The following is a 72,089-nucleotide window of genomic DNA, read 5'->3' as shown; positions in this document are numbered from 1 at the left end:
GGTTCCACAGCTCCAGCCATAATCCTGAGACTCCCACAAAGTGATTTTTGCTTGTGGATGGGTGCAGATTATTTCCAGAGGATATGAGCAGGTGGCATCTCTTGCACTATCTTGCTGGTGTTGGTAAACACTTAATAGCTCAGATTATTTCCCTCAGGATATTTTCCCCACCAATTTATAGATACAGTTTCCATATCATGATTTCTGATCACGTTATGTTATGCTGGTTTTCAATGTCATTTTTAGTGGTTCTAGATTATTTCCGTGTCTATTACCATGTCATGGGGACATTTCTCCATTGTTGAACTTAAGTTGTTGACAACATTTTACTAGTATCAATTACACCACTACAAGTATCCTTCTGAAAGTAATGTTTACCAGCAGCTCAGTGTGGTTCTTGTTAGTTGTTACAATTGAGAAAGCTGAGGCCCAGAGAAGTGACGTGATTACTCCAGAGCCTCAGAGCTGGTGAGTGGTCAGGTTGGGATAATTAAAGGGCTCCCAATTCACCTGCCAGTAATAAGTGCCCCACACTGGAGGGCCCTCTCAGCAAGCCAATCTATACTTCACCCTGCCCCTTCTTCCAAGAGAAAATGAGCATTTGAAGCTTGCACGTAGTAATTTCTTGATGTACTTTGTGTTGAACTGAAATCAAGAGAAGTCGCACTACTTCAGAATGGCAGTAGATGCTTGTTCTAGATGAAACAGAATGATAGGATGCTGGATTTTAGTCTGGGTGTCCCACCCTCCATCTTTGCCCCAGGTCCTGTACTGCTGCAAAGGCAGCGCCAGACAAGGGACTCAGAGCATGCTTGAGTAGTCAGAGGAACTGGGTTCAAATCCTGGCTCCACCATTTCCTGTCTTGGAGAGGTGACACTTTCCCTCAGTTGCCTTTATCGGTAAGGAGCATCTCAAAATTCTCCTGGGGGCCAAGGAGCTGAATGCACATGCACATAGGGTCCTAGGACAGTCCCCAGCCTGTGCTCCTTGCACAGTACAGGTGTGCTGTTGCCACACCTGCTCCTGAGAAGCAGGAAGGAAGCCTCTGGGGAGGAGAGCACAGTGGAGCTCCTCCTTCCTCACCCCCGCAGACTCCACTCATGGGGGAGGGAAGGCACCTCCTGTCCCACTACCCTACTGTCTAAGGACGCAGGGGATTTCTCATCAAAGGCTGTGGCTCCTTATTAAGTTTTCCTTGGTTTGGAGGCTCTGTAGCCACATCACTGTTCTCACAGTCACCGACGTCACAAGAAGCACAGCTGGAGCCCATGGGAGCCCCACCTAATGTTCTGGCCAGGCTTTGCCAACCTGGCACTTGGGCACTTACATCCCGTAGCAGGAGAGTGACCAGACAAAGACAAAGAAACACACTCTGATGTTGGGGGACAGGTGGTGACTAGTGCTATGGAGAAAACCAAAGGTGAGTGAGGTGGATAGAAGGTGAGGGAAGCCCTGGGTGCCAGTCCATGTGACCAGTGTCAGATGAGGTGGTCCAGGCCCGAGGAGCCGTGTGGACAGCTGAGGGGGGAGGAGCCCACGTTCCTCAGGGCGTGTCCATGGCACTTAGTCCACACCACTCTCTGTGGTATGTATTGTTTACATAGTCAGTGCCTCTCTCCTCTCGGACTCCTTGTGCACAGTGGTGAGGCCACATTCTGCAGCCTCTGAAGACCCCTCGGGAGGCAGCAGTGTGCCCCACACCTCTCGCAGGCTTTCGGTGTTTGTGATGTGCCTCAGGTGGATCAGAAAACACCTGGAAGCCCGTGAGGTAGGCTTAAAGTAGAAACAGCTTTAGTCAGTAGTGTGAGTGATTTCTAGACTCAAAGGAATGGAGAAAATAGTTTAAAAAACAGAAGATCTTCATGTGTCTATTTGTTAAAGGAGAACCAACCAACCAACCAATCAATCAGCCAACCTACCAACCTACCCAGCAAACATTGGTCCCTCTGTTGGGAAAGTGATTCGGAAATGTATATCCAGGGCAAGGTATTGTCCTGTCTGGCCTGGGGCAGGGAATTGTGGCTGGTCACATCATATATTCGGGAGTCCTGTGTTGGCTGGATATCTACCTGGCCTTCTGATCTGGCTTCCGTGTTTCTCATCACCACAAATCTGTGGCATTCTATCAAGCCCCTTGGTGAGTGTAGACACTTGAGAGAAGATTGGACAGAACCCGGCACTTCCTGCTTCCTCCGAGGAGGCAGCTCCCCCCAGTGGCCAGCGCCTCACACAACAATGAGTGCTTGCTCTTGGTGCCAAGATACAAAACCAATAGTTTAGAACCACCAGGACATCTTAGAGAATGTTAGATGCCAGCATCTCGTTAACAGACGTGGAACTAAAGACCCAGAGAACTATCGTTCTGAGCAGGGAACCTTTGAGTGTTTAGCAACACTAGGCAAGACCCAGGCCAGGAGCATCCCTGATCTGCTGGAAAAGCATAATTGAAATTGCATGTGTGTCAGGAGCGGTCAGAATGTGCCCACCTTTTCTCCAAGAAACACATCATTTTCACATTAAAAAGTGTAATTTAGTTCATATCATCTGTTTTCTAGAATGTAAAGCCACCCGTCACACACAGTGGGCTGAGCCTCCTCCATCGCTTCCCCCGATCTGTTATTAACCATCATTGTTACCAGCATGTCTAAGAGTACAAAACTGTTTACTTGGAGGAGCTCAAACTTCTCAGCCTTCTTAGATGAAGTAAGCAGAGCAAGGCGATCCTGGACATTCAGCCAAGAAGAAAATCAAGAGTCTCAGGAGAAGCCCTCCATGACTAGTTCCACGAGTAACCTGCCCTCCTGTCCTTAATTGGGCTGGGCCCCTCTAGTAACTTCTAGTACCTGAAGCCCAGTTAGGGTCCAGTCTGATGCCACCTAATTCCTCTGCTGTCTTGAAGTTGGACCAGGGTCAGTACAATTTGAACAGTTAGGGAAGCTCCTACTCTTATTCCTAACCCTGCTGGGGTTACCAGGTCTGAAAACTTGCCATTGGTCCCTTTGAGGACTGGTTGATGGGTAAAAAAATATAGTTAGATAGGAAGATTAGTTCTAGCATTCTATGCCACAGTAAGGTGGCTAGATTTAATAATTTTTTTGTATATTTCAAATAGCAAGAAGAGAGGATTTTGAATGTTCCTAATACACTCACACAAAGATAAATTTTGGAGGTGATGGACATGCTAAGTACTCTGATTTGATCATTACTCATTGAACACAAGTGTAGAAATATCCATGAATATAGCAATTACTGTGTGGCAATTAAAAACAAAATATGCTGATGTAATAATAAAACACAGCTGTGTGTGGTGGCATGTGACCAGAGTCCTGGCACTCAGAAGGCTCTGGCAAGAGGATGGCTTGAGCCCAGGAGTTGGAGATCAGCCAGGGCAACATAGCGAGATCTCACCCCAATGATAATAATAGGAATAATAATAACAACAATCATAGTAAAATTAATACCACTATTCAAAATAGGAAAAAAAAAAGTGTTCCTTTGAACAGACTGCTGATACACACAACAGTATGATTCAGTCTCAAAAAATATGCTGAGAGCAGGCTGGGGTTGTGGCTCAGGGGTACAGCACCTGTCTGGCATGTGTGAGGCACTGGGCTCGATCCTCAGTTCCACCTAGAAAATATAAATAAAATAAAGGCATTGTGTCCATCTACAACTAAAAAAATATTTTAAAAAATATTCTGGGAAAAATAGTCAGTCACAAAAGAGTAATATATTGTATGATTCTATTCATAAGAAACTAAAGATGTCGACACTCAGCTACAGGAGCACAAGGGGACTCTGGGAGATGGCAGTGGTCTGTTCTTGAGTGTAAGCAAGCCCTTTTGTTCTCTGGGTCCCAGTATCCTCAGCTGTCAGGGGGAGATAACGCATGGGACGCTTATGGGGCTGAAATGAGGTCATGTATGCAAGTGCTTAGAGCCCAGTGTCTGGCATGTGGCCTGTACCATCTGGTTTTAAGCTAAGGTATCTGAATGTGACACATTAGACATGGACCCACTCAAATTGACTTTTTTCTAGTTATAACTCTTTTTAAAATTTTTAAAGAATTTTTAGTTGTTGATGGACCTTTATTTTATTTCTTTATATGCAGTGCTAGGGATCAAACCCAATGCCTCACACATGCTAGGCAAGCGTGCTACCGCTGAGCCACAACCCAGTCCATCTTTTTAAAATTTTAAAGCAGATTTAGACCTGGGAGGTTGAGACAGGAGGATTTCGAGTTCAAAGTCAGTCTCAAAAAAGTGAGGCGCTAAGCAACTCAGAGAGACCCTGTCTCTAAATAAAATACAAAATAGGGCTGGGGATGTGGCTCAGTGGTTGAGTGTCCCTAAATTAAATCCCCAGTAACCCCCCCCCCAAAAAAAAGGCATTTTGATTGCTTCCAATTTTTGGTGATTATAAATAAAACTGCTATAAACTTTCATGGGCATGTCTTTGTGTGGACATAAGTGTTCAGCTTCTTTGGATAAATACCAAGGAGGACAAATGCTCCATCTTCTGATAAGAGTTGGTTTAGTTTTGTGAGAGATTACCAAACTGCCTTCCTGAGGGACTGTGACACTGCATTCCCACCAGCAATGGAGAGAGTTCCTGTGACTCACCCTCACCAGCGTGGTGTTGCCCGTGTTCTGGATTTCGACCATTTTAACAGGTATGCAGTGGTATCTCATTGTTGCTTTACCTTGAATTTTCCAATGACATAGATGTGGTGCCTCTTTTTGTCATCTTATGCTTACTTGTCATCTGTACGTGTTCTTTGGTGAGGTGCCTATTCTTTTGCCCAGTTTTTTAGCTGGATATTGTTTTAAGAGTTCTTTGTGTATTTGGGGCAGAAGTCGTTTATCGGGTATGTGTTTTAGCAAAAATTTCCTCCAGCATGTGGCTTGTCTTTTTATTCTCCAACTTTTCACCCACACCTAGAATGCCTCTGAGTGTGTGTGTGCACATGCATATGGAGTTCTTATCTTCTGGAAGGAGGTAGACGGGTACTAGGAATGAGACTGTCCTCAAGGGGCTTACATTCTGATTTGGGAGAGGAGATCACAAAGATATTAAATAGCAAGAAAAAGCAATATGAGATCCATTGTGAAATACCTGGCACTTTGTAGTGAGCAGAGATTGGAGGGCCGAAGAGTGTGGGGGCGGGGCTGCGCCTGTGGAAGGGGCCGAGAAGAGGGTAGGTGCTGGGAGGGCCACGCATTCCCAGCTGGGGCAGGTGCGGACCTGAGACCCCAGCTAATCCTGCTCCGGGAGGAGTCCTGGGGCAGCTGGTGCCTTGGCGATGGAGTGGACTCTGGCAATTTGGAAGAGGCACAGAAAGTGGGGTGACAGGTCCTGAAGACGACTTTAGCCAACATTACAGTTCATAGGTCCCCAATTCGTAGGTCCCCCCGACTTCCCACGTACTCCTTCACGTGGAAAGTCTGCTGCTGAGAGGAAAGGGAGATTTTCATGGAGAACAGTCATTTAGAGGGAAAAAAAAGTGAGTTCACCTCTCATTCCCAGACACCTGGCTTCTGCCAGCTCTGGCCACCTCGTCTCAAAGATGCGGCTGAAACAGGGAGGGGGACACAGACAAAAATGGGAGCTTTTCTGCAGAGAGATGGGCTGGCACTTGGCAGGGCCCGTGCTCCAGGCCGCAGGCCAGTCAGCCATGCCAGTCTCCCCGAAGGCGTCCGAGCTCCTGCCCAGGTGGCTCAGGGTTGGCTGAGGACATGGCTGGCTCCTCGTATTCCAGTCACTGGTATTTATGAGGCTCCTGCGTGCCCAGACCCAGCTCAGCACCGCGGTGGAGGCAGGGGAGGTGCAGGTCCTCCGTGGCCACGGCCCCCTCTGCTGGGGAAAGGGCCTGGACCGGCCTGCAGTGGACAGTGCTCTATTTGAAGCTGCCAGCCGGCCAGCCGGAGAGGATGGGGTTTCAGGCTAGTGATTATTCAGGAAAGCAGCCTCTCAGACCTCAATGGCATGAGTCACCAAAGCAGCCGGAACAGAAGCAGACTGAAGGTGTCCCCCAAATTCCTGTGTGATGGTGCCTACAGGTGGGGCCTTGGGAGGTGTCTGGGGTTAGGCGAGGGCCTGAGAAGGACCCTCCTGATGGGCTCTGTGGCTTGGCAAGAACAGGAAGAGGGACATCATTCCACCTTGTGGGGCCAAAGTGATAAGATGACCCTCTGAGGCAGGAGTGGGCCTCCACAGAAGCAGAATGGGCTGAGCCCTTGGCCTTGAGGGACGTATGTCTGCTGGGTCAGTCACCCAGCCTGTGGGGTTTTGTCACAGCAACCTGAGCACACAGGTGGCTCCCTCTCCGCCAGCCTCCCAGCCACAGCTGGTGTGGCCCACAACGTGACCCCGGGGTCCTGGCTTCCCTGTCCACTACCTCCAGAGTCACCCTCCACCCTCACACAGGCTCCTCTGAGGCCCACTGCTCTCCCCAGCAAGGGAATCTGTGTCTTAATTAAGGCGCCTTCAGAGATGTGGTGAAGTGTCCCCAGAAGCCCTCTCCCCTCGACCTCGCCTTGACCTCCCCCAGGTGACCAGCCAGCTCCCACTCAGTGCAGCGCTCCAGGGCAGCGGTCACACTCAAAGCACTGTCTGGGACCACTGGGGGTTACGGAGTCCCTTTCAGGGGCTCCGCTGGGTCAAACTGTTTTCACGATAAAACTAATATATTGTCTTATTATTCTCATTCTCTGGACCCCGGGACCACTCCTCCAGACTGACCCCAGGGCTCCAGGAACATCAGGTCACCGGGCTTCCAGCCCCAGTTTTTGTTCTCAGGAAACAAGGAGTGGAGGTAGATCAGAAGTCCCCCTCCTTGCTGAAGAAATGGCGTTGTTCTGTTTTTCTCTGAATCGTGATTTTCTTTTTCGTAGCTTGAGGAATCATTTTGTCTTCCCCACGTACCTCAAAGAGCTGTAAGAAAACTGAACGAACTAAATGTGAGCTTGCTCTAAAGAGGGAAGAGGGGTTCAGCGCTCTTGGTAGGGTTACTAAGGAAGGAGCAAGTCAAGGCTAAGCAGCATGGGACAGTTTAGCCAGGATCCCGCCCAGCTTTACGCCTCATGGATGGTTGCTAAGAAACCACTGAGGAATCCTCCACCAATGAACAAAGGCCTTTCTTCCATACACCTTCCATATTGGGAATTGGGGTCATTTTCCTTAAAGGAAAAGGGACTCATGATGATGATGATGATGATGATGATGTAGCTTCCTGTGGTTCAACATAAGTCATTTCTGGTCATTTATATTCAGTATCATTTTCCTGGTTCACTCTCAACTGCCAAAATTTTGAAATACAACTTATATATACAAAAGTATTTAAAGGTAATGAAATAAAAAATGGACAAAGGGAGTGCATGAAACTAAAAAGCTTCTGCCCAGCAAAGGAGAAATTGAGAGGAAGAGTGACCCCCCCCCCCAGATTGGAGGCATTATTTGCAATCATACATCTGATAAGGGGCTTATATTAATCCATTTTCATTACTATAATGAAATACTGGAAGCTAGGTAATTTGTAAGAGAAAAGGTTTATTTTAGTCATAGTTTGGGAGATTGAAAGTATAAACAGCATGAAGCCAGATCTCACGGGGGCTTCATGGCTGCATCACCTTGTGGCGGATGACATCACAATGGCGGCAGTGTCTATGAGAGGCAGAGCTCTTGCGGCAGTACAGGGAGCCGAGAGGCCAGAGAGTGGCCAGGTTTGTGCTTTATCACAAGTTTCTCACAAGAACTAACTAGGGTCCCACAGGAACTACCTTAGTCCCTTCTGAGGGCTGCACCCCTATGACCTCTGGGTGTCCTACCATCTCTCAATTTTCCATGCTAGGCACCAAATGCCAGCACACGAACACTTGGGAGACAGGTTCCATCCAAACCATAGCAGGACTAACATCCAAAACATGAGGAATTCAAACTACTCAACAACAGAAAACCAAATAGCCCAACCTAAACAATAGCAACAGATATGGATAGAACTTTTTCTAAGGACAAGGTACAAATCACCACCAGATACATAGAAGAATATTCAACATCATTCATCATCCGGGGAGTTAGGCCAAAATAACCCATAATCTCACAACTGCTAGAATGGTCATTCTTAAAAAGACAAAAGACAAGGGTTGGTGAAGTTGTGGATAAAAGAAAACTCTTGTACACTGTGAGAGTGTAAATTAGCAGAGCCACTATGGAAAATATTATGGGAATTCCTCAAAAAAACTATGAATAGAGCTACCATGAGATCCAGCAATCCCACTCCTGGGTATATGTCCAAAGGAAGTGAAATCAGTATGTCAAAGAGAAACTATACTCCTGTGTTCATCAAAGCACTATTCCTAATAACTAAGATAGGGAATCAACATAAGTGATCATCAATGGATGAAAGGATAAAGGGAAAGTGGTACATATACATAAAGGAATATAATTCAGCCTTTAAAAAGGACATTGTGTAATTTGCAACAACGTGGATGAACTTGTAGGATATTTTGCTAAGTGAAATAAGCCAAACACATGAAGACAGTTACTCTATGATCTCTTCTATGTGGAATCTAAAAAAACCCAAACTTGTAGAGGGAGAGAACAGAACCATGGTTACCAGGAGCTGGAAAGAGAGGTGGACTGGAAAAGGCAGACATCAGTCAAAATTTCAGCTGGACAGGAGAAATGAGGTTTTTTTTTTGTTTTTGTTTTTTCCAGTGCTGGGGATTGAACCCAGGGCCTTGTGCTTGCAAGGCAAGCACTCTACCAACTGAGTTATACCCCCAGCCCAAGAAATGAGTTTTAGTAACTAATAATAATGTGCTATGTATTTCAAAATAGTTCAAAGAATGAATTTTAAGTGTCCTCATCACAAAGAAACGATAAATAGGCAAGGTGATGGACACATTAATTAGCCTGATTTGATCATTCCACAAAGTAGACTTGTATCATCACACATGTAGACAGCACACTGAATCCGATAAATATACACAATATTAACTGTCCACTAATATTAAAAAATATAAAGTGCATGAAACATAAATACAAACAATCAAGGACTGAGGTCAAGAAAACTCCCACCTGATGACTCTGCAGTTTATGGACTAGATGTCACCAGCACCCAGAACAGTCTCCACCACCAACAGGCTCCTGCCAAAGCCACCTCCCTGCTTACCTGTTAGCGGTAATGGCTCTGGCTTTTCTCTCCCTGACCTCCTAATGTCAGGGCTGGGTGACCTCATGCAGAATGCTGCCTCCCGATTCCCACACATGCATCTGTGGCCTGGCCCTCTCCAGAAGTCTCCGACTCCATCGTCCAACTCTTAACCCGGCCGCTGGGTGTCCAAGAGGCACCTGCACTGTACCACGTTATATCCAAACTGCAGAGTGGCCTGGTCTTCTCCCTGGTCTGGGGTGTCAGAAAGGAAAAGCCGTCTTTCTTGCTGCTTGACATTTGACCTTTATCCCCCAGATCCACTCCAAATCCTGGCAGCCCTGCCTTTGAAGGACCTCCAGAATCCACACCCGCCTTGCCTCCTCCCTCCGCATCTCTCTTCGAGATGACTGAAACAGCCTCTTTGATCAGCCAGTAATTCTTTTTAAATATTGATTGACTCATGTGCTCCCCTGATCAGCCTCCTGTGACGGTTTCCCTTCACCCCTAGTGTGGATGTCAGAGTTCTCACATCAGCCCCCTGGACACCCATCCCTCTGCTCCAGGGCCACTGCCCTCCCAGCTGTTCCTCAAGTGCCCCTGCATGCTCCTGTCCCAGGGCCTTTGCACACGTTGCTTCTTCTTGCTGGAAGCCCTGGGTCTCCTCCCTTGCCTCCCTCAAATCTTGGCTCCAATGCCATCTTCTCTGAAAGAAATTTCTTGACTGCCAAATTCTAAATTTAAATTTACATTTCAACCCTCTCCCTTTTGGCATTTCCTACGCACGTTCTCCGTTGTAGTTCTCCATTAGCAATCGTACCTTCTAGCAAACTACAGATGTTCCTCATATTTTTCTTCCTCGCTGGAATATAAGGTCCACTGGGATGAAAAACAAAACAAAAAAAAAAACCTGCTTTATCCTTTTTTTATCCTTTTTTTTTTCACTGCTATTTCAAGAACTTAGAACAGTGTTGCCTTTGGTTTAATAACTATTTGGCCATGAATGAATGGCTTTCCTCGAGGTCAGCAGCATCTGGAGGAGAAGATTCCAGCGGGTCACGCAGCCCTGCAGGGCTCCCTGCTCTCAGAACTGTCCTGCAGTGTTAGTTCCTCACTTCTTTCCTTTGGAAAGTCTGAAGTTCCCCTCTCAAACTAAATCCAACAGCAGTAACTACAAAAAAAAAAAAAAAAAAAAAAAAAAAAAAAAAAAAAAGCCTGATCTGTTTTACTGCATTGAATTAAGAACTTCTATCCATCAAAATATGGTTTGTTTAAAGAAACTGAGAACACCATCTCCAAAATGGGAGAAGATATTTGTGAGAAATATAGCCCCAAAGGACTAACGTTATTAGCTCTACTATTTAACCTATAAACATACCAATCTGGACCATCTAAAGATGCTTAAAATGGCTTAACGAGATCCAAATTACCTTGCAACTTGCTCATTTATTTAAAAACACACCAGAGATGACTTTTGCAGTCAAGACTTAGGCCTGACTCTCTCTGGAGTAACTGCAATGCCTCCCAGCCTGGGTGTTTCATTGACTCAGTCTCCACTGTTGGGCGAGTGTTCAGTTTATTCCACTTGGATGATTGACAAGTGAGTCTGTGTAATGAGGTGTTTAAGTGCTTGCTACCATGTGTCTCTTGGGTTTGAATCCTGGCTTCTCCCTTTTAACTATGCACTTTACCAGGTAGCTAGTTTCAGTACTTCGTGTGAACTATGGGAATAGTAACAACTCTCACTTCGTGGTACTTGCTGTCCGGATGCGGTGAGATCATGCGCCTAAAGAGGACTGCCTGGTCACATTGTGAAAGCTCATAAATGACAGTCCTTTCTCCTGTGATGGGAGCATTTGTTTCTGTTTCTCCTGGAAAGATTTCTAGGAGTGGAATGATTGAACCAACGGGTATGAGTATTTTTTAATTTAATTGATACTACAAAATTATTTGCCCCAAAGATTTTTGCAGCAGTTCATATTCCCACAAGCAAGCAGTTCTAAGATGACTTACATTGCCATATTTCACCAGAATTGGGTGGTACCATCTGATGAAAACTAAGAAAAATCCTCACTCGCATAATTAATTTGTTAAATGCCCGCCTTAATTTGCCTGTCCTGTGGGATACATTTGAATTTCATGTTCAATTTCCAGCTTGCTTGTTGCCTTAGAAGGACCTTGACTCGGGAGACTTATTGGAGCAGAGTCTGACTGACAGGTCATCACAGCCCTGCTAACAGAGTGAAGGCAAACCCTGGATTCAACCACGGCACCAGTGCCGGCTGTCTTCGTGGCCAGGAAGGTGGAACACGCCATGATTAGGATATGCCATCACAGCAGCCTAATAAAGAGTGTTGGGGTGTTGGGGACATGGCAAAGTAGTAGAGCACTTGCCTAGCATGCCTGAGGCCCTGGTTTGATTCCCAGCATCACACACAACAACAACAACAATCAAAACCCCAAAATACCACCACCACAAAAAAAGTGTTTTGGCTATTTGACCATTTGTTCCTCCCTATAAATTTTAGAACTAACCTACTAAAACCCTTTTCGAATTTCAACAGGAGTTGCATTGAATCAATAGATGAAATTGGAGAGAATCATTACCTTATTGTTGATATATTTAGCTTCTCTGCCTATGAATAAGGTTCGTATTCCATTCTTGATCTTCTTTATTGTTTCTCAAAACAATTGCATTGTTTTCTCCATAAAGGTCTTGCCCATTTTTGTTTGATTTATTCTAAGTATTTCATGCAATTTATTTCTCCTATAAATAGCATTTTTAAAATTGCATTTTCTAATGCTGTCACTGATGCATAGAAATAAAATTGCTCTTTGGATATGAAAATATCTAGCAACTCTCCTAAACTTTCGTATTAATTCTGATAATTTAAGAGACCCTTTTAAGTTTCAATGCAGATGAGTGTAATATCTGTGGAAATGATGGCTTAATTTCTGCCTTTCCAACTCTCATATTTTGTCCCCCCTGGTCTTAAGCGTAACCTCATTGTTCTGTAAGATGGTCAAGTAGAAATGGTTGTAGTTGGAATGCTAGGTTTGCTTCTAATTTTGCAGAGAGTAACTGTCACATTTTACCATGAGGCTTGTATAGACGCTCCTTAACAAACTAAGGATTTACCTTCTCATCCTTGTTTACAGGTAGATTTTTATGACACAAGTCTGTTGAATTTCATCACATGCATTTCCTGTAGCTATGGATGTGGTCAAACCATCTTCCTTCTTGAATCTTAATTGAATTACATACATTTATTCGGGTTTTACTCTTCCAACCACCCTTTCCTAGTTTTAGTCTTAAGTGCTACTAGTCTCATAGAATGAATTGGGGAGTGTTCCCTCTATTTTATATTATCTAGGAAAGTTTGCATTACAATGGGAATTATGTATGTTTTAAATATTTGGCAAAATTTCCATATAAAACTGCCAGACCCAGCAGAATAATTTTAAAAATTATTAATTCATTCTTTTATGAATGTAGGACTTTTCAAGTTCCTGATTCTTTCTGGAATCAGTTTTGGTAAATTGTCATTGTATATGATTTTGTTCCGGTCATCTAAATTTTCAGTGTCATAAAGATAGTCATAATTTTTATTTTTAAAAATATTTGATATATGTGTAGTTTCCTTTTTTATTCATAAAATTATTTCTGCCCTCCCCCCCTCTCTTTTTATTTTTGTCTTCAATGATCCTGCCTCAAGTCTGCCCATTTTATCTGTCTTTTCAATGTATGGACTTTGGGCTTTGCTGACTCGTGGTTTCTTTTTATTTTTGCACTTACTCTGTTGTTCTTTTTATGCTTAGTTTACTAAGTTTTATCCTTCATGCTTTATTTATTTGTTTGTTTGTTTATTGCAGTGCGGTGATTAGAACCCAGGGCGTTGCACAAGCTAGGTCCCGGTCCTTCTAATGTATATATATATATATATATACATTTTTTTTTTTTTTTTTTTGCGGTGCTGGGAATCGAACCCAGGGCCTTGTGCTTGCAAGGCAAGAACTCTACTGACTGAGCTGTCTCCCCAGCCCTCTAATGTATATATATATATGTATTTTTTTTTTTTTTGCGGTGCTAGGGATTGAACCCAGGGCCTTGTGCTTGCAAGGCAAGCACTCTACCAACTGAGCTATATCCCCAGCCCTAATGTATATATTTTAAGGCCACAGATGTTCTACAAACAAACATTGCATGCATAGTTTTAAGATGTGGTATTTCATGAATGGTCAGTTCTAATTACTTTCTAATTTCCAATATGGTTTCTTCTTCAATGTATGAGTTACTTAGAATTGTTTTCAAATTTCTAAATATTGATTTTCTAAAAAATTATCTTTTGTCATTTGTTGTTAACCTAATGAATGTGTGGTGAGAAAATGTGGTCTGTGTGAACCTAATTGCTTAAAATTTGTTCAGCTCCAATTTTGCAATGCCCACGTGCTTGCGAAGCTGTGTTCTATGAGCATCTGCTCTGTTAAGCTTTGCTTAGCATTTGGATAACTGAGCAGGAGGTAAATGGATTATTGTTGCTTGATTTATCAGTAGTTGGGAGAGGTGTGTAACAATCTACTATGATAGTGAATTCGTCTATTTCTGACACTAATTTCCTTATATTTCTGATAAGTCCCCTAACATGCTAATTAACCATCTCATCTCATGAACCATTTCTTCCCGGGAGGTACTTTATGAATGGATATCTGCTCTTATGGGTTGAACTATGTTCCCTAAGATACGTGGAAGTCCTAACTCTTGCATATGGCCTTGTTTGGAAGAAGGGACTTTGCAAATGCAACCAGGTTGAACTAAGATCACACCAGATAAGGATGGACTTGAAATTAATGATTGGTGTCCTTAGAAGGAGACAGATACAAAGACACAGAGAAGAAAGTCAGGCAAAGAGAATGGCGGGCCTGGGGTGGGTGTGAAGCTGCCACTACCAGGGAGTGCCAGGGATGGCCGGCCAGGGGTCTTCTCAGGAGGCTTGGGAAGGGGCATGCCCACAGACACCTTCAGTTTGGACTTCCAGCTTCCAGAAATGCGAGAGAATACATTTCCCATTTGGGATAATTTGTTATAGCAGCCACAGGAAACTAATAGAGCTACTATTCCACCCTGTGGATCTGAAGCGGGATTCTCTGCAGCCTGCCACTCGGCTCTCCTGCCATGGATTAGGACCTGTTGGTGTGAGAGCCAGGGCTGGTCTGCGGTGCCCAGCCACCCCAGTGACCCACCTCCCTCAGCTCTCCAGGTCCTGGGCTTCCTTCTGCTCTGGGAGTCACAGTGGGAATAACCTGTTGGTGGAGTGGGGGGGGAAGTCCCAGGGCACAGACACAGACTTCATGCAGGGACACGGAGTGGTCACAGGGCAGTGTGGCTCCCCCAAGAATCAGGAAGTGAGGGGTGGTAGGAAGTGTCACTTTACTGTGACGCTTTGTATAATTCAGGCAGTATCTCTGGACTTCCACTGGTAAAATGACTACTTGTAGCTTGGGCTGACTCCTTTTAGCTTTAAGCCACCAAGGATGTGACCTTTACAGAAGGACCGTTGGTGGGGAAGCCACTAGGTGGCGACATCTTCCTCCAGCAGGGCAACAGGTTGACCTCCAGCCCTGATAAGAGGACACCTGACCGGTCCCTCTCCAGACCTTCCCACCCCCAAGCACCGGAGAAAACTATCCTGACCAGTGACTAAGGCTGTGGCTGCTGCATCTGGGACCATCGGGCCAAGAAAAATGGACGAGGAACTAAAACCTTGGCCTGGAAAAGTGTGACTACAGAACTCTATTTGTCTAGGCAGCTCCCCAGGATTCATCACGCACCAGCTGACTCAGCCTCTCTGGGGCAGGACATTTTATTCACAATTTATAGGAGAGGAGACCCAAGTCCAGGGAAGTAAGATGGCTTAACGAAGGCCACCTTTGGGGTGACAGGGACAGGACTCGGTGGGCCTCCGGACTCAGGGTCACAGGCAGGCTTTCTGACCGCTAAACTCCTTTCATCAGACACCACAGACGTGTGGGTGAGGCCACGGAGGTCAAGAAAGAAAGAAGACCGGTGGTCACGTGGTCACTATTCTTAAGGAACTCAGAGTCTCAGGGGCGGGCAGAGGGCGGGTAACAGATGTTCTCAATGACAGATAGTAGGGAACAGTGCCATGGGGTCAGGTAGAAGGGCCAGAACTCAGGCAAGCAGGATTTCCTGTTAGAAAGGGACCTGTGTCCCCCAGAAAGCCATGCTTAAGTCCTAACCCTGCTGCCCCTGAGCATGGCCTTATTTGGAAACAGGACCTTTGCAAATGTAGTCAAGTTAAGATGCGGTCACTAGGGTAGGGCTCCATCTAGTAGGACAGGTGGTGGCCTTATGAGTTGAAAAATGCCTTGTGAAGACAGAGGCAGAGACTAGTGATCCAGCAGGATGCCAAGGAGCTCCAAGGAGCCATGCCATGACCAGAGACTAGAAGAAGCAAGGAAGGGTTCCTCAGCATCTCAGGGAGCACAGCCCTGCAGGGTCTTGACCTCAGCCTTCAGGCTTCCAGAACTGAGAGAATCGATTTCTGTTGCTTTAAGCCATTCCGTTTGTGGTACTTGGTTATCGTCTCTGGCAAATCAATATACTTCCTGGGAGCGGCTCACAGTGAGGCTAAATAGCACAGGCTGAGTGGCCTCCTGAGTGGACCCACCCGAGGAACCTGGCAGCAGAAGCAGCAGTAGCAGAAAGGGCTCATTCCACATCCAATAATCTGGCAGGACTGAGTAGGGCATAGCAGGGCGAGCTGGGAGGGGGTGAGGCCAGAACACAAAGGGCCAGCGTGAAGATTGGCCATTGTCCTGTAGCAGAGGCTTTAGCCCGATGCCTTTGGAAGGCTCAGTCTGGCCGCAGAGCAGAGGGACTAGAATGGCCAGTGCCGAGTTCAGCTAGGAGTTTACCACACGGTCAGTTGTGAAATAGAGCAAGACAGAAGGACTGTTAGCTTAGAGGAGAGGAAGAGGGAACAGGGAGTGGTGTGGATCCAGCACGTGAGCAGTGACTGACCAGAGGGACAGCAAGGGTGATAAGGAACAGTCCAGAAGAGCCTCCAGCTTTCTTGTTTTTCACAGTTGGTGTGCAGAGAGGAGGCGTTCTCCCGGTCCTCTGTGCATCTAAGTAACACCCAGGCGAAATGGAAATGAGGGTCTGTGAAGAAGGTTCTGGAAGAATTGAAGGGCAGCTGTTGTGTCTGGAGGTAGGCCAACCCCCCTGACATGAGGCCCAGGGTTGAGAGTTGGGGCCCCGAGCGACTCCGTACCCGACATGCGTCCTACGGCTCACTTCACCACGAAAGCAGTCAAGAGAGTGGCGGACAGAGGCCATGGGGCCTGCAAGGCGGAAATGGTTCCTGTTTGGCCCTTTAGAGAAAAGCTTTCCCGTGTCCTGGTCTAGGCCAGCACTTTTCCAGCACTGACGCACATTATGAAGGACCTGAGTGTGGAAAGTGAAGGATCTGACCGCGGAGCCTGGGCCCACCCTGAGATTTGGCTCTTCTACCACGATTTAGTGATGTCAAGGCCACTGGTCCAACAACCACATTTTGAGGAGCAGGGATCTAGATTGGTGCTGTCTAATACAAATACACCGTGAGCCACTCCAGCGAATTAAAGTTTTTCAGTGTCCACATTAAAAAGAAAGGGACAGGGAGAAAATCTTTGCCAATCATACTTCAGATAGAGCACTAATCTCCAGAATCTATAAAGAACTCAAAAAACTCTACACCAAGAATACAAATAACCCAATCGACAAATGGGCTAAGGAAATGAATAGACACTTCACAGAAGAAGATCTGTAAGTAATCAACAAACATATGGAAAAATGTTCAACATCTCTAGTAATAAGAGAAATACAAATCAAAACCACCCTAAGATTCCATCTCACCCCAATTAGAATGGCGATTATCAAGAATACAAGCAACAACAGGTGTTGGCGAGGATGTGGGGAAAAAGGTACACTCATACATTGCTGATGGGGCTGCAAATTAGTGCAGCCACTCTGGAAAGCAGTGTGGAGATTCCTTAGAAAACTTGGAATGGAACCACCATTTGACTCAGCTATCCCACTCCTTGGCCTATACCCAAAGGACTTAAAACCAGCATATTACAGAGATACAGCCACATCAATGTTCATAGCTGCTCAGTTCACAATAGCCAGATTGTGGAACCAACCTAGATGTCCTTCAATTGATGAATGGATAAAGAAACTGTGGTATATGTATACAATGGAATATTACTCAGCCATAAAGAATGATAAAATTATGGCATTTGCAGGCAAATGGATGAAATTGGAGAATATCATGCTAAGTGAGATAAGCCAATCTCAAAAAACCAAAGGACGAATGATATCACTAATAAGTGGATGATGACACATAATGGGGGGTGGGAGGGGTTAGTGTTAGGGTTAGAGTTAGGGTTAGGGAGGGGGGCAAGAATGGAGGAAGGAAGGACTGTATAGAGGGAAAAGAAGGGTGGGAGGGGTGGGGGGGAAGGGAAAAAATAACAGAATGAATCAAACAACATTACCCTATGTAAATTTATGATTACACAAATGGTATGCCTTTACTCCATGTACAAACAGAGAAACAACATGTATCCCATTTGTTTACAATAAAAAAAAAAAAAAAAGGGACAACATTCATCTAGTATGTAGCTCCCTCACCCAGGGGAGGTACGTTCCATGACTCAGGTTGACCCCAAAACCACAAGTAGTCCTGAGTCCTGTATGTATTGGACTGTATTTTTTTCCTATATTTTTGTATACTTATGATATGGTTTAACTTATAGACTTGGTACAGTAAAAGATTAGTAGTAGCAGTAAGATTAGGAGTTGTTTACAACTACTAATAAAGTAGACCAATTATAACAATATGCTATAATAAAAGTTTTGAGAATACGGTCTCTCTCAAGATATCTTTTTGTACTCTTCTCTTCCTTCTTTGTAGTATTCTCACCCATGATGTGAGATGGTAGATGCCTCTGTGATGAGATGAAGTGGGGTGAATGAATGATGTAGCATTAGGCTACCAGAAAAGTGTTACTTGAACACAGATTATTAAGATACTGCAACTGTTGGCCTGATCACCAAGATGGCTACTGAGTAATGGGTGGGTAGTGTATACTGCATGGATACAGTGGACAGAGGGATGATTCATGCCCTGGGCAGAACAGAGTAGGGCAGCAAGAGATTTCATCATACTACTCAGAACTGTGTGCAATTTAAAACTTAAGAGTTTATTTCTTAAAATTTCCATTTAATATTTTTGAACCTCAATTGACTGTAGGTAACTGAAACTATGGAAAACAAAGTCTCAGATAAGGGTGGGGGGGTGGGGGATTACATATTTTATTTAACTCAATATATCCAAAATATCATCACGTCTCATGTAACAATGATAAACAGATTGAGATACTTAACTCTTTCCAAACTAAGTCTTTGACATCTGGTGTATTTTTACACCTAGAGCCCATTTAAATTCTGACTCAATACAGCAGCCACTGTACAAACCAGCTTGAGCACAGACTGGTGCCGCCGGGCTGCCCGGTTCCAAACCGCAGGCCCACTCTAACCAGCTGCACTGTCTGGGCAGGTCATGTAACCTCTCCATGGCTCTTTCTCAACCTGTGAAGGGGGACAATAACATACCTCCCCTTGGGGATCATGTGAGTGAAGAAGGTGCTTTAGACTAGTGCTGGTCACAAAGCTCTCGCTGCACTATTACAAAGATGCTGCGCTGGAGGCCCCTCTTCTGTCCCATGACTCAAGGGGTTTGGGCCTCTTTCCTATCCTCACCCCCAGGGCCAGACAGCAGCACTAGAAGGAAGCATGCTCCTCAGTCCTCAGGCCTCCTTGCTACTGACCCTGCAAGGATCCTCCCTTGTCCATTCATTCCACAAATATTTACTGAGCATTTGTGTGCATCGGACTCTCTGTCGGGCACTGGGGCGAGCACACAGAAACACGTGGTCTATGTCCCAGGAGAGAGCCTCTCAAGGAACGTGAGGAACCTAGCATGTGCTAGAAGGTCCTAAGCACTGTGCAGGGAAATTGAAGCAGGATGAGGTGCTGGGAGGGCAGAGGAGAGGGTTTATGCAGGTGGTTGGCAGCCTCTGAGCGAAGGAGTCACTGAGGGTCCTGAGGCCTGTGTGGCTGGAGCGGCGAGTCAGAGAGGGAGGAAACGTGGTCAGGAGGAGGGCCGGGGGAGGCGTGTCGTGAAGGTCCTTTCCGCCATTTGAAAGACAACGCTTCCCGGTAGAAGACAGAGTCGACTGGAAGGTTTTTGCCCAAAGAGTCTCATGATCTGAACTTGGGTTTCCAAGGCTGCCATCTTGAAAGCAGCCTGGGTGGGAGGGGCAACCAACCATCCCGATCGGCCCTGAACTCAGGGCACCAGGGCGGGAGGCTTTTGCTACCCAAACCAAAAAGACTGGGGCAGGTCAGTGGGGCTAGTCCCCTAAAATCAGGGGACGAGTTTTATCTTTTGTTCTCCTTTTCAGAACACACGTATCTGTCCCCAGCAACATGCATTTCAATGTATTTGACAGTCAAAATGAGCACATCCTCGTAAGACACACTGTGCTGTGTGCCCGACGTTTTCACAAATGGCGTTAAGCTACAAATCCCATTTCTTGGAGTACTCAACACGATTTTTAAGAGCCATTGTCCATTTTGCTGTTCTTGTTTCTAGTGGCTGCACGGTATTCCATAGTGTGCAAAGTCTCTTTTTAATTATCCAAGGCCTTGCTGGCTTCCAACACAGTCACTGCAAAGCATTGCTCAGAGCGTCATTTCACACGTCCATCTGTGGGCCCAGGTAGAACTTTCTCTGGGGAACACACTCCAGGGCTCTCGGGGTCAGGGGACTTGTCACCACCAACTCGAGTGTGCTGCCAGCTTGCTTTCCAGGTTTTTTTGCTGGAGCAGTGGACACTATCAAAATACACAAGCTACTGTCTCCCACTCATCGCCAACACTTTAAACTTGGCAGTTCGGAGGAGTGCAGGGTGGTGGCTTTTTCCGTGCATCGCTGGCATAGCCAGCTTTTCTTTTGGATTTCCTTTATCTTGTTGAATATTTCAATTTTAATCACTGCAGATGCCCTCTTGGTCTGCCATCTGTTGAACAGAAATACTTACTTTTGACATAGTCAAACCCACCATTTCCCCCATGCCTTTGGTGCTTTTTGGAGGGTTAAAAAGAGACTCACTTTTTAAGAACAATTTAGAATGAGAAAATACTCTCAAACTCTGTGTAGAATAAGATAAATATGCAGGGATTATTTTCTCTGAACTGGGCTTCAGAAAATATCAGACTTCCTTTGCTCCACGGATCACTCCCTAATTCTAGGTTCTCTGTCCTTTTCGTCAAGCTTAAATGGGTTAAGAAAAAAGGAAACCGGAAGCCGATCCAGTCCTCCCAGGGCTTTCTACATACAGCTTGAAGACGCAGCGCTCCTTCAGCTTTGTGGTGGGAGAGAGAAGGGAACCAGGCCTGAGCGAGGAGACCCAGACTCTCCCATCACACTGCACGTGGTTCTAAGGTTGCACAAAACTCTAGTCTGGAAGAACAACAAAGACTGAGAATAAAAGCATTCTGAGAGATTTGCTGCACATATTCTAGAAGCCTTAAAAGAAATCATATTTTATTAAGATTACAAATATTTAGGAAACATGCTACAAGGTATTTTCTTCATTGGGTTGGCTATAAATGTATAAAGAAAGTAAGTGCAGGACCCTTGCATTGATTCATGTCCAAGGAGGTTCAGGGATAGGACAGATACATGGGTGGGCAAAAGGGTCACGGAAAGTTGGGAGAGAATTTAAAGATATAAATTGAACATTATGCATCTGTCTTAGTCTGTTTTATGTTGCTATAACAGAATACCACAGATGGGTAATGTATAAACAAGAAAAGTTTATTTGGCTCACAGTTCTAGGGGCTGGGAAGTCCAAGATCAGGGACAGCATCTGGTGAGGTCTTGCTGTTATAGTTTGATGGAGGACCAAGTGTGTCCAAGAGTGGCCAGGGGGCCAGACCCACCTTCATAACAGATCCTCTCTCGAGAGTGAGGAAGCCACTCCCGAGATAACATTGACCCTGAACTCTGCACTCGTGACCTCATCACCTCTCAAAGGTCTCCCCCTCGACAGTGTCGCACATGGTCACTGGCAGACACGTCCAATCCAAAGCAGGAAAGTGGCCAGGAACTTCCAGAAAATTCTTCCATGCTGCCAAAACCAGAATAAAAGGACTTTACAAGCCAAGGAATCCATTAAATGTTTAAGTGTCTCAGTTTGAATCTAAACTCTGGGGCAATAAAGTTAGTCCAAGTGGAGATGATGAATCTTAAGAGGACAAAGTACTGAGCTTGGTTTCTGGGGTTTAAGTCCTGGGTAACCACAGCCAAGAAGTGGGTGATTCATCTTTTCGGAGAAGCTGGCTTTGAAATCTGAAGGCAAAAATGGGTGAAAGGTGGCATTCACACTACCAGTGAAAAAGCTGAGACCAGCAGGGGCAGCAGTGTGCGTACTTCATAGAAAGAATACGGTGAAGGTCAGCTCACTCGGGGAGTCAGGCAGGCAATCCTGGGTCCTCTGATGTCCTTCCCCTTTCTGTCACTCGGCCACAGACATCCCACAACACAATGCCTAAGACAGTCATTGACGATGGAGAAAAGGCTGCCTCTCCCTCCACTTGGTTGAGCGGGTGTATTTGGAGTGACATATCTCTGGGCCTGTCACCACGGTGTTCTGTGAGGAGCTTTCAGGACATTTCTCTGGGTAGAAATCCTCCTTAAGGCCTGGTTTCTTGTTTGGGTCTCCTCCATGTGACATATGGTCAAGTGGTCTTGACGTCTGGAGCCCAGATGTAATTCACCTGCCAAACAGGATCAAGGGTGAAAGGCAAAGATCAAAGTCCCGAGTGCCCCCTGCCTGGTTCCCCTGCAGCAGGTCTCTCAGCCTTAATGGACCCAGGAACAGAAAGAGGCCATGTGCAGGGGGAGAGGGAATACTTTGTTAAAAACAGAGACAATACATCAACAGATAAACTCTTCTTTGTCATGAGGAGGCAGATAGAAGGTCAGGCTGGTTGAGACTCTGAAAGGTATTATGTTTCCAGACCTGCTATGCTGTGCTTTGGGATGAGCAGCGCAGGCCTTTGTCTTTTGATGACCCTTGTCAAAGAAGACATTTTAACTGACAGAGCTGACATGGACGCCTCTGCTCTCAGGTCCCTGTGAGGGCCAAAACCCCCTCTGTGAACACCATTAGCATTTCAGGATCTAAAATAAGCAAAACAAAACCAATCCCTCAGAAACAACAAAAAAGATCCACAAAGTGCATTCCAAATGCACGGGGCAAAGAAAAGGACTGAAAACAAACAAAAACCTAGAACCACACCTTTCTGATCTGTTAACACGGTCAGCTTTTGGACATAGGCACTTTCCCTCTACTAAGTAGAATAAAAATTCAGACATTTGTAGTTGTCTTAGATATTTTAAGATATGTACCCTCAGACGTGAAGTCCTCTGTGGATCACATTACCTAAAAGTGACTTAAACAAGTTCCATTTTAATGTTCCTTTGTTCTTGGTGTCCATGGCTTGGACACCCCACTTTTGTAACTGCCCCCTGTACTTGCCTTCACCTTTCCCTGGCTCCTTCTAAATACACCGTGGGGCTCTTTCATTCTTAACAGCTGGCCCCCTTGCCTTGCCATCTGTCTCGAGTCTATTTTCAGGTATGGCTCAGGCCTACCTCCCTCCTCCAGGAAAACCTCTATTTATATGTTCTAAAAAGAGCTGAAAGAAGCTTAGCTTCAAATTTGGTGTTTTCTATCAGTTATTAGTAATGTCAACTGTGAAATTAACAATTTTCTGGAAATAAACCAAATGATTTGTTTAGGTCTAATTGCAAATGGTGTCACATAAAATGAGCGTTTGCTGTTACTTTTGGTAAGACTGCCAACCAAGAATATGATAACCTAGTTAAGAACAAGGAAGATGACATTTATCTGGGACTGTTGAGGACTGCACTCTGGGAGAACGGATTCAAGCATTCTTGAGAATGTGTTCTGAGGTCCTAGAAAATGGCGACTGCATTCAGAGCTCTCAGCCACCAGGAGGGCTGGAAATCACATCACTTGTTGGTCAGAAACTATAAAGGGTGCTGACAGAAGAAAAGCTATTCTATAAGAAAGAGACTGGTTGTGATCTCAGTCTCTGGGCAGCGGGGGTAAGGGGTCCATCCTACCCATCAGCAGAGGTTAACAACGTTTCAGGGTAACTGGCTCGGCCCGGTTAAAGGTTCGGCTGAACTGTCGGAGATCTGAGGAATGATGACCTCCCAACTCCATTTTAAGTGCCCCAAGTCAATGCTACTCCATTTTGACATTTTTCCATGGTATAGTACATAAACATTGGTTAATTTTATTTTTTCCCCCTGTCTATACATATAGCTAACAGGTAATTCAAGGTGTTGAGCTTATAAATGGTGGTCGCAGGCTGGCAGGTACTGCTGGTGACTGGCAGGGCACTGCCCGGGGCATCTTTCCTTGAGCTTCGCTTGGTGCTGTGCTGTGGGCTACTGAGTCTCTGAAACCCTTACAGCTGTGCTTCCCTGCACGTGTGCCCAAAACGAGACACAAACAGTGTAGTCAGATTGAATTTATTTTACTGAACTTAGACTCAAATATGATCAATCATTCTAACAAGTTAAAAAATTCAAATATCAGAGGGAAATCTATTTCAATCACAAGAAGCAAGCACACACAGCCTACAGGCTGTTGGGCGAACCTTCACTTTATTGATCATCAACACCCCTCCATGTGCAAGTGGGACAAGGCTACCAAACGCAGAACGTGATCTGACACCCTGACCCCTCCCAGGACCCGGTCTCACTCTGAATGGAAAACCTCACTTAAACAGACATTTCAAGAGGTTTCCCTAGTTCTTGTCATTCCTAACTATAAAGGTAGGATTTTTGGTAAGAGAACAAAGAATTCTCCTAGTCTGGTCACATCATTCACTTTTGAAAGGGAAACTCGATATCATAAAAAACAAAACATTGAAATAAATAAATAAATTACTCGAAGGTAGTTTTGCTGTATTGCACATTACCACACAGATTTCTAAAGCTGGTTTTTCTTTTAAAGCTTGGAAAACCACATTTGCCTTTTTCAGTTTCTTGCTAAGTGATACATGCTCCTTATAAGGAAAACTATGTAGGCCTGAGTTTAAAATTTAATTATCTGTTCATCAAGCGTTTGCTATGCTAGAGTGCAGAGGTGTGGATGACAGGGGCGAGAGTGACCTCAGCTTTGAGGGTCCTTAGAGCCCTCAGGACACTGGCCTTAAGCCATGAGCAGCATCTTTGTCCTGTGCCCCTGGAGCTGGTAAGCACTGACTAAAGCCAGCAGTTTGGGGGGAGGGGAAATGTGCAAAAATAACCGGTGCAAATCCATGTGAGTCTTTTCCTGTGATGTCCTTAAATGGATTGTGAAGTCTGTGAGAATGTTTCCTTGGAGGCACAAAAAAAGAGAAGCACATGATACGGCTAATGGAACATGAGCTTTTACTGGGGAGACTTTCTACTAAGATTTAACACAGAATCTGATGCTTTGACAAAGCTTTTAGCAAGTCCCCAGCTCGATTTCTTTTGCTTTCTACTGCAAGTGTACAGTTCACTGCCTTCCTGGTCAGCCCTGAGCTGAGAGGAGCCCTCCTCCTCCTGAAGCTTCTCCTCTGCTGGTCTCTAACCCATCCCTGCATCACTTAGAGGAAGTGTGTGGCCATCTTCCCTTCCATGATACACATCGCCGTAAGAAACTACTCAAGACTCTGGACTCTGATGCAGTTATCTCAACACAACATACTGAGCTCCCTTGAACAGCACTATTTTAAAAACTGGGGGTAGGGCAGATTTCCTCATTTGGTAGGAAACTTATCTTGAAAATAAGCTAAGAAGCAAAGATAAGAAGTGAACTTCTATAAGCAAGTATTTTAAGGTTGAAACTTGGTCACTTCTTTTGCCCATCTTTTTTGTCTGCAAAGGTAGCTGCCTATTTCCTTTCTAGAATGAGATTGCTCCACAGGGCCACAGCTAGTGTTAAAGGTTTCGTCTCCACTTTGGCACTATTGGGGAATGCAATCTTGAAAGGCAGACCCCGGGGGAGGTCTTCTGGTTACTGGGGGTGTGTCCTTGGGCCCCTGCCCCTCCTCTTCCTCTTTCTTTTGCTCCAGGTTGGAAGTCAGCAGACAGATTTTGCTCCACCATAATGTGCAACATGCTGCTCCACATAGGGCCAATGCAACAGAATCAGCCAATCAGAGACTGAAGTCTCTGAAGAACTGTGAGCCAAAAACATCTTTTCTCTGTATAAGCTGATTAACTAAGGTATTTGTAGCCGTGATTGCAAGCTAATGTGGCCAGCAAACTTTTCCCGTAAGAGGTCATTTAGCAACTATTTTAGGTCACATATAGTTTCTACTGTGTATTTTTCAACTTTTTTTGTTTTTAATACCTCTTTAAAAACTGAAAAACCAACTTAGCTCCAGGGTCTTCTGGACTGGCAAGTTTGCCTAGCTGCTCCAGGGGGCTGTGGGAGGAGCGTGGATGCCTACCAGGTACAGGTAGTGCGGACTGTGGAGCCCTCCTCTGGGGACTTGCTTTGGAGAATGAGGTAGGTTCTTTTGAGTGGGTGAAATCAGGGCTCTTCTGTGTGTCTATTCTGTCCCCCAAAATGCAGAGTTGGACTAACGTGACATCTTTATTTAAAGAGGGGTTGATTGCTTATTTATTTATTTAGCAACCCTGGATTAAACCCGGGAGACACTCTGCCATTTTTCTTTTGCTGCAAGACAGGGCCTCACTCAGCTGCCCAGGCTGGCCTCACACTTGGAATTCTCCTGCCTCAGCCTCCTAGGTTGCTGGGATTGCAAGGTTTAAACAGTGTCTATTTAAGGGATTAGTTTTAATGAAGGATTATATAAATCTATTCCTGTGCTAGCTTCTCCTTGTCTTGATTTAAAGGCAAAAACCACACACCATAGATTTAATTCTACAGGGTAGGGCCCTGCTATTCCAACCGGCTGGCATTAACGAGAAGTTAAAGTGTAATTGCACTTCCTCTTGCTCACTGACACCACCAGGGTCCTCAGGCTACAGATTCAAAGAGCTGCACAGCTCAGGGTACTCCTGGGGTGTTAACGGAAGGCTCGACTGCGCTGGACTGAAGTGGCTGGTGGCCAGCACTGCAGATGCTGTAACCCTATATGCCTCCTCTAACGTTCCAGCAATAACTTCCTTCTTTGTTAGAATATTCACGTTGAAGAGAATAAAAAATTCACATTTCTTTCACAAATTTGTAATCTTTTAAGACATCAATAGGTAGTATGTCTTGTTATTAGTAATCAAACAAAATAAACTCCAACTTCTTTTTCTAGGTTAAACAGGGCTTCAGAATTTGAATTGTTTCTTTAATCAATGATTTTCTAATAAACAGCTAATGGTTCTCAAGAGTACACAACTGCTACCAATTATATTAATTTAACTGTTTTAGGGTCCACAAATGTACAAACACACACTCCCACAAAAAGAACTTCTTAAAAAAACGATGAGAATTTCCAAAATTTCTAAACTAAAAAATAGGTAAAAGGCAGCCAATCTTACATTTGCCAATCCAGTTGTCATTTTTAGATTTTTGCTTAAAGTGTCAAATTTGCTTTCTTCAAAATGTGAGTTTATTTCTTGTATTAAATTCAGATTTTTCCTTGGCCTGGATTTACTCTGGCATGCCAACCACGGTTGCAGCTCTAAGCATGGGTCTCCCAAATAAAACTGCTGAGACAGCTTTTAATGGGGGAAGAGGGTAAGACCAACTTGAGGTTGGAAGAAACTGCACAAATAAGCAAAAACATACCCCTACGAGATGCTGATGCACCGAGATAGACACCAGCTCTCGTTCTAATGAAGCTTAATTAAAATCAGTGAAATTTTATGAATTCTCCAATTCTGTCAAAACTAAAGTGTTCTAAGGATGCTGAAAGGTGGGATGACGTACACAGTTACCTACAGTCAGGAAGAGGAAACAGCAAGGGGGCACTTCCTGATCAACTGCCAGGAAGCAGCCAGTGCAGAGGCGTGTGTCCCCGCAGAAGCGGGCCCCACAGTCCCTCTCTCAGGGACCCAGCGTTCACACACAACACTCTTGTCTACAGTGCACATCTTTCACTGTCAGCTTTATAAATGGTTTCCTCCTGGTGCTTATTTTTTATCTATTTTGGACATGAATGGTTTTGCATTTTTAAACCTGCAAAGAAAACGCACCGTGGCAGACCTGAACAATGAATAAAAAATAAATCTCACCCCTCTTCAGGTTGGAGCTTTCAAAAAATCAGAGGGCTATCATTTGCCTTCTGGGTTCTGTACAAGTGTCACTCTTCAGTCATATCTCCACTGACTGACAGAAAGCATCTTTCCCACTTCCCTCCAACGTCAAAGTGCATTTGTTGAAAATTTAACATACCTTTAAGAAAACCCACAAATCTCAACAAGTTTTGGCAGACACCCTATGCAGCAAAAATCAGGTGAGTTTCCCTTTTCTCCACCCTCAGTTAAAGCTGTATTCAAAACGGCTAAAGGCAATGCTTCTAGACAGCAGGGCTGACACACAATGGATTTTGTTTTAAAGAACAAAAAGGGAGAGGAAAAAGAAAATCATCTGAGAACACAGAGGAGAAACCCTGAGGCAAAAATGGCTTTTCCTGTAGAGAGTCTTGCATGGCTGTGTGCCTGGGCTCACAAGGTGCCGGCAACCTTCTGGGAGGGCAGGCCTTCCTCCATCCAGAGTGCCGCGGCCGAGCTGTGGCGGGGTGAGCGGCGGTGGATGCGGCGCAGTCGTAGCAGGTAGAGGAGGATGGAGAGCAGGACCACCAGGAAGCAGCCAGAGAACAGGTAGTGGTTGTAGACAAAGGAGACGCCCCGCCAGTGCGCGTGACTGGCCCGGAAGACATCTTGCTGGATGTCTCTGCCCAAATGGAGAAAAGACAACAGAAAGGAGGGTAAGAGGGCCTGGGTGGAAACAAGGCGGCAGGAACTCAGCCTGCAGGGCCTGGCGTCGCCCCAGCGCCCCAGCTCCGCAGACACGGCTGAGAGGGGGCCACTGAGCCTCAGCCTGCCTGCCTCTGAGGTGGAGGACAGGTAAGCTTGTTCTAGGGTACTGGTAAGTGTTGAGATGACATGCGAAGCCGTGCTGAGTGCCCAAGTTACCAGCATTAAACTCAGAACTGCGAGGGTTTCACTAACACAAGGAAGTCAATGCAGACTCAACACAGCGTGAAACCACACAGGAATCCCTACTCTGCACAATTTTTGTAGTTGATCCAACTGCAAAAAGTATTGCTAGAAGATGCTCAATTAAATGGGATGAAAAGTTAATGTCTCATTTATAGATTGACCAGTTTTTTTGCCCTGGTGCTAGGGACTGAACCCAGGGACTTGTGCATCTTAGGCAAGCACTCTGCCACAGAGCCACATGCCCAGAAATCAGGGTCCTTAACATGGGGTCAAGTTCAGTCTCCGAACCTGAATGGGAAAGATGTACACCTTTATTTTACCAGTCTCAGATTGAAATTCAGTATTTCCTTTAATCATGAACATAGGCAACAAATGATTGCAGTATTAGCAGGACTTGTGATTTGGTTACTAATGAAAGCACAGTACTTTTATATTCCATTATTGTAACTGATGCCCCAAATACCCTGGATACTCATAATTACACTGAACTGACAAAAAAGACTAATTCTGCTGCCAGATCTTGATATTTAATTTGTTAATAAAGAACATATACCACTTTATCAAAAATGTGTTTTCTGTAATGGTTTGACAAATGTAATATTGACATAATGGTCTCCTGTACAACCCCAGGATTTATATTATACACTGAAAAACAGTATCTGAGAAGGGTTGATTCAGGGTTCATAAAGGTTACTGCATGAAGGTTAAGAACCCCTGACTCAATCCTTCTGTAGAGGTTAGGACAGCTGAGGACAGTCCAACACAGGGCAGGAGCACAAAGTGCTGTATTGTGGGGTGAGCAGGGTGGGAAGGGAGCAAGGCCTTGTGAGGAGGTGGAGAAGACACAGGGAGGTCACTGACTTCACAGTTCTGCCCTGGGCAGCTCTGACAGCAAGGTACTAACATCCACAAACACAGTTGCCATGCGCACTGAACTGGAGGAAAGCAGCTTTTGTGATCTTCCTTACCAAATGTGCAGCCTACCTCAATGGTAAAAAGCGGGTCCTATAAAGGATGGCCCCCAGGGTCCACTGCACTTCCTTGTCATACACCTGCAAGGCCGTCTTTAGGTTTTTATAGCCAACAGGAAACGAGAAGCCCCCGTGGAACACCTCAAACATCCAGGCTGATTTGAAGCACTGATACCTACAAACACCAGGCACAGGAGTCAGACCCACTCACTTGTCAGCCTGGGCCCAGCACAGAGATGCACAGCCTTCAGCAGGTCAGCCCTCCGACTGGCCTGATCAGCTGCATGTTTCAAGCTGATTTTCACTGCAACATCAATCTTCACCTGTCAAAACTGATTAGCTTGTGAAGTTTGATTTTGGTATAACTGAATCCACTAACATGACAGATTTTTCCCGTTAGGGATTCCATTATTTACTGAATAAATATTGAACAAGTTCTACCTCTTTGAACCTTAGCTTATTTCAAAATGAGAAGGCAGGAAGGTCCTTCTCCACTCTGATATCAGTGCCTTATTTTTTGCAAAGCACTGTGATAATCAAGTAATAAGATACAGTAGTAAACAAGGGACGATCACTGCATTTAAGTGGCTTACAATAAAAGGGAAGTTTAAAAAAGCAACAAGCAGCTACAAACCAAAGCAGAATAGGATCCATGCTTTCTAAGGGTCTGATGAGTGTTCTGGAGACTCAGAGAGTATGGGTAGAGTCAGGTGGACAGAGGAAGTATGGAAAGGACAGCATCAGACCCAACTCTGACAAATTTCAAAATTCAGTCAAAAAAATATATATAAATATGTGTGTGTGTGTATATAAATGAATATCTCTGATATGCCCAGGAACAAATACTTGTCTCACTTGAAAGAGTCAAGGGTAGGTCAAAAAGGCATAGTGATGGAGGAGGATAGGGAGGCAAACTGGGTCAAGACTGAACTACTGGTTCTTAAGAGCACCCTGCAGCTTAACTGTCCACTACTTACTTAAGCCGATGGAGGTCAGCATGAGAGGCATAGAGTCCACGGTCAAAGCGATCCCTCAAGATGGACCACTTAGTTGCACAATAATCCTAAAAGCAATTTCACCCAAAATAAATCAGCAGTATAGCCTTATTAAAACATTTTAAATTTAAAAACAGTATCATATTCATCTGTGTAACAAGCAAATCCTTCCAACCAGGAAACATGCATCTGTGCACAGTGAGGGCCAGACAGGCTGCACTCGGGGTAGGGCTGGCTCATGAGCAAATGCCACGGTTCTTTACCCTACCACTGCCGAAGGAATCGCTAGAGAACTTCGCCGCCCACAAACCGGCTCCTCTAAACTACCTAGTTCTCCCTCCGTGCCTGTTACAGACAGATGCTTCAGCCTTTCTGCCTATTCACCTACCCGGAATCCCATGTCTGGGGCAGGCTCGGTGCAAGGTACTGGGGAGATGATGGTGACCACAAAGGCAGAGGGACTTGCTTTTCCTGAAGTTGCCCACAGTGAAATTAGTCGCTCATGTTTACTGAACAGCGTGTACAGCTTCTGAGTGGAAGACCTGAGCTCTCCACGTGGCTACTCTCCTAGCCTCTATCAACAGCACGAAGAAGCCGAGGCTCAAAGGGATGGATGACAGGCAGCCTGAGGGATGTGCTCAGGCAAGAGGGTCAGGAAAAGGAAATGCCAGGAACCAGGCCCATGAGAGGGGGAAGAAACCCCACAACAAAACACAAACACGAGAGAAGGCCATACTCCTAGGTTCAGGGCGAATGGACAGTTGGTTATGCCATCAACTGAGGTGGCACAAATGGGACAGAATGGGGAGAAATGGGTTTGTCTGGAGTTGTGAAATCTAGCAGGCATCAGGGCACAAGTCAGGAGTGCAGACTCTTCTTGAGGGGCACCAGAAAACCGTCCAAGAACTAGGTCAGTGGGCCATGGGCAGAAGTCTAGGTTCACCAAGGTTCAAGGCGTGTGAAGTGGAAACTTCTGAAAGTGCCTGAGGAGACACTGTCGGGAAGGAAGGGAGAACAAAAGGACAGGAGTGTCCTGGTGGCTAAGGGCCTGGGAAGACTGGCAGGAGGACTGTCAGATGTGACAAAGGAGAAAAATAACATAGGACAGTAAATCAGGAATTCCCAATAAGCAGGGCAGTTACTGAAGTGGACGGTAGAAGTCAGCTTCCAGTGGATTTTCTATGTCTCCTGTGCCTATTTCCATCCCCCAACCCAAGGGAACAGGATTCCCTACCTGCTGGACTATAACCTCCCATACTCCAGCTTCCCCTCCAAGAGGGAAGGGAGACATGACCTGTTCCTGTCCACTCTGGTCTCTCAAAAGCATGCGGGAGCACATGGTTGCTTGGCAGGTTACCTTTGCAGCTTTAGTGAATTTAGCAGCATTGTAGTCTCCCCCCATTCGTAACACATCTTCAGTGCAATAGTAGAATTCAGAAAAGCCATAGAATTCACTGTTCTGGAAGTGAATCGGGGGCTGGTAGACCCCATTGAGGGAGGTCTGCGTCTCATTGGTTTTGTTCATGAATGGCTGGAGGATTTCTCGACATAGGTCAAAGTCGCCTGTTCCCCGTAGGTACATCGTCTGCCCATTTTGCTGGATTTCATCTTTAATGTCAAGGGGCAAGCAGGGGTCCAGATATGGAGCATCAGGAGTCAGACCAGTCTGTTTACCAAGAAGCCTATGGTACAAAAAGCAATTCTATCATGAGACCTATACTGTACTGTGTTTCTGAGAAGAGGTCGCAAAGCAGTGTTTATCCAAACATACTCTGGAATACAGGTCCTGCAGGACTGTGTCTGTGCAAACAACAAAAGGTTCTAGGATAGTTAAGCTAGGAAAACTGGCACCCAACCCCTCCTGGAGACTCAGCACAGTCACATGCAGCAGACACAACTCAGTCCAGGTAAACCACCTGATTACCTGGCACTTTCAATTCCCTGCAACACAGCCTGAGGCTACCGGCCACAGAGCGCTCAGCGACCATGTTGTTCCCCACCCCCGTTCTCATCAACAGCGCTTTTAACTGTATAAAGATGAGTGAGAGGTGACTGGTCCTGGAAAACCACACTACATGCTTCAGAAAACATGAAAGATACTAGCTGCTAGAAAACTTTTCGAACCCTAGTGGGAATGATAAAAAACAATTAGAAAAAATTAGTAAATTCTAGGATTGCTTCACAAATGTTATTAAGTCTGGGTATTCTTTAAAGAAAGCCAAAAGGACACCTCAATGAGGGTGAATTAGAAGAGAGCTTACTTCAGAGCAGAGGATCAGCTGATCACTGCACAAGTGTAAACGAAATGTTTAAGATTTGCATCTATTTTTATAATAGTCTGTTTCAACTAATTTTTTAAAATTACTTTTATCAACTATTGGTCCCAACTGTGGCAGGGAGCAGAGCTGCTGTGTGCCACATCTGTGAGGAGTTCTGGAGTAAAGGTGACCTGTTTATTGAAATACACCAGGCTTGCTACTGCTGTGAAATTTCTGGAGACCCACACCTTCAAACAACCAAGGGATAGAAAAAAAATCTCACAAAAATGGAGGCGATGTTGGTGTTGGGCACGATGAACTCATGTGAGCATGAAAGGCATTCAGCTGTTAGGAGTTAAATATTCCAGAATTTAGTATTCACCACTGACAGTCTTCTTTCCACTCAACTAACAAGTCGCACATTCACAACTTTGGGGTTGGGGTTGTGGCTCAGTGGTGGAGCGGTTGCCTAGCATGTGTGAGGCACTGGGTTCAATTCTCAGTGCCACATAAAATAAATAAATAAAATAAAAGTCCAATGACAACTAAGAAAATGTTTTTTAAAAATGACTTTACCATATAAATGCTTAATTAAAAAAAATAAAAATTGATTACCACCTGTCATAGCGGCATGGCCCTCAAAGGTTCCCGTGCTGAAGGCCATGCTATTGTAACAGCATTATTCAGTGGAGGAGCCTTTGGGAAGGTGACTGGATCATGATGGTGCTAACCTCATCAATGTATTTGTCTACTGATAAATTAATAATTTGATGGCATTACTGGGAGGCAGTGAAAACGACAGAAGGTAGGACTAACTGGAGTAAGCAGGTCACTGGGAACATGCCCTGCAATGGTATATCCTGTCCCCAGCCCCTTCCTCTTGTTCTCCCTGCTTCCCTGCTGCCAAGAGGTGAGCTCTGCTCTACCACGCCCTCCTCATCACAGGACCATGGCAATGGAGACAGTTGACCATGGACAGAAACCTCTGAAAGTATGAGCCCAAATAAATCTTTCTTACTTGAAGTTGTTTTTCTCAGGTATTTTGTCACAGTGACAAAAAGCTGGCTACAATACCATCAAAAATAGCAAAGAGTTATGTTTCAAGACTCAATTCTTGACATTCAAAACACTTGTAATTATTATTAAAAGCTCAAGCCTCATGTTACTATTTTAGTTGTCCTACATCTAAACTAAGAAGTGCTGCTGAACTGTTATTAAACAAAAAAATTTTTTTCAACTGGTAATAAAACCAATTAGTAAAAACCAGGGAAATCCTAACCTTTTAAGAAGCTGCTCGATAAATCTGCAAAATTGATTTGAATAAAATTTATAAAATATTTATATTTTAAGACTATTATAAAGATATAAATGCACTGGACACCAATTAAAAAAAAAAACCAAAAAAAAAAAAAAAAAAAAAAAAAAAAAACCGTTGGACTACCAAAGCCATAATTAACACCATTCAATTAACTTAGGGAGTAAACACAGGACACAGTCTTTATTGCTTTTCCTATTTAAATACTTGAGTTTCTAGCAAATGTGGTACTGTCTAGCTCCAGCTTGGTATTTATTAAAGTTCAGACTTCCATATTTATTATGATCAAATTGGTCAGGAAAGTATGCCATTGCTTAGCTCTATGAATTAGAAATTTTTCCCCTTGAAACTGTTTCATCAAAACAAGTAAAGAAAAACAAGGCACAGTAATCAAGAGAATATCTAATATAATCCCAGCTCACTGGGAGCTGATAAAAAGCTACCAGGACTGACATACTTTGCTGATGGAACTCTCCCTGCTTGGCCTGGACCTGTTTGGAGGTAAGACCCAGGTGTACAAGTGACGACTGAGTAGTGGGAGGTGCTTTACCTGTTCTTTTGAACTGTGTTGGCAAATATTCTGTCTTCATATCTCTGTCGAGCAGCATTGCCACCAAACCCAAGAAATGTGGCCACATAGACACGATACACATGCTCAGTATGGTGAACGTCACATCCTAAGTTAAACTCGGCTAACAAGTTTTTAGCTACTTCCTCCTGCAGACACAGGATAACAAACTTTAGTATTTTTAAAGCAATTTTAACTTCTGTTATAAAGAAGGTCTACATAGAGTCTCAAAAGGACCTAATTTCTGCTTCAACATTTCCCAATGATTCTCCTAAGCATCCTTCATAATTCAATATGATGATTCTGACTGAGGAAACTTCAGGTGTTTTGTACACTTGTGGTACTCTTATGATTTTCCGAAAAAGGAAGTCAGAAATAGAGTTCACACTCTCTGACCTAGTAAATCTATTTATGGAAATAAATCTAAAAACAAAAAGGTCTATAACACAGATGGTCTTTGCAATTCTATGACAGAAAAAAACTGGATGTCATCTGAATATACAATCTCAAGTGAAGCTGAAGTTAATTATAGCAATCAATAACATAGAGTAACATGCTATGCAGTCCTAAATAAAAGACACGAAATGGTATAAACGATAGTGTTGGAGCAACTGTATTTTTTAAAACTATGAACAGGAAAAAAAAAAAAGAAATTCACTAAAATACTAGTAATGGTTTTTTAAAATGATGAGTCCATGAGCAATTTTTAATTTCTAATTTTCACTATTTTCCCCAAACTTCCTTTTTGTGTATTTGTTCCTTTATATTGTGGGGACATGATTTTTTTAATGGAATGTAATGATTTCTAGAGGCCATTTGGAATGGGAAGTAGGAAACAAAGACACAAAAGCATTTGTTAAGCACATACTAGGTGCTGGGAGGTGCACTAGACACTTGTATGCATTATCTCATTTGACCCTCATATTAACCTCATCCTACAGGGGTTTTCATTCACATGAAGAGATGAAGAAACTGGCTCAAAGCAGCAGTGTGACTTGCACAAGGTCACGCCAACTAGTGAGGAACAGAAAGATGATGCCGTGAGGCTCGTCTGGCTGCATGCCCGCCCCACTTCTGGGGGACAGAGCAGGACACCAAAGTTTAGTGCTACTTCACAGCTGGACAGACAGAGTGATAGAGACACGCAGTAATTCAGGAAAACGTGGAAACTGCTCTGGTGTTCACTGTACACAGCCACCCGGCTTCCACTGAGGACCACAGGCCATGACTGAGAACACTCAATGGGGTAGAGAAAGGACAAGCAAACACCGAGTTCAGAGATGTGGAGCAGTGGATACCAACCTCGATCCTTTCCAGAAAAGTTCAATGTTGACTGAGCCATTAAAAAAAAAGGATCTTTCCCAATTATAACTTAAAAAATCAGATGCTACTGTATTAAGTTTTAAATACCTTAAGAAGTGACTGAAGTGAAAACATAAACAAAAAACTCAAGCATGCTAGTAACATATACCAAAGAAAAAATCTAAGTTCAGAAAACAAACCAGCTGGTCTCAATGCACAAATGCTAGTGGCTGCCTGAGGCCCGCCTCCTTCCTGCAGCCTCCTTCCTCCTGGGATGAGAAGGTGGGCCCACAGCAAGCACAGTAAGGATGTGTTCAGACTCAGGAAACAAAACAAAAATGGATGGAGACATGTTAAATGAAAACCAAACCAAACAGAAGGCAATTTGTACAGATAGTAACCTGCTGTGAGGAGGCAAAGCTTACAGTTTCGGGGACTTCATACGCTATCTGGGTTGACACGCCTCCCATGTCAAGAATGCCAGCTGTTCTTTTCCGGATGATGGCCTTGCTGTTCTCACTACCAGGAATGCTCACTTCCACAAGTGCCTCATCATCTGGAAAGAACAGGAAATGTGCACTGGAGCAGAACGAACCAGGAACACTGGATCTTGTGAGGCATTGCACTGTGTTCTTAAAAGTTTCAAGCGCTCAGGCAAATCTAGTGGCAGGCGAGCTTAGTCAACTGAGTTCAGCGGCAGCCTTCTCGCTCTGCAAGGGCACAAGACTTAGCTCCTCTTAAGCCTCTGGATTACACAGAAAAACCTTAATTTCTAGTTAGACTCATTAGTTGGGGAAAAAGATGACACTTACCTTCTTCAACATGCTCAAATCGTCCAAGGACGAAATTAATGCCGATCCATGCATATACACCTACAGACATTTTACAGAATAAAAACAGGAAAAATTAAGTTTTTAAACTTTGTGTATAAATCTTATCAACACAGTCTGTGCAAATATCTCATTTATTTTAATCCCCAACAAATTGTGAAAATATCACCTAACACATTGCTTTTATCTTTTCCTAATGCTTTTCCATGGACTCTCAATTTTAATATTTATAATCTTATATCATTTACATAGGTTAAAAATGGAATTCCTCAGGTCCTAGTTTTCCTTTGAAATCAATGGGTTTTTTTCAAAATACTGGAGCTTTTACTTGTTAAAATTTTTTTACTTTTATAGAAGTTCAACCTATCAATTCCAAAGTCTTAAATATTTGAGCTATCTTTCACTTTGTCCTTCACATTCACTCAGTTGCCAAGTCTGATTTTATTTTTGCAACATTTCCTACACTCAATTTTTATCCCTTTTTCATTGTCACCTTGATTTATGTCATTACAGAGAGAGAAGGTGACAGTCCATCTACTCAATCTTCCTGCCCCCACCTTCCAGGTGTAATGGTTAATTTGAATTGTAAACTTGATTGGATTAAAAGACTTCTGGGTGTGTTGATGAGGGTGTGTCCAGGACTGATTGGCATGTGGGATCGCCAACTGAAATGGAGACCTTCCCTAAGTGTGGGCAGCACTGTCCAACAGGATGGTGGCTTGGATGGAATACAAGTTGGAAGAATAAGGAAGCAGCAGGGCAGATGCAAGCTCAACTCTCCTTGACCTGGTTCTTGATTGTTGCTTCCATGGTCTAAGGATATTGAACTCTCACTTCTTCACTCTTCCAAAGTGGACTCTGCTGGTCATTCTCTAGGAAGTTTCCAGAAGCCTTCAGTCTTGAACTAGGGTAGCACTGTTGATTCCTCTTGATCTGGGGCTCCCGCCTCTTGGACTACACAGCTACTGATTCTTCCAGCTCTCCAGTTGCAGACAGCCATTGTGGACTATCCAGCTTCTGGTTATGTAAGCCAATCTAATAAATCCCATTTTATAATCATACTTCCTATTGATTCTGTTCCTCTAGAGAACCCTAATACACATGGAAACCCCCTCTACCCTCTGCTGTTGGGCTGTTATGTAGAACAAAGTTCAAACTCAAGGGCTGACCATTCAAGACCTGCTCAGCTTTCAGCATTCCCACCAGCTTCCCAGAGACCACAGCTCAAACTAAAACACGCTTACCTAGCTGTCCAGTGCCATCCTTTCCAACCAGAATCAACTCAGATCATTTCTTCTGCTTGGAATGTGCTTCCTACCCCTTTTGCAGAGCCCTATTCTTCCACTGCTCTGGCATGTTCAATTTAGAACTACCCCTTGCAGTACAGTTCAGAGGTCAATTACTCCCTGATGGTCCCAGTTGGAAAAGAAAAAATGCCTTTCAACTCGTGTGATATTTTTTCTTATCTTCCTTTTGGCACTTAAAATAACCTCCTAGTTCTGTGTACCTCACTTGTCTGTACGCGGCTCCCCCAATTCTGAGTTTCTACGGTGCTTTTCACATAGGTAGTGCTTGTTGAAGTGATGGATGATTCTGAAATAAATACTGACTTTTGGGTCTTCATTTCTAGCAAGCTATTTTCCAAATAATATCACTGACTTGTCATTTCATTCTCAAGTAGAATAATTTCTTTCAAAACAGAACTAGCATTTTCTTTGTGTATCAAGTCAAGAACTTCCCCTTGCTAGCAAGTGAGAAGATTCCAAAAGCTTGACAATCACCATAATTCAGCCTAGTCATGCGTAAGTCAGATAAGAAATAAAAATCTTCCCTATCACAATGAGTTCAAAGTATGTTCCCTAAAAGTGGTGAAGACAAACTGAGTTACTTTTTAATGGCTTAATGCTTGGGTAATAAAGACCAGGCATTTAAGAAACTAATTTAGTCATTTAAGAATATTTCAGGTCAATGATTTCCCAAATTTTAAGATACTGAAAAATTTAATAGTGTATACTTGGGAAAATGGGGAGAACTGAAAGAAAAAACATCCCAGATTTTAAGCTAAAGGACAATATACCAACCTTCTTGTTTCCCAGAAATGACTTCAGCATGTGAGTCAGAGAACAGGAAGTCAAAGTGCACTGGGATGTCAGTTAGGAGGTCCTCCAGAATGGCTTTCTGCTGGCTGTAAGGCAAGCCCCAAATTTACACATCAAGACAGTATATCCTCAGTTTTTCTATTTTGGAAAAAACAAACCAAAAAAAAAAAAAAAAAAAGTCCCATGGCTTTGATATATCCTATACAACAGTTAATTTGAAAAGCAATTCATTGAAAATATTATTTATTGTAGGAACAATTTTTTCAAAATGAATAAGTTGTATGGATTATGTGATTCCTACATTGAAAAACAACTGCAACCATTCCTTAAAAAATAAAGTAGATAAAATTTTAAAATGAAAACTATACAATTTATTGTCACAAATAAGTAAATTAAAATCTATTTGGTGAGTTCTGGGACTAGTCTGGATTTGAAGAAAGAATTCTGAATGCCTTGCTTTTTTTTAAATTTTTTTCTTCAGTGCTGGGGGTTGAACCCATGGCCTTGTCCAACTGAGCTATCTCCCCAGCCCTGAATGTCTTGCTTTTGATGGGAAGGAGGAGGAAGGGGAGGACCGTGGGCTGCCTGGTCCTTATGTGCAGGCTCACCTTTCAGGAAGGACTCTCATCCCAGCAGTGCAGAGAATGTAGAGCGGTGTCTCTTTGTGTTTTGCCCGCGGCACATGCTCTGCAGCAAACTTCAAAAGTGGTGAAATGTAATCACTGACTTTCTCTGGAGAGGTAGCAAATTCTGAGATGCCTAGGGAAACAGGACACTCCAGTTAGCAGGTGAGCATCTTAGCTAAAACGAGCTTCAGCGTGCAAACGTGGAGAACATCAAGCTACACGACATTCTCCTGGGTCCCTACCCCTCTCTTCCTGACTGCTGTGGCAATTACCATTCAGTCCCGTGCCCCTTCTCCAATGTCAGAGAGCACAGACCTGCCTGAGCATCTACTATGGCGTCCATACAAGAGCTCACCCCGTCCTCAGGCAGGCCTGCACACTCCCACGGCTGCTAGCACCTTCAACATGCCATGGGTCTCCAAATCTTGTCCCCAGTGCTGAGAGCTCTTTCCCATCCTCTGATCAGCACGAGCTAACTGCACTGCCCATCACCACTGCTCGCCTCTTAGCCGTCTGAACATGACACATCCACTCCAAACTGAAATTCCACCGTGGACGTGCCTGGGCCACCTGTGTCCCGTCCTCGGGGCTCCGGCCAGGATCCTGGAGAAAATCCTTCTCCAATCACCCAACCAGCGCTCTGGTTTTCGCAGATAACCTCCCCTTGATTCCTCTCACTTTACTTCGCTTCTCCTGGTCTCTTTTGACATTACCACCCGCTGCTGGTCTGGGGCCACACACCCACTACCCCCACCATTCCCTGCTTGAGGGATGCTTCCTCCCGGTTTCAAAGTCTTTTGTGGTCCCTCCATTTCCTCCACATGAAGCTCAACTCTAAAGCAGCACATGGCCCTTGAATACTCACCCTCCTCGCCTCTGCCCAGGTTCCTTCCCTTTGCCCTCGGCTACACCGAACTAACAGTTCTATAACATGCCACACTCTGGTCTTAGGTCTCCGTGTTCCTGCCAGAAGAGCCTTGTTCTCCCGACGTACCCCTCTCACCTGGCTAACTCCTGCATGTCATTCACTCCTTTCTCCTCAGAAGTCTTGCCCACAGAACCCAGGAGAGACAAGCGCTCATTACATCTCAGATCCACCAGCTCATTACACCATATAGAAATTGCCTATTTACTGGCCTGTCCCATTACAACTGCAAGTTTCTCAAAGGCACACGCTGTATCTTGTTCAAATTCATATTCCAAGCACCTAAGGCAGAGCCTTGCACTATTCAAAATGAGGGGACTTTAGAAGTCCAAAGATGGCTTATTTCACAGACGAGGAAATTGTGGACTGAGAAAGATGAAGTGACTTATCAAAGGAATCAGGAGAAAATGGACTAACAAACAAGTCTTTTGATTGCACACAGGATGCTGTTTCAATGGACACCAAGCCCCACGCTAGCCAGACTCTGCTAAGACAATTTCTGGAGTCTTGCTGTACAGCTGCTGTACCTGGGAGTTCATGCTTCAAGACAAGAGAAGCGCTATGGAAAGGCACTCTGATTCACATCTGCAGTGCTCTGCCAGGGTGAGAGGGCACCACAGTAAGCTTGATGTAAGTAAGATTTTGTTGTACACCTTGGGATGATGTAGCCATCCCTTTGTTTCAAAAAGACAACACCAAGGCATGAAAGTTTTCATCTTATTCCACGAGAAGTACTGAATCACTGATGGGAAAGCTACTGAAGGGAAAACGTCAGTGCTTTATCTAGTTTTATATGTTAGTCTTCTGCTGAATTTTTCATTTGATCAATATTACTTCAGCCCTGAAAATATGTCTAGATTAGAGATAGATAAAAATTTAAGGGGCAGAATAATAGAGAACTAAAAACAGAGTCATTCACTAAGTTATAAGGAAAAATTAATCTTTGTTCATGGAAATATAATGATATTACTTATATTTCTGGAATAGGGTATAAGAAGCTATGATTATTATTTATCAATGTTCTTTTTAAAAAAAATTTTTACTTGATATGTAATAAATATCCATTTTATGGGATATGGTGTGACCATTGATACATGTATACATGTGTAATGACCAAATCAGAGTAATTAGTATTTATATTTTAAACATTTGCCATTTCTTTGTGTTTCCCTAGTATTTTAAAGATAAGTCCCCAGGATAGTTTGGATTTGATATTTTGTCATTTAATACATTGGTAAAATGAAATAAAAACCAATCTACAGTCCACTGCTTAAAATCCACATTATCAACAGCAAGATACAACAGTCCACCTGCAGGCACTCTGCTTCTTTCATTCTGAGTGCTCCTGACAGAGGCCACTGCCCATGGAAACGGTGCCGATGCAGAAACGAGTGAGAACCACTGGTTTAAATTACCTAATGGGAAGCCAGGCCTCAAGTTTTACAAACTGCTTAGAAATACAAGTATCTTTAAAAACTGGCCATAATTACGTTAGCTCTTTTATGTTCTAGTCATTAGAAATGTTTGGAGAAGCAGTTTTTTTAAATCACAGTACATAGTCTATTGTTTCATGAGTTATCTGAAATGGCCTTGTCACTGAGATGGAGCACAACGGCTACCAAACAGGAAAAACCACTCTGTAGTGAGGCCAGCCAGCAAGCATGTGGGTGGCCATGGCAGTGAGGCACTGTGGCCATCGCTGCAGGGCACAGAGGACATGGTTTGGGGAGTTTCATCAAGGTGTTCGTCACTATGTACAAACCAGAAAGGAAGGAAAAGGAGAGTGAAACAGGGAGAGCAGGCTGAGGAGGAGGTACGGGAGGCACCAGGAGCGGAGCCAAGCCACAGTGCTCAGTCACATACCTGGTTTAATTTTCATCACCACGGGCTTTCGGTTTTTATCCCTCATTTGCCTGATATCCAGCAGATCCCGAGGATTGCCATTATGCCGGGGCCAGCAATACACAAAGATCCGAGATCCACTGCTACCACAGTCCACCACGATTCCGTAGTTCACATTGGGATTACTGGTGTCGGTAGCTTCGATGTCTGTGACTCGCGCCAAGTACCTTATGAGGAAGGAGCACACGCTCTTATTCAGACAGAAGATCACACACGCTCTTAGACAGGATATCATCCTGCGCCTAACTGACAGAGACCTGATTAATGAGCTGTGCAGTTACACCTGGCATTCTTAGCACAGTCAGATGATGAGTCAAAAGAAGACAAAAGAGGAGGTGCTGACAAATATCTAAACAGGGGCATGCTCTTTACCCTCTACAGAAGCTCACAGGTTCAAAAAAGCAAATCATTCCCAACCTAGAAATCCTAACTCGGAAACTGGCTTAAGACATCATATAGGAGGAGCTTGTATTTAAGTAACTGTTTCTCTTATGATATGGGTTGGGTGGTCAGTGGCTAGCACTCTCAAACAGTTCAATTTTTCACGCCATGTGACAATAAGGCCTATAGTCATGTCCTTTACATTCCAACCTAACTTCAAAAGCCTTGAAGCATGAAATGGCAGCATTGTGGAAAGACTGCTTGTGTCTCCTCCAAATTCATTTGTTGAAAACTAATCACCAATGTGATACTACCCTCTAAGAGGTGATCAGATCATGAAGGCAGAGACCCCAGAGAATGCTCCCCTACTTTCCATGTGGGGACAGAGCAAGAAGGTGCCATCTATTAACTGTGAAACAGGCCCTCAACATCAAGAATGCTGGACCTTGTCTCGTACTTCCTATCCTCTAGAACTATGAGAAATAAATTTCTGTTGTTTATGAGGTCTATAGTATTCTGCTGTAGCCTGAACGAGGTCAGCCAGAAGGCATGGAATACCTTCTGAAAAAAAGATGGTTTCACCTTACCTTTGAAGTTTCTTGTCTCTGGATAGCCGCCCATACTTATTTCGGATTATGATGACAGAAAAGTATAAAAGTGAGACAGAAGCAGCCAGGATGCTAAGGACAATAATTTGACGTAAATTGGTATTCAGAATTCGAGGACAACCTACTGGAGAGATGCTAAAATGCCAAGAAGCAGGAAAAAGGCAGGAGATGCCGATCCTGAAATTCCAAAAAACAGATTTTAAAGTAACATGTTTCAAAGAGGTCTCCCCCGCCCCCCGTCCCCCAAACTGACCCTATGGTTACACGTCCAGCTTGAGCGCCTCCTACTGGCCTGCCTGCTGGTGTCTGTACACCAGCAGGTTCCATGTTGCTGTCTTGCTTCAGAACACATTAGAAAATGTTCTGAATGAGATTATTAATGACACCTGGGTAATTTCTCCTTTTGAGAGTATTTTGTACATTTTGATTCTACCCTACACTGTTCAAAAAAAAAAAAACAAAAACAAGCACACAAAACAAAAACAAAACAAAACAAAAAAAACCTTAAGTATTCTATTCAATCAGATAAATAAAGAAGTTGATAATGAAATCAGTTTAAGGATGATGAAACCAAAGCAAAATGAGGGAACACAAATGCCTGTTGTGAGCATGCTGTATGCCTCATACGCAAATGTAAGAACCCAGCCCAAAACATCATCCATGACGTGTAAACAGCTGAGGGAAGTAAGATTCCCACAGAGTGAATTCCAAGGCAAATTTCTCCCAAATGACTAACGGGACAAACAGTAGGACAAACAGTATGTTTAATAACTTTCTGAAACAAAGTCAATAAACGAGTTCTTTTTAAGATCTGTGTTTTTAGAAAGATTTCTTTGGAACTTTTTTTTTATTGTTTGTTCTATTTAATTATACATGACAGCAGAAAAATGCATTTTGATTCTTATACACAAATGGAGTACAACTTTTCATTTCTCTGGTTGTATATGATATAGAGTCACACCATTTGTGTGATCATACATGTACATGGGGTAATGATGTCTGTCTCATTCCACCATCTTTCCTTCGCCCTGCCCCCTTCCCTTCCCTCATTTCCCTCTATACAATCCAAAGTCCCTCCATTCTTCTCTTACCACCCTCCCACCCCCCGTTATGAATCAGCATCCGCTATTAAGAAAAAACATTTGACCTTTGGTTTTTTGGGATTGGCTTATCTCAGCATGATATTCTCCAACTTCACCCATTTACCTGCAAATGCCATAATTTTATTCTTCTTTATAGTTGAGTAATATTCCATTGTGTATATATACCACAGTTTCTTTATCCACTTATCTACTGAAGGGCATCTAGGTTGGTTCTGCAATCTAGCTATTGTGAATTGAGCTGCTATAAATATTGATGTGGCTGCATCACTGTAGTATGCTGATTTTAAGTCCTTTGGGTATAGGCCAAGAAGTGGGATAGCTGGGTCAAATGGTGGTTCCATTTCAAGTTTTCTCAGCAATCTGAGAACATTTTTATTAATAGGAAATGTCTTAGTTTATATGAGGAAGGAGAGGCTCTTCTATGGGAACTATTAGTCTTCAAAAAAATCTCACTACCTTTAGAATGAGTTTTATTATATTTAATTTCTACACTGTTCACTTTGAAGAGTGCTTATGGACCCATCTTCCTCGCTGAAGCAGGAGGCAGCATGCTAAGTCAATGTCATTTCCACTTGTAGTTTCTTGTCTCCATGAGGATCTGGGCCACTCTATGGCATCTACTTCCTCCTCTGCACTTCAGAGGCTAATGCTAAGCTTAACATAACGCCATGTAGGCCCTGGTTGCAGTCTAAGCTAACTCCACAGAACCCACCAGGCACTACCACTTTACTTTGCCCACTGGGCCCTAGAAGAATAAAGGTGTCAAACTCTGAACATGCTTCTCTTGGGTAGACTTTTTCTCCTTCTTGGTTCTCTAGCACCCAAATCTCGGTTTCATGGCAGGCGGCAACTAGCCCATCACTCACCTCCCCATGCCGAAAGGCCAGCAAGGAGGCAACGCTGTGGGAGTCGGCACTGCTCACACACACACAGACAGTGCTGGGGTCCTCGCGGAGTTAGCGCCCTTCTGTTCCAGAAATGAGAAAAAGGCGGTGCCATCAAAGGAAGCGTCTATGCTCTCCATTAAGTGCACACTTCAATCCACCCAACAGAATCTGATCCGTGACCCTGATGCTGAGTGGTTGGAAGTGTTTATTTTGAGCAACATACTTCTAATTTCATGCTGTTGGGGATGTAGGACTAAATCAAGAGGCAATAACAGTCTTGGCACTAGGGAGTCCTAAGGATCTCTGGGACCACAAAATATTGGGTTATCAAATAGATCTTAAAGCCTTGTTGTAGAGAATGTAGGGGGAATTTGGGGAGGTAGGAGGTAGGCAGAATGATGAGTGAATGGGATTGGAAATAACCTTTCATTTTCCAGACATCTACTGCACTTCCCTTTCATTACAAAGTGCCGCACAGCTGCTCTTCCACACTTGGTTCTCAGACCCTTGCACACTCTCGCTCCTCCTCCAGCCCCCACACTACACAAAGAGGCCAGCGGCTTCCAGCCAGGTCCTCCTACCAGGCTGCTGAAGCCAGCGGGTGTTTCCAAGTCTTTCTTTTCTTGATCTGGGGCACTGGTTTACCCCTTCAGGTCTCCCAAGACTTCAATCTTCTCTAGTCTGCTTTGAAGCTCTTGAATCCTGCTCCGGACCCTCCTGAATCTCCTGGTGCTCTGCCACTCCTGTCTGCCCTGGCCCTCTCCAGGTTCTGTCCGTTCCCTTCTAACTTATCACTGTTCCTGATCAGCCTCAATACGCGGCACTTATCTGATAACACGACGCTTTCTCCACCGGCTCTTCTGAGCTACAACATACACCTGCAACACCAAGACGCCACCACCGAAGCTGCACAGACCGTGAAGCATTTCTGTAACTGAACTTCTAAACTGCCATCCCCACCCTGTCCTCCCCTGCAGAGCTCATCTCAAGTCCCCCAACCTCCCCAAATCAAGAAAAGAGAGTGGTGCCTGACCTGGCCTCCACTTCAACTTCAGATCCAATTTCCTGTGGATTCCTTCCACTTTTCTAAAACCTCTTCCTTTTCTTGGTCACTTCCCCAAGGCTAGGTTCCGGTTTCAGGTGCTCTCTCCTCTCCCTCTGCCTCCCTGGGAGACTTGCCATGTCTCCCCCACGCCCTCAGGCACAGATTCTTCCTCTGCGGTGCTCACCACTCACTCCTCCACTCAGAGCCTGATCTCATTACACCTGTACTCAAAATCCTCCTGTGGCCCCCTTAAAGTCAAAGGCCTTCCTCTGACCTCCGGAGTCCTCCACAGGCTCTGGCCCCCTGCTCTGCTCTCCCCTTTCCACTGCCTTCCAGCCACGTTGTGTCCCTGAGGGGCTTCCAAATGCTAGGCGCTCTCTGGCCTCTGACCTGGCTGCTCCCTCTGGTTGGCTCACTTTCCAACCCCTTCAGGTCTTACTCCAGTGCGGTCTTCTCAGGAAGCAGTGATGGCGCCCATCCAGTTCCCACCCACCTCCTTTCCAGTTTGTCTCCTTAGCATTTACTTCATTAAAGTGCCTACACAGCTGCTTATTATGTGCCAGCCCCTGCTCCAAATGCTTTGCAAATACTGAGTCCTCCTAATAGCATAGTAGGCAGCTTAATGGTGACATTTTAAAGGCAAGAAAGAAAGGCTCAGTATCTTGCCTACGGTGAGTAAAATGTGGAACTGGGATTCCAGTGTGGGGCCCACTCTTATCCTGTCCTGTGTGTGTGTGTGTGTGTGCATTTCTCTTGTTCATGTGTCTTCCCCTCCAGAATGAGTGCTCTCTGGGTGGGGGGTGGCGAAGATTTAGGTCGGCTTGGTTGCTGAGTTGCCACCATCACAGACCCTAGGAAAGGGCTGGTAAGATGTCAAGTTTCAGGGTTCTGGGACTCAACAAGGCCCAACACTTCTACACGAGCATGATCTTTCCAAACACAGAGGAACTCCCCACCCCAATTCTTCTCTTTCACTGGGGAAAAAAGTCCTAACTCCTTAGGATTTAAAAAAGGCTCCTCAAGACCTAGTCCTGAGAGGCTCAATATGGTAGCCACCTGCCATTTGTGGCTATTTAAAATAACTAAACTAAAATAAAAATTAAGTTCCTCACCAGGCCTGGTGGCACATGCCTGTAATCCCAATAGCTCCGGAGGCTGAGGCAGGAGGATCACGAGTTCAAAGCCAGCATCAGCAAAAGTGAGGTGCTAAGCAGCTCAGTGAGACCCTGTCTCTAAATAAAATACAAAATAGGGCTGAGGATGTGGCTCAGTGGTTGAGTGCCCCTGAGTTCAATCCCTGGTACCCCCACCACCAAAAAAATTAAGTTCCTTACTTGCAATATCCTCATTTCAAGAACTCAACTGTCACATGCAACGTCCACATTAGCCAATGCAGATGTCAAACTCTGACACCATCACAGAAAGTTCTCTGCACAGTACCAAGCAAATCCCAGTCTGTCCTAGTCACAATGTCCCAAACCATCAATGAAAAAGAAGGTCCGCAATATGATTTTCAGACTTCTGTATGCTTTAAGAAAAATTCCTTCCCAAATACACATGGTTTGGGAAAGTACTATAACACTCCTAACAAAAGTAAAACATCCTTTGCTTAGAAAACATTCTTATAAAGTAATAAGAGAAACAATGGAACAGAAAAATGGGTAACTGGATATTAACAAGATAGGAAATACAAATTGCTAAAAAATCTAACTTCATCAGCATTCAGGAAACAGGACAAAAACAACTTGACAGCTATCAGATTGGCAGAGATTTAAGTCTGATCAGACTTTGGTAAGGGGGCGAGCAGGCTTCAAGTACTGCTGATGAGACTCTAAATAGGTTCTAACCTTTTGGGGGCATTTCAATAACATACTGAACATTTTAAAAGTGCTCACCCTCAGGCTGGGGTTGTGACTCAGGGGTACAGCACTTGCCTAGCACGTGTGAGGCCGTGGGTTCAATTCTCAGCACCACATAAAGATAAGTAAATTAAGGTATGGTGCTCATCTACAACTACAAAAAAATTTTTTTTTTAAAGTGCTCACCCTCTGTTCTACCTCTAACACTTCCAGAAATTCACCTTTAGGAAATTATAGGAGTAATTAATTAAAATATGTACAGGATGTTCACAGTGTTATGTATAAGAGCAAATTACTATTACTAATGTCCATTACTGAGGTGGGTAAAATTAAACACTGCTTATTTATGCAACTGAACAAAATTTGACTATTACAGGTGATGATCCAGCTCTCTATGTATTGACACAGGATGATGCCACCATACATTAAATGAAAACGTTGTATCATGCACTGAAGGAAAACAGAATGAAAGACACCAAAATTTTAAGTGTTTGCTTATTTCTGAGTAGTGAGATCATGTATCGTTATTATTTTCTATTATTTGTCTATATTTTTCAAAGTGAATATATTAATGCATCATCAGAACAAATAACTGCTTTCAACCAGTTACCTTTGACCGATGATATTGTCTGTTTCCAGCATCAAACCCTCTTTTGGCTATACGGAGAAAGCCTATTTTAAATACTCAAGACATAGTAATTCCAATCTGAACATTTTAAAGAATCAATGAGAGTATGTGACAGCTGAACGAAGAATCAAAGAAAAGAAAATTTTAGTAACACACTGTTAAAGGCAAACTGGTCCTAGGTGAAGAAAGGTCTTTAATGATTCAATGGACACTACTAGAAAGGTGAGAGGAGAACAAACCCAACTCTGGGGGCAATGAACCCAACTCCAAGTTTCAAGAAGTTTGCAGATTGGTATAAAGAAAATACTAATACTTGGGAAATTATCAAGAGAACTTGCTGTAGGTGCTCAGAGAAGAGCAAAGCAAGGCTACTGCCAACAGAAAGAAGTCCTGGAGATAGGAGACAGCCTTTGAATGGGGTGAGAATGGAGAATAATTTTCAAAGATGCACCCTAAAAAGAATGAAAGTTATGTGGCACTGTCTTAGAACGTTTTTTTTTTTTTTTTTTTTAAGATATGTGAGGGTTTTGACAAGAACAAATGATATTATTTTAAGTTTAGAAATGTGTGTTTAAATACAGAGGGAAAGGGCAGTGCATAAATTGCTGAAGCAATTACTTTTATTCAGGAGAAAACTATGGCCAATTATTGGCTAGCAGTCAACAATGCTGATATTAAAATGTAAACTCCAGTAATCCTTTAAGAATCTTGGCACCAGAGCTTAAGGAAGCAAACTCTTAGTATTACTGCAATGTTTTTAAAAGGCCTAACATGCATTAGATCCATCACCAGAGACACCCAAAGCCTGGTGATTCCAGTTGGTGGGGTCCTCCTTTGCTCGTCATCCTTTAGCAGAGTAAAGCCTATTTGGTCCTGGGTCAAAGTCTCTGTCAGTCTCTCTGTGACAGTTAAGAACAACAATATAAATCAACTGCAAAGGGAAAGGCTCCTCTGGTGATAGATGCAGGATACAGTCAAACAGGCACTATGGAACTCCTGAATCCAATGCAAACAAAGTAACAAACAGGTCCCACCTGGGAGAGGCAGGCCTTCCTGAGCTAGAAAAGGCAGGATGACATGTTTCAAAAAAAAGATCATTTGAATACCAAAGGATTGCAGGAGGACCTTGAACAATTGCAAATTCTTGGACAGAGTTTCTAAGAAACAACTCTTTTTCTTTTCTTTTTAAGCTGCAAAAAAGTGAAGGTGCCAGTTGGCACTGTGACTCCACTAGGGTAAAATATACACCAAAACAATTTGGATTACTCAGTTTCAAGAAAGCATGGTGGTGCACTTATGATCTATATTTCCTTCAATATTTATATAAATATTTTACTTTCATTTTTCAAAACCAAGTTCTCATAGCCTCTTATCTCTCACTGTTCACATATTAAGATTCTGGTTCCCATTTTAAATGCTTTTTTTCTGGTCACACTTTTCCTGCATCAGCTCTGTCGACTCTCAAATATGACTTTTCCTCAACATCCATGTTCCAAACTTACTGAAGCCCTGTCACCGCAAACTCCGTCAGTCCAGGCCTGTGGTTATAATCTTTTGATGCAAACAATACCACCTTCCGAATTCTCCAGGTGTAAGAGAGATATCACCACTGCCAGGGTCACCTGGTTCAGCTTCGATTCCTTCTTCTCTTGTGCCAAAATTCTATTCAAGACCTGTCAGTTCTTCCTCAGACATTCCATATATTAGGGATGACCAGAGCAGACATGGCTACCTCAAGACTATCTTGGAGGGTCACTTATGCCTTCACCATGAGCATCACTCTGTGATGTTTTATAAAACACTGCCTTCAAAATATGGCAGTTTGAGAACTTCCTGGAAACCTGTGGATCAACATTAACTTCTCTGTGTGGTACCCGAATTCCTCCATCCATCAACTGTTCCCACCTTATCTCACCAACCTGTTCTCTCCTCAGTACAGATAACATCTCTGCTCTGATGAAATGGTCTCTCCCACACAAGCTGTTCTGTGCCACCTCTGGCCTTTAATAATACCGCTTCCTCTAACAGTCTGCTCTCAATATTACACTCTCTCAAGGCCCACTGGGTAGTATTTTTCTTTGTCAAGATTTGTTTTACTTCCTAATGTTTTCCCAACTCTGAGTCTTCTCTTTCTTCATGTATAGTCTATGTTAAATAAACAGGCTCGATAAATATGTACAGAATATAAATTCTTAGGTCAACTCTCATTTTTCTCTCTTCTTCCTAGACTCTATTCTCAAGAGTAGACATCATACATTTCCTGTTAGGGTCAGAAAATTTTAAGTTATTGATTCAATATGTAACAAATACAAGTGACAAAACACTAAGGTAGAGATATAAACTACTTATACAAATTAATGCTCCCCTTTATAATTCTGTGAGCGTGTCAAACAGAATTAAATCGGATACAAACAGGTAACATCAAATGTCAGATAACATAAAGAAGATAAAATTCTTTTAGGCTTTCTCCAAGGTTAGACAATTAGGTATTTTCATCTTCAAAGCAGAACACAAGACTGCGATGTAAAATTAAGATGGGATTTGAGTCTCTAATCCAGGGTTTTTTAGTAACCTCTAGTTTACCTTCTAGCATGCAAAATTCCTGAATTGATAATCCACCTCTTTTGTTGCCTAGTGATAAAGGTTCTCTGAACATGCTCTGCTGCCCCTGTGGTTCAACTCACTGGGATCTGAGGACCCCTGGGGCACATCCTAGAGAACGTGAGAACTGTCCCTTTAGAGGGTGTCCACGCATTACTTAAGTGGAGAAACACTGTTGTGCATCATCACTTTATCACTCAACTAGCTCCATTATTCCAAGCAGAAATCTAACGTGAAACTTACTCAAAGTAGAGACAGGCAAAACTGAGGGTGTACACGTAAATGTCATGATTTTGAGCCTTCTGCCTGGCAGGCTCCGCTCACACTACGCGCTAGGGAGGGAAGACCCTGCGCGATCGCCGCACGACTGCGGGTTCGTGCTGCCGGGCAGGGAGCGCGCACCCGCCATCGGGGGTCGCAGGGCTCCCGGGGCGGGGGGCGAGCACCTGCTACCCGGGTTCGCAGGGCTGCCGGGCGCACCCGGATGTGGCCGCGCGCCCCGGGCAGGGGGACGGGCCGCGGCTGCCGGCGGGCAGCGGCGGAGGGCCGCACGCGTGGAGGGCTCCGCGGAGCGTCCAGCTCCTCCGGGCCCGCTCGCCGCCCCGCCGGCCCCCGCGCTCCAACCGTCCTCGCCGACACCCGTGGCTTCGGCCGCTCGCCCTCCCCTGGTCCGCGCCGGGAAGGTGGCCTCACCTGCTCGGCGGGCCCGGGCTCCCGGGAACGGGGGACCGCGAGCGAGCAGCATCACGGCCGGCGGACGAGGCGGCAGCACAGGTCCGCTTCCTGGAGGCTCCGCTCCTTTCCCGGAGCCTCGCCACGCGCGGCCCCGCCCCCACCCACGTCGGCGTCGCGTCCCGGCGCGTGTCCGGGGCACGCACGCCGGCGGCGGGAGCGCGCGCGCGGGTGTGGGCGGAGCCAGTGATGGGCACCGAGCGCTGCGTTGTCTTGCGCGTGCTCGCCGCGCTGCTCCGAGAAGTGGAGGCTCAAGCCCCGCGCCGAGGCGGAGGGGCGCGGGGTTTCCGCGGCGCTGGTCTGTGTGGTTGACAGCGAGCCGCGCTGTGCTGGTGAGACCGCGGTTTCTCGCTCCTTAGGGTTCCCAGGGGTTGTGGAAAATGACACTCGGAAACCTCGGAGCTGGGCATCGGCGGTGGCTGTAGCTCAGTGCTTGCCCAGCACGTGGGAGGCCTGGGCTCAGTCCACCGCACTAGCACCGCACCGAAAGAAGGAACCAAGCTTTGCAGCTCACCTCTGTGCAGTCTTTCAAGTTTGCGAGTAACTGTCGCTGTTTCCCAGATGGGAAAATAAAGGCCCACACTCGTGTAATTCTCTTTGAGGACGCCAATATTGCATTTACGAGAACCTATTCTAAGGGACACAAGCTACCCCATTCCCAGTCCCGCACCCCAACATACGCAATCGTTATAAGAAGAAATAATAGGATGAAGAGCACAGTTAGTTCAAGGTCCCTAAGTAGCTCAGCAATAAACTGCCTTGAAGTCCCGGAGATTTGTACTTGGCAGTTGGGAGAGACCATGAAAGTCAAAGTTAGACCAGAGGTAAGAAGTGACCTACTAGCCCAGACCCTTGAAAATGTTTTTGAAAGGTAAAAAGCTCAAGGAGCCTTTGTGTTATGGTTTAGATATGAAGTGGCCCCCCCAAAGCTCATGTGTGAGACAATACAAGAAAGTTTGGAAGTGAAATTATTGCGTTATGAGAGTTTTAACCAGGTCAGTGTATTAATCGCTGATGGGGATTAACTGGGTGGTAACTAGTCAGGTAAGGTACAACTGGAGAAGGAGGGTCGTTGGGGCATCCCTTTGGGGTATGTGTTTTGTCCCTGGTGAGCCAGATCATTCTTCTGCTTCTTTGTAGTCCTGTCCTGAGCTGCTTTACTTTTCTCCTTTCCGCATTGATGTTCTGCCACACCTTGGGCCCAAAGCAATGGAATTGGCTGAACTGAGAGCTCTGAAACTGTGAGCCCCAAGTAAACTTTTCTTCTGCTAATTGTTCTTACCGTAGGTCTTTGGGTCACAGCAGCAAAAAAGTTGACAAAAACATGCTGCTGCATTCCATTTATCAAGTAAAACATGCTCGGACAGGTCTGGTAGTTCTGCACATTTAGGTGGAATCCTTGGTCAGGCCTGCACCAACCAGTGTCACCTCCTCCTGGTATTATTGCACCTCTGTCCATGCAGGTAGGCTAGCAGTGACCCAGGAACCTTGTGTTTTAGAATTAAATAACAGTTGTCCCTGGGTATCAGTGAGGGATCAGTTCCAAGACTACCTCAGTTTATCAAAATTCATGAGATGCTCAACTGCTTATTTAAAATGGTGTACTATTTATTTGCATATAACCTACACATATCTTCCCTCTGGAATACTTCAGATCATCTCTTGATTACTTACAAAACCTAATAGAATGTAAGTGCTATGTAAGTAGTTGTTATACTTTATAATTTAGGGAATAATGACAAGAAGACAATCTGTTCACGTTCGGTACAGATACCATTTTTTAAAATGTATTTTCATTCTGAGGTTGGTTGAAACCACAGGTGTTAAACTCAGGGATATGGAGGGCCAACTGTATGACTTTCAAATATTGATCCACATTAGAATCTTGAAGCCCCAGAAGGTTAGAACCAAAGGGAAGCTATTTAGTCTCAGCCCTTCCTTTTACAATAAAGGAACCTAGAACTCAGAAAATTTGGGTGACAATACAAGGTCTCTGGGAGGCAGAGGGAGTAAACAGGCTCTGTTTCTGACTCCTACTTCAGTGCTTTTCTTTTTCCCCTGCCCCCCTCCGTTCTTTCTTCCTTTCTTTCTTTCCTTTCTCTCCTCTGTTGCTATCAAAAAAAAAAAAAAAAAAAAAAATCAGTCACAATAGAAAACACTATGACATACCCAAGGCCAGGACTGAGAAGCTGGAGTTGTTGACCACTGATGTTTACTATTGCGCCATGTGTGTTTTCTGGTAATCCATATGTAATAATTATCTGGTAAGAGCTAAGAAAGAAAAAAATAGGAAAAGGTGAAAACATTTAACATGGTGTATGAGTTTCCTAGAGCTGCCATAACTAATTCCCCTAAACTGGGTAGCTTAAAGCAACAGGAGTGTATTGTCTTCAGTTCTGGAAACTGGGAGTCTAAAACCAAGGTGTCAGCAGGGCTGTGCCCTCTTGAAAGAGTCTGGGAGAGAATCCTTTGCCTCTTTGTAGCTTCTGGGGTTGCCATCTCTGGGTTGTAGATATGTCACTTCAATTTCAACTTCTGTTGTCACATGTTATCTCTGTGTGTCCATGTCCAAATTGCCCTCTTCCTATAAAAATACAAGTCAGGGACTAGACCTCAGTCTAATCCAGTACAACCACATCATGCCTTGAGTACATCTGCAGAGACCCTGTTTTCAAGTCAGTTCCACTCATAGCGTCTGGCTGGACATGACCTTTGAGGGAGCACTGTTTAGCCCAGTACCTAAGAAGACCATTCTGATCTGGGTTGTCAGTGAAGTGTTCTTTGAGAAAGTGATCTTTGAGGTCACACGCACAGGATGGAGGGGGATTTACTATGAAAAGGATGAAGTCTGGCTATAAAAAGGAGTGGCACTGCAAGCAGTGGAAATAGCAAAGACTCTCAAGAGGCTTATTCTCACTCATTAACTAGAGAAATGACCCAGGGTAGCAAGAAATAACACAGTACTTTCTGTTTACCGGCCACAGTACCAAGAGTATTAAAAATCATTTTAAACAGAATGATAATGAAAATAAAGTGCATCACAACTTTGTGTAATTGAACAAAAGTAAGTTTATTTCAGTAAAGAAAAAATGTTTGAAATCAATTACTTAAGTTTACACTTTAAGAAGTTATAGTAAGAAAAGCAAGAAGATCAAACTGAATAGAAAGAAGAACACAAAAAATGTTAGATGACATTAACAAAATCACAAGTTATTTCTTTGAAAATATTAAATTAATTAACTCCTGGTAAGATTGATCAAGAAAAAAGAAAGAAAACAACTAATACCAAGCATCAAAGAGGAATATCTCTACACAGCTATAGAAATTGAAATAATAATAAGAAAACATGAAAAATTTATTCTAATCTCAATAATTTAGAAGAAATGGGAAAAAAATCCTTGATATCTTTCCAAAACTGGCACAAGAAAAAATAGAATATCTAATTAGCCCTATATCTTTAAGATCCACAAAAGAAAATTCCAGGATCAGATGATTTCATTAGTAAATTTTATCAATAATTTAAGGAAGAAATAATACTAATCTTACAGGAACTCTTTTGGAGAAACAGGAGGGAGCACTTCCTAACTCATAGTAGAATGTCAGTATACCAGTACCAAGAAATTAAAGGAAAAAAACCGTACAGCAATATCCCTTCTGAACACAGATGCAAAAATTCTACAAAAATATTGGCAAATCAAAACCAGCAATATCTGAAGAAGAGGACGATAGCACAACCAAGCAGGACTTTTTTCAAAGAATGCAAGGTTGGTTCAACATTAGAAAATCAAGCAGTTGATATAAAGGGAACGTTTACATGCTTTGTATCATCTCAGTTGACATAAAAAAATTGACAAAATTCAACACCCACTCATGATTTAAAAAATATATTTTGTCAACAAAATGGAGTAAATAAATAAAAGGAATCATCTTCCTCAGTTTGGGAGGTTATCTATAAAAGAACCATAGCCAATATGATTGTTAGATCAAATTACCTCTCATAAGTCTGGAATTTTAAAAGTATTAAATAAAATATTGAAAAAGGATGTGACACCTGGAACTGCAGAAGCCATTTTGCAACCATGAGGCAACAGTCATGCAGATAAGAAGCAAACAATAAATATGAGGGGATTGAAAATTTGTCTGCTGATTGAGTAACTTGCTCAGAGTCATAACTGAATGGGAATATGATTTAATGTGGAGAGCACCAAACTAGGAGGCAGGAAACCTGAATCCTCATCCCTGCTGTGCTACCAATTCACTGTGTTGCGGCAGCTCAGAAAACTGACCTTACCTCAGTGGTCCTCACTGGCCATATGACCTTCTCAAAAGGGGTTAGGGTGGAAGGAGGTTCCTAGGTGACCTTGAGATCCTCTCCAGTCCTAAAAATCATGATTTCTAAGCAGCAAGAGAGGACTGAAAACAAAATCTCTTTCTCTCTCCTTTTCCCCTCCCTGCTGTGGTCAGGGTATGACCTTCCTCTTATTTATGTGTTAAAGCTTAATGGCCAGTGTGACAGGATTGAGGTGGGTCTTTGGGAGGTGGTAAAGTCATAAGGGTCGAGCCCTCCTGAAGGGATTAGGGCCCTGGTCAAAGGACTGGAGAGAGTGGTTTTACTCTCTTCTGCTCTTCTGCAATTTGAGAATGCAGTGTTCAGTGCCAATTTTGTGCCTCTGTCCCTTCTGCCATGTAGGACACCTAGTGGCATCATCTCTGAGGAACAGGCCTTTACCAGACCCCAAAGCTGCTGGCACTGCCATCCTGGACTTCTCAGCTTTCAAAACTGAGAAATCACTTTCTGTTTTTTATACATTGCCCAGTCCATGGTATTTTGTTACAGCAGCACAACTGGACTAGAACACTCTCCTCCCCCTTCTCAGGAAATGACACATGGGACAGAAGAGTTCTTCCTTCTCTTCCTGAACTGCAGATTTCTTTAAACCAGCGCATGCAGGACCCTCGATGAATGGATTGGGGCAGATGAATAATCCAGTATTAAGAACCCAGACACAATTTCTTCTTAATTATCTTTCTGGGAAACACTCCAATACGAATTTCTTGGAATTCTGCTGGCTTTACTCTCCAAATATTATAACCCATCACTCCAGGGAGCCTAAATTGACTAACCTGTCCAGCCTAGCAGTGTGTGGTGTCAAGGGGAGGTAACTGTGAGGTGCTGGGTGTCTCAGAAACAAAGGAACCCTGTGGACCTGGGGAGGAACTCTGCCATTTGCTTTCCAGTGCATTCATGCACAGGCTAGTTTTGAGTGGCTTGGCTAATCATTCTACACATTTACACAGCATCTGTCTGCAAGAAGAGTATAGCCCTTTACAGACATGACCTCATTTATGAGCCTAGCATTCCTAAGGGAGCGATAGAGCCAAGAGAATTCTTATTTTATGGACTTCTGTTGTGGAGAGAAAGCACCTAAGAACCAGAAGGAGAAAGTGCTTTCTCAGAGCAACATCAGAAATGAGGGTTTCCTCCCATCTTTTCTCATCAAAGCACAGTGAGCAAGCACTGCCTGAATATAGTCAAGTGGGGCAAGGACCATTAAACACACGTGCAACTGGTAGTGGAGGTGGTGGCTTTGGCTGCTGCAGACTCATCTGTGACTTTGGTAACAGTAGTTCACATCCCCAAAGCAATATACCATCTCACATGCAGTCTGATGGGGATGGAAGTACAATGCTAACCTGACTAAGAAGCGTAATTTCACTCCCTCATCAGTAAAATTGTTCCTTGAGCCAAGGTCCTTCTGATCAGATGGAAGCCATATGCAATATCAGCTTCACTTGCTATGAAGATGACTTTGTATGCGTGTTTTTGTGTGTATGTGTGTGTGTATGTGTGTGTTTTTTGTATTGAGGACTGAACCCCAGGACACTTTACACAGAGCTGCACCCCCAGCCCTTTTTATTATGGATCTCCCTAAGTTGCTGAGCATCTTGTTAAGTTGCTGAACCTGGCCTCAAACTTGTGATCCTCCTGCCTCGACCTCCTGAGTTGTTCTGATTATAGGCCTGTACCAACATACCTGACTGACGTTTTGATTTTCATATAATTTTTGCTTCAGTTTTAAAACCATCCAGACTTAGGCAGGAAGAAGTGGGCTATTTGTTCCACCTTTCAAACCTCGACTCCTGCACATTCCCTCATGGCTTCAGATAAAGTTCTTCCCCCTTCCCCCTTATTAGTTCCTCCTCACCTTTATGTTGAAGTACACGTTCCTGGGCAAATGAGTTCTGGACGTCGATGGGGTGTTGCCATGTCATTGACAGGTTGGCCTCACACTCACCTCTTCAGCCTGACACCTCAAGGCCATAGCTACGCCACATTCAGCTTCTAAGTCTCATGTTCTCACACTTCCTGGTCTGTGGGCCCTGGGTTCCAACGTTCTTAGCTGCTTGCTTGCGTCCCAGTTGTGCCTAAGATCTTTTCATGCCTCTATGTCTTTCCGCATGTTTCCTTTGGAATCACTTTGCCACTCTTGACTTCCTAGAAGATGCCTACACGTCCTTTGATTTGCCCCTATGCCCCCAGAAGACGTGCCACCTTCGTGGTCCCTGAACTCGCCAGGTGAGGAAGTCTCTCTCCATCACTTGCAGCACCCTTGTTCTGAATGACTGCTGTTGGTCTCTGCGATTCCTCTGTGTATTCCAAGCCCTGAGTGACACGTTCCATCCAGCAAGTGTGTTTTGTGTGCCTGTGTGTCCTTCCTCCAATTCCCTGTGGAACCAAGAAGACCCTGGCTTCCTTGTCTTCCATAGGCAGGAGTGGATTTTGCCCTTCTCCTACTGGGAAGCTTCCACTTTGGTTCTGTCTGCAAACTCCTTTCTGATTGAAATCCATGCTGTGTTTTTACAGCAGATTCTCAGTAATGTCGATTTGAACTGAACTGACTTGTGTTTCATCTCGTTTGAGTCAGCCTGGTAGCTTCGTCTGTGGAAGGCTTGGGAATTCATATTTTGTTACAGTGCACTTATCATCTTCCTTAGGTCTGAGTAAGAGCTATTGGCGTTCACTTTTCTCCATACCCTCTCCCACAGCACTCAACCTCTTTGAAGACAGGGACTGTGTCTTCCATTCTGTACCTTCCACAGGGCTTAGCACAGACGCTGGCACATTGGAGGTACTCAAAACTCTTGGCTAAGTGATTGGCGAATGAATGAAAGAATGAACAAATGATGTTACTTTCCTGCCTTTTAAGAAATTTTTTTAGAGACAGGGTCTTGCTGAGTTGCTTAGGGCCTTGCTAAGTTGCTGAGGCTGAGTTTGAACTTGTGATCCTCCTGCTTCAGTCTCCTAAGCTGCTGGGATTATAGGCATGCGCCACAGCACCTGGCTTATTTTTCTTCTTGATCAGAGGAATTCTATGATCAAGAATCACCAAGGAGCTTGGTGAGGGAGGTCACTTCTTGGCATAGCACCTGCTATAGTTTGGATGTTGAAAGTTCCTCAGAGACTTGTCTTCAACTTGGTACTATGGGGAGGAGGTGGAACCTTTGAGCTATGGTCCTTGGGTCCCTGGGGGTATGCCCTTGAAGGGGATCATTGAACTGGGTACCTTTTTCTTCCTCTTTTGTTTTCTGGCCACAAGATGAGCAATTTCCTTGACTACAAACTCCCTACCATTGCCATCTGGCACCCTCACCAGAGACCTAAAACCAGTGGGTCTGTTCAGTCATGGAGTGGAACCTCTAAAACTGTGAGTCAGAATAAACCTTTTCTCTTTGTAAGTCAGTTATCTCAGGTATTTTATTACAGTGATGGAAAGCTAACATGTCAACACTCAAAGTCACTGAAAATCAGAGAGAAGAGATAGGAATCAGGGAAAGAACCAGAAATAACTTTTGTCCTTCCTCATAATATTCTGACCACATGTGCCATGTGCCAAGCAGGGATTCCTTGGAGTATTTGGACTTGGAGTGGGGGACACACTTGTACTCAGATGCTGCATATTTCATCATTTCCATTGGAACTAGGGAGGAGGAGTCAAATGTGACTTCCCCATCTGACATCTTTCTCTTTGATGTCTTTTGTGATTCCCATTTAAAATCATAAGCTGTTCCCACTCACCTTTACAACTCTCTATGCCCATTCCCTATCTGTTTTTTTCTCTGTTCCTGTATCACCATCTGACAACTGCATATACTACTTATTAGTAGTTTTCTGTTTGTTTCTATCAATCAGGAGACAGAAAGCATCTAGGTTATTTGAAGAGGGACAATTTAGTGTGAAGAATTGTTAACTCGTGGAAGTAAAGGTACTTCCTTATTCAAAGAAAGAGGGGAGTTTCCATTAAGGGATCCAGAAGGAGCAGGCACAGCAAAGTAGCTACTCCAGGGAACAGGAACAGGGCACTGAAGGAACTGGAGAGCAGGACGACACCCCCAACAACACCCCAGCTCCTCCTGCCCCACCCAGGCTGAGACTCACACCTCCCCAAGAGGGCGTCTCTGTCCAGTGTGAAATGAGACAGCTAGGTTCCCTGGGCAAAAATTATTTAGAAATTCAAGACAGTTACAGCGGGGTATAAATTCAAATGTGGAACTTTTCTAAGTACCAGGCTGTCTATCAGTGACTATGCAGGTGTGGCATCCTGGTCCTGTACCCTTAGAGCAGCTCTGTGTCTGCCCAGGAGTTCCTACCCTGTGACTCTGTGGGTGCAATACCCTGCTGTCGCAGGCAGGTGCTCCCAGCCCTCTGGAGACGTGGCTGGTGGAGCAGGGAAGCAGAGCCCAAGCCTGGGACCTTTACTGACTCAGTCTGTCCTATACGCCACAGCTTTTCAATACGTTGTTACAAAGATATTTATTTTAAAAATACATAGATTTTATTTTTGAAATAAATTTTGAAAATAGATAAGAATAAAACACTATTTACTCGTTTGTTATCTGGCTTTACCATCTTACACACCTTAAAACATATGCGTGTACTCTTACTGAAGGTAAAGGCCTCCTGGAAGAAGTGGCAGGGGGTGGGGTTGAGGTCACCAGGAGGATAGCAGTGTGAGGAGGAGAGGATAGGCTCCTGTCTTAACAAACTGATCAACCACACCCAGTTTTTCTAAGTGTATGGTGCAGTACTGCTAGGTACATTCATGTTGTACAACAATCTCCAGAACTTTCTCAGCTTGCAGAACTGAAACCCTGTGTCCATTAATCACACTTCCCATTCTCCTCTCCCAGCTCCTGGTGACCAACATTCTACTTTCTGTCCCTGTGTAACTACTGTAAGGTCCTCATATAAGCGGACCCATTTGTCATTTTGTGGCTGACTTATTTCACTGAGCATAAAATTCTCAGGGTTTGCTCATGTTGTATCAAGTGTCAGAATGTTCTTTTGAAGACTAAATGATATTCCATTGTATGGAGAGACCATGTTTTATTTATCCATGCATGTCTTGATGGCACTTGGGTTACTTCTACCTGTTGGGTATTGTGGATACTGCTACTGTGAGCAAAGTGTACAAATATCTCTTTGAGACACTGCCTTTTTTAAAATTTATTTTTGGTGCTAGAGATGAACCCAGTGCCTTGCATGTATGCCTAAGCAGGCACTACACACTGAGCTTACATCTCCAGTCCCCGCTTTATTTTTATTCTCAATATTTTTCCGTATTTTACAATTCTTGTATAATTTCCTTGGCGGGGGGGGGGATGTTTGGGAAAAATTAATTGGTCATGGAGTAATTGGTTCATAGTAAATGTTCAAGACAGACACTCCTGGGGTTCAAGGCTCCTTTCTCCTGCAAATGTTTTGGACCTTCTCAGTTCTTGTATCTCAGAACCTAGAATTTTTGATCCGTAGTCAGACGTGTTATCCATTGCACCACTGGCCCTGCTTTTAATTCTTCAAGTGCAAATGCTGGATTTCTTAGTCCATTTTTTGCTGCTTATAACAGAGTACCACAGACTAAGTAAATTGTAACAAACAAATTCATTGGCTCACAATCTGGAGGCTGGGAAATCTAAGACAGAGGGATTGGCAACTTGCAATGACCTTCTTGCTGTGTCATCCCATGGCAGAAGGTGGAAGGGCAAGCAAGGAGGAGGGGTCAAAGTCACCCTTTTAAAATGAACCCATTCCCCATGATAGTGGTTAATATCCTTTCACTCCACCCTGGGGGCCTAATAGTGGTTAATATCCTTTCACTCCACCCTGGGGGCCTAATCACCTCTCATTAGGCCCTGCCTCCCAACAGGGCTGTATTAGGTACTGAGTTTCCAACACATGCTTTGTGGGGCATGCATGAAAACTATAATCCTGGGTCATTTGGAATTCTATTTTCATTTGTTTTAGGAGCTGCCATACTGACTTCCACAGTAGGTGCAGCCTTGTGCATTGCCACAGTTTACGAGGGTTTTGGCTTCTCCATGTCCTCGCCAACACTTCTCTATTGGATTCTTTTTTAAAAAAAAAAAAGTAGCTATTTAGATAGATATTGGATGATAATTTATTGTGGTTTTAAAGACTATTTTTGAGACCAGAGGGAAGTGGGCAAGATAATTGTGGAAACAGTTATTTTGAAGCAAATAAGGTTGCTGGAGTAGCTCATAACTACTCTCCAGTTTTTCTTTTTTTGACTTAGTTGTTTTGATACAGGTCATTAACCTAGAGAGGAGGGTATAGAGCAGGAGTGGGTTGGAGGAGACTGGTAGGGAGTTAAAATAGGGGCCAGCAGGCTGTGACAGGTGTGTCAGCCAGGGAGGATCGTGAAGTTGAGAGTAGCCATCCTGCAGGTCCATCTGAGGTTATGAGGCTTAAGTACAGAACGGACCCAATCCTAGCTTTGTGACAGTCTCCAGCAGCCTACAAGTTGGGAAGGAGCAAACAGACTTCAGGGTTACCTGGATTGGCGACTGGGAATCCCCCTCCCATTGGTGATGGGGCAGAGGGATCCGAGACACAGCCATGCTTGCCGTGCGTACCTAGTGTGGAAATGATGTGAGACTCGAGGAAAACTGAGAGTGAGATGAGGGTGGTAGGTGTGTCGGCAGGAACTCCTCCATCTTGCCTTGTGATCTGAGATCCAGGGAGAGAAAACCCTACAAAGAGAGCCTACATGGAAAACCAGGAAGACATTAAGGAGTTTGTCTGAGGCCAGCTTCAAAGGAGAACAGATTAGAACAGAGCAACCCAGAGCGGGAATTATCAAAGTGGGACACCAGACCGGTGGTGCCGCCTCGTGTGGAGACTTGCTGGAGATGACCTAAGGAGTCAGGGGTTCAGGGGTTGGGCCAGCAATCTGAGGTCCAGTGAGCCGTCCAGTGATTCTGATGCAGAGTTGACCGGGTAAAGCGAGAGCTGGAGAGGGGGGCCACGATGCTACAGGGGTGGGAACTGTAGACTCTAGGAACACAGTGCAGAGGAGGCTGCAGAAGGGGCGGCAGTGAGATCGGGGGAGGGCCAAGTAGGCTGTTTTATTGACTGGATTTGGAAAAATGAGGAGAACTCATCAGATGCAGAGTCCCAATGGCAATGATAGTGCATGAAATTCTCAAACCTGGAATTCTAGAACTGGATCATTTATGAGACCCTGGGCAAGTCACTAATTTTTTAAGCTCCCATTTCCTTGAAGATAAAGCAGAAAACATTACTGTTTTAGTCAGCTTTTTCACTGCTGTGACTAAAAGATCTGACCAGCACAATTGTAGAGGAGGAAAAGTTTATTTGAAGGCTCACAGTTTCAGAGGTCTTGGTCCATAGAAGGCCGGTTCCATTCCTTGGGGCTCAAGGTGAGGCAGAACATCATGGCGGAAGAGCATGGCAGAGGGAGGCAGCTCGCATCATCAGGAAGCAGAGAGAGAGAGACTCCAGTCTCCGGATATGAAATATATACCCCATAGCCACGCCCCCAATGAACCACTCCCTCTAGTCACACCCCACCTGCCTCCAGTTACCATTCAGTTAATCCCATCAGGGATTAATTCACTGATTAGGCTAAGACTCTCAAAACCCAACCATTCACCTCTCAACCTTCTTGCATTGTCTCACACGTGAGCTTTTGGGGACACCTCACATCCAAGCCATAACAATTACCTACCTGTTTGGGTTGCTGAGGGAATTCAGTGACATAATTCAAGTGCAGTGCCAAGCACAGAGGCTGGTATGCAGTAAGAGTGCATGAAAGTCAGCTGTTCATCAAGAAGCACCCATGGGTTGATCAGTTATGGGGGAGACCAGCTCTCCAAGGACGCCTTTCCTGACCAAACTCTATGCATATGAGCTGGAAGTTAACATTCACTTAGCGCTTGCTAAGGAGTCTCTCTTTCGCTTTTGTTGTTTGCATAAAGTTTCTTGGTTGTCTAAGTGTTCTTCCTCATTGTCTTCAGGTTAAACATGCTCAGGGTCTGTGCCTAGTTAGGATTCCTTCACCTGGCCCAGGACAGGCCCCACAGCTGAAGTGTTCAGAAGCTTCACACAGGGAAATCGAGATCCGTGTATATGGCTTGTCCCACGTAGACAGTGGCATCCCCATGAGCAATGCAGCACAGCTGCTTTCACAGTTAACCTCCGGGTGGCTGGAGAGACAGGTAGAGACAGGTGTGGCTGTCCATCAGGGCATGCTTAGTCCAGTGAAAGTTTCCCAAACACACAGAGGGTGTCAGTTCAGGCTCAAAAGTGGTCTTCCACAAGTGACCCTGCCTGGAAGTGACCTGTGTGTACAGCTGGCTTCCTGCCCCACTACTGAAGAAGAGGCCGGCCTCCTGACCTGTAGGGCTGCTGTTTATTGTGTTTCTAAACAAAGCATTCAGGTCCTACTTCCTTCTTGATGAATCTGCTGCCACCCTGCTCTGCAACATGACTTGGGGCAAGAGGTTTTTCTTCCTGCTCTATCCCTCAATCATTCAATCATCATGATTAGAACTGAAAAGGTAAAAAAGAAGGGCAAATAGAATATTTTCCCTAATAAAACAACTTTGTTTGTTGGCACTTCACCTGCCACCTGAAAGCATCACTTTACATGTTTATAATCATGGTACACCTCATCCCATAAGGGCAGGGAGTGTCTCTATTTTGGTAGCTTTTATTTATTTGGTGCTTGGTACAACATCGGATAGGCAGCATGCAGTCAGTAAATGATTATTGAGGGACTGTTATTTTATAATATACTGTATTCATTCAGAATAATAGCATTTCTTTATATTTTGTGGTGTAACTAATTGTATTTTTTTCCCTTTTTTGTTTTGGTTGCTTTTGTTATTATAGATAATATACATTTTTCATGCATATTTTATTTAGCTCCTTTAGATTCAGTTTGGTAGGATAAATTTCCAAGAATGGACTTACTTTGGTAAGGAGGTATGGACAACTTCAGGGTTCAATGAGTTCCCTAAGGAATAAATACTCCTTGGCAGAGACAATCTGATGTGTGTCTTCTCTAAGGAACATACTCATGCATCTGTCTCTAGAGTTTGTTGAGGTTAAACATGAGTGATGTAGAGGCCACCTCCAAGAACTCTTTGAATAGGCTGAAGACCTTCATTGGAGGCCAGGAGACTAGCGAGCAATCCCAGTAGGTGGAACTGAGTAGGTCTCTTAGTATCCAAGTAGCAAAACATATTTTTAATGGAAACAATGCCTCTTCTTCCAGCTCCTGAAGGAAAATCCCAAGACAGGGCTTTCATCGGAGTGAGTGGTAATGGAGTTCCAGGCAGTTCTTAAGTGGGACCTTGTGATTGCAAAGCCTAGGGAAGACATATTATTTGACCTATTATTAGCCTTTTATCACTTCTTTAACAAATTACTTTATTACTTCTCTAACAAACCACCACAAATTTTATGGCTTCCTACAATGCAAGTTTATTTTCTTACATTTCTGTGGACACGTGTCTATACAGTCTCACCCACCACAGAACTGCTTTCTTTTCTGGAGGCTGCAGGGGGAACTAGCCTCCATTTCCAGCTTCCATAGGCCATCCACATTCCTTAGTTTGTGCATGGCCCCTTCCTCCATTTTCAAAGCCAGCTCTGTCAAATCTCTTTGACCAAAGCCTGGAAAGTTTCCCTGGAGGATTAATGTGATTAAGTGGGCCCCACCTGAATAATCCAAGATAATCTCCCCATCTCAAAGTCTTTAATCTTAATCACATCTGCAAACTCTCTCTCCCTGTGTAAGATAACAGGTAGTGAGAAGGATTAGTTTCCCTACCATAGACCTAAAATAGAAATGTGCTTTTTTTAAATTAAAAAATACAAACACATAAGACTGTTTATTAACTTCTATAATGAGTGACTAAATTAGGTGAACAATGTACAAAAATCAGTCCAGAATTCTCCCTGTTACCTAAGGTTTTGTTTTCTGTGGTTGACTGCAGTCTGAAAATAGTAGCTGGAAATTTCCAGAAAGAAACAATCAATAAGTGTTAAATTGCACACCACTCTGAATAGTGGGACAAAATCTTTCATCATCCTGCTCTGTCTCACCTAGGACCTGAATTATTCCGTTGTCCAGAGTATGGGTGCTGTGCATGCTCCTCACCTGTTAGTCACTTGAAGGCCATCTTGGTTATGAGATTGCTTTCTGTGGTATTGCAGTGCTTGTGTTCAAGTGACCCTGATGTTACGTAATAATGACCCCAAGTGCAAGAGCAGTGATACTGGCAATCTTATTACAGCATGTTCTTAGAATTGTTCTATTCTATTGTTGCTAATCCCTTACTGTGTCTAATTTATAAATTAAATTTCATCATAGGTGTGTGTGTTTAGGAAAAACCATAGAGGATAGGGTACTATCTGTGGTTTCAGATATCCCCTGGGGGTTCTTGAAATGCGTCCTCTGAGGATGGGGGACTACAGCACACCTCAGAGAACTCTATCACCCAGCCATGTTCTCAGAAGCTCTCTGGGATACCATGTAGGCTCTCCACTGCCTCTGACACTGTGGACTGGCCTACTCCTGGAGACTGTCAAAGTTGCCTGTCTTCCTTCTTGTCTCGTTTCAAACTCTGCACAGCTGCCTACCACAGCTGGAAGGTAGGGCCAGGGCAGAAGTGTGACATGCTGTGACACCGGGCAAAGAGAGGGAAGGAGAGCTGGAGGGAGACCCTGCAGCTGGCTTGGACCTCACGAGGTTGCTAAGATGCCCATGTTTCTCAGGCCCCTTTTGCAGGACCTCCTTTTGCAAGGACAGCATTTTGTACCTTGGTGGTCCTGCCCCATGTGCTTCCCCAGGCTGTTGAATTTTGTCTGCTTTTATCTTGTATTTAGGAAAAGTTCCCCTGGAGGAGAGGCCCCCGCTAACAGATAGAGAGGTGTGTGTGTGTGTGTGTGTGTGTGTGTGTGTGTGTGTGTGTGTAGTTGCAAGGCTCAATTAGCTAAGGTTTAAAAAAAATTTTTTTTTCTCTTTCATCTGTGACTAGCATCAATGGAAATACAAAGGAGAGTTAGGAGAGCCATTCAAATGTCTCTCCTGAAAGTCTGGAAGGTGAGGGCGTGCACTGGAAAAGGCCTCTGAGCTCAGGGATACAGATTTGATGGCAACACAAGCAGGAGATACATTCTTTGGGAGATGCTATTACGGCTTCTGGGACTGAGATTCAGGACCTGCTGCAGCCGACCGAAATGAGGTTTCAGAAGCACCACTAGAGGGCGCACGAGCTCGTGGCTCTCACTGCTGCGCTAAGAGGCAGGCCCGCAGGGTTCCAGAGCATCCTCACCGATAGACAGTTCTACCTGGTAAGACAGTCATTTACTCCTGGTGTGGCTTCATTCCACGGTGGGATCCACCAGCACTAAACTAGGAAGTTTTTGCTTTTCGTTGCGTTCTCTGGATCCAATATTAGGAAAAATATGGTCCTTTTGCTTCTGGGGACTGCCCCCAAAGAGAAGTACATCTTCTCTGATGAAAACCCATGTGCTGGGGGATTGTGTTTATTTGCTTACAGGCAAAAAAGGAGGCAGTCTAATTTGGCTTTGAGTTTTGGCTCTTATTTTCTGGGCAAAGCCCTCTCTGGGCCTAAGTTTTCTTATTTATCACATGAAACTACTAATTTCTGCCTGATGAGATGGTCCAGAGTGAAATGCTATCATGATCTAATGTGTAGCAGAGTTTCTGGCACTGAGTAGGTGCCTCTGAACTCACTTCTCCTCCAGAGGGGTCAGGACTCTTTATCTCTGTATCCTCCTGGCCATCAGGATGATTGGCACAACCACACTCACAGTAACAAGTGAACAAGTAAACAAACTAGCTCACAAATGGAGCTTGTGAACTCTGATTTTAACCAGCAAAATCCTATTACAAAAAAACTAAGTTTGTAGAAGATTCGGAAGGTTATTTTATAAAACTAACTGTCTGGCACTGGTGGCTCAGTGGTGGAGCACTTGCTTAGCATGTGTGAGACACTGAGTTCGATTCTCAGCACTGCATATAAGTAAGTAAAATAAAGGTCCATTGACAGCTAAAAAAAAAGAAAGAAAAAACTTAAACAAAAAACTAACTGTCCATGGGTTCTAATAATCTGGAGGAGATGAGATCAATTAAAACACGGTTAAGAGTGAACACAGAAGCTGGTGCCAAAAAAAGCCTTAAAGATGTATGATATAGACTGTTTATACTCAAGCAGGGCTCCACCTTTTAAATTCCAACCTTCCGGGTGTGAGTTTACACTCGGGTTTTTGTAGACAGTGGGAACTGGGGAAGAAGAGGACCAACCTTGCTGCAGAGACACTGGGTCTGGGAGGCATTCCTGGCATCCAGTGGGTATCAGAACATCAGGCTCCCAGGGGGAGAGGGGATGGAGGTGCCTGGAGACAGGACGAGGAAGCCAGAAAAGAGAAACAAAAGACACTACTTAGCTACTGCACCATTTGGTGGATGATTTCTTTCTTCTTCAGGGCAGAATAAAGGCATAGAATTTAAATCTAGAAGCTAAAATTGTTTTGGCTGAATCTCATGCCCAATATAGGAGTCTTTTATAACACCTTACTGGAGGTATCCAAATCCCTGCCTAAGCTCTTTTAGGGACAGGGAACTCACTACCTAGGAAGAAGGCCCACTTCTTCACTAGAGTCCTACAGTTGTAATTACTAACCCCCACATTGCCTCTGGTTTCCACTTGTGGGTGCTTGTTCTTACATGGAGTCATGCAGACTGGTTCATCCCTCTTCCGGGGGTCATTTCTTCAAAATGCCAACGCCTAATGTCACATCTTAACTTTTTCTCCCCAAAGTTCCCTCCTACCTTCAAATCCTTGTCAGATGACTCCTTCCCTCGTTTAACCACTGATGATGATTCTGGAGTCCATGGAGTGGACTATTGACCACAGGGAGGCAGCTTCCTTGCTACACTATGTTACAGCACTAGATGGCACTGTGGCCAAGACTCCGTACGATGCTCCCCGGACTAAGAAGGCAATCAGCCCTTTCCCCCTAGAAGCTGGCAATCCCCCTCTTGCCTCATAGCCCTGTTTTCCTCAGTGGCCACTACAAGTACAAATCCAGTCCCTGGGGTGACTCAAGATCCCTCTGGTCCTCATTTGGTTCCTGCTTGTGTGCCTGCTGAGGACACCTGTGGTTCTGCCTGACCTGCACCCTGCCCTCCTCCTGATGACAGCAAAGCAGTTTTCCTTTCAGGGACCACTTCCCTCCCTTCTTGCCCACATGTGGTACTTGTGGGTTCTACCCACCACGGGGGACCACTTAGAAACGTATCCACACTGACCACAGTGACTGGTTCGGGCTGGAATGTCACTAGTGGCAGACACTGAGGACCACATCCGCCTGGAGCTGTTGGGCAGCTGTCTGCTGCTGGGTGGGGTGAGGCTGCCTGAGAATGTAGCTGAAACAGGTCGGCAGAGCAGAGGCCAAGGTGAGCTCTTGGGGACCACACCTCTTCAGGACTGAAGCCCCCAGCCGCACTGGACTTCTGGTTACATGAACAAGCAAATTATTTTCTTTTCTTTTCTTTTTTTTTTTTTTTTTTTTTTTTTGCTTAGTCTAGTTTAAGTTGGATTTCTGGACAGTTAGGACTGAGAAGTTCTAATATAGCCCCTGACCTCCCATCCTCCCCGGCTTGGGGGACATTTCTCTGTGCCCCGTTGGAGCACTTGGCAGGTGATTAGCGCACTTTCTCCTGTTCTCTCACTCTTCCCTTTCTTCGGGGGACATCTGGCTCTTCCTCAAGACACCAGCTCCCCACAGCCTTCTCAGAAGACTGTCTTATAATTCTCTGACTCACCAAGTAGGTCCTCAGCATGAATACAGGGACTTCTGAGCATTCAGGTTAGTGTTGTGTATAACTGTGGAAAATTGGAGGAGAAACAACGAACAAAAGACATTACAATCTACACACAATTATTTAATTACAAATTGTATTTAAGAAGAATTCTTAATGATGTGGGAAAATAAGTTTAATAAGCCAGAAATATAAATTTTATATACTAAACATATATTCCATGTCTGTGAATTCAACCAAACCTTGGATGGAAAATATTTAGGGGGAAAATTGCATCTGTAATGAACATGTAGACTTTTTTCTTATCACTGTAACAACTGTTTACATAGATTTGCCTTGTGTTAGGTATTGCAAGAAGTGCAATTTTATGATTCAAACACACAGGAGGATGAACCTAGGTTATATTTTATATAAGGGACTTGAGCATCTGTTGATTTGGGGATCTGCAGGGAAGGAAGAGTGTCCTGAAAACAAATTCTCTGGAAACCAAGGGATGATTTTATAGGAAAGGGTCAAAATGGTTATTTTGAGTGGTAGGACTACTAATAATTTTTTTCTAGTCTTTGTATTGTCTTTGTTTTAACATTTTTTATGAGAATGCATCTCAAATAATGTAGGAAGGAAGCTAGAAAACATTTTGAGATATCTGATATGGTATTAAAAATTGTATGTGTTATAAATGTTTATACCCTTTATATGAACTTGAGGATTGATTCTAAGGAAATACTTTAAGTCACAGAATGCTGTAATACAAAGATGTTCATGTGATGTCATTTATAATAATATAAAATTAGAAACACTTTTAAAATATAGGACTGATTAAAGAACACATCACCTAGTTAAAATCAAAGGGAGACTTTTTAAATTGAGTATATAAAGTCTCTTACAACAAAGAAAGCTTATGAAGTGTCATTAGGTGAGAATAATATTATATTCTGACTGCAACTATGTTATTTTAAACACATAAAAAAATAATACATGAAAAATCTGGAATACAAAAAGATGGTTGTTTGGAGTGGTGAGACTTAGGGCAATTGTAAAATGTTCTTTTTACTTTTCTATGCTTTCAAATACAATCATTTTTTATTTTAAAAAATAGGAAAATGTACAATTAATTGAAAACTCAAAGTAGCTGCCCTCCGGGAGGGCTCGTGATGAGTTGAGCTTGTCTCTGTCTGGAGAGGCCCCTGGGGTTGGGTGGAGACAGACTGATAAACTGCTGTCCCTATTCAAGGGCTACCTGACTCCACCCCAAGGGCAGGGGGCTCCTCAACCCCAGGCCACCCTCCTCAGAGAGAACACACTGCAGATGCAGCCTGGGCCCTGAAAGCCCAGCTCAGGCTGTGGGTCTCCCCCAGGGCTGCCTGAGACCTCAGACGGGAACTTGGATCCGCTCCCTCTGCCCCAGGTTGCCCCCCACCCAGCACCAAGTTCAAGTCTTTGCCACCTTCTTCTATCCCTCCCCGTGGGTGCTTTGATCTGTGCCGCTTCGGTAATGATGGTGGATAGTAATGTCAGGCCAGTAGCACTCCGTAGCCTAGTGCAGTGACTGCTCGCGGGAGGCCTGAGACAGGCACAGTTACTCTTTCACAGAGTAGGAAGCTGAGATGTGAAGGTCAAGTCATTTCCTCACAATTACAGTGCTAGTTAGTGGCAGATCCAGGTGATCGTTCCCAAGCCCTTGCTCTTAACCACTGTGCTGAGGCAGGTTGAATATTCAGCCTGTGCTCTGGGCTATGCTGCTGCCCCTTCTCCTGCAGGTGCAGGACCTTTCCATCTGTCTTTGGTTTTCTTT

At 44.2% G+C, this 72,089-nt stretch overlaps 1 protein-coding gene across 6 annotated transcripts; it reads right to left on the bottom strand.

The window, feature by feature from the left end:
* Positions 1–23,835: 23,835 nt before the first annotated feature.
* On the bottom strand, positions 23,836–52,214 carry Entpd4 (ectonucleoside triphosphate diphosphohydrolase 4). 6 transcript variants are annotated; one of them, XM_047548612.1, is made up of 13 exons: positions 52,077–52,214; positions 45,230–45,330; positions 43,240–43,437; positions 42,233–42,438; positions 39,427–39,577; positions 38,801–38,904; positions 36,702–36,761; positions 36,291–36,445; positions 34,570–34,736; positions 31,804–32,128; positions 30,429–30,514; positions 29,465–29,626; positions 23,836–28,211 (listed from the first exon to the last, which is right to left on the bottom strand). In XM_047548612.1, the coding sequence occupies exons 2-13, from the start codon at positions 45,235–45,237 to the stop codon at positions 27,983–27,985; spliced, it is 1,851 nt and encodes a 616-aa protein (XP_047404568.1). In that variant the 5' UTR covers positions 45,238–45,330; positions 52,077–52,214; the 3' UTR covers positions 23,836–27,982. The 6 variants fall into 6 exon arrangements, with proteins under 6 accessions (XP_047404568.1, XP_047404572.1, XP_047404570.1 ...); XM_047548616.1 differs by having other exon boundaries at positions 36,315–36,445; XM_047548614.1 differs by lacking the exon at positions 52,077–52,214 and adding an exon at positions 47,408–47,452.
* Positions 52,215–72,089: the final 19,875 nt, after the last annotated feature.

The sequence above is a fragment of the Sciurus carolinensis genome, chromosome 4, assembly GCF_902686445.1.
Source record: "Sciurus carolinensis chromosome 4, mSciCar1.2, whole genome shotgun sequence".
In the NCBI taxonomy this organism is placed as follows: Eukaryota; Metazoa; Chordata; class Mammalia; order Rodentia; family Sciuridae; genus Sciurus; species Sciurus carolinensis.
This window is presented reverse-complemented; position numbering and strand designations above follow the sequence as displayed.

Excerpts from the sequence above, each read along its gene's own strand:
- Entpd4 (XM_047548612.1), bottom strand. Across the intron at positions 36,762-38,800 it reads CATTTCTGGGAAACAAGAAG|GTGTATATGCATGGATCGGC; the intron begins GTTGGTATATTG and ends AAATGTCTGTAG. Across the intron at positions 34,737-36,290 it reads GCTTTGCCTCCTCACAGCAG|GAGGAAGTAGCTAAAAACTT; the intron begins GTTACTATCTGT and ends CTGTGTCTGCAG.